Below are 69,253 nucleotides of genomic sequence, written 5' to 3'. Positions count from 1 at the left end.
ATGTAGCGGCGGCTAATTAATCTTCTCGGCAACATTTGGGCAATTAATCATCCAATTTGAATATTCTGAACGAATTAAGGATCGGGAGTTTCAGAGAACACCTCGGCTGACCGAACCTGATTTCGTTCCACCATTAATCATCGAGCCGAGGCTACAAAAAGACACTACAAAAAACACCTTAAGATATGGTAGGAGTACTCCATTTCTTAACCAGGTTTTGTTTAGTTCTATCGTGATCACAGAATCGAGCAGATCTCAACCTGAATTTCAACGGGGTTGACTCGTTTTCCGATTAGCGGCTGAGAGTAACTCTCCCAGAAGTTGTGAGAGCCAATAAATCAACTCGTGACCTAATTAACAATAAGTTCAGAAAGAAAAGAAAAACTAATACTCAGTGTTGAATACATTGGCACAAGCAACTTCACGGGATTGGGAGGCCCCAAGACACGTACTAATCAATCAGGTTTAGAATACCATCACCAATGCAGACTAGTAGTACTACTCACCGTTTAGTTCCCACAAACTTTTCCCCGAAAACATCACATCGAATCTTTGTACACATGCATAGAGTATTAAATATAGATAAATTAAAAAACTAATTGCACAGTTAGGGAAAAAATCACGAGACGAATCTTTTGAGCATAATTAGTCCATAATTAGCTATAAGTGTTACGGTAACCAACATTTACTAATGACGGATTAATTAGGTTTAAAAGATTCGTCTCGCGGTTTTCAAACGAGTTATAAAATTAGTTTTTTCATTCGTGTCCCAAAACCCCTTCTGGCATCCGGTCAAACGTTCGATGTGACATCAAAAATTTTCTTTTCGCGAACTAAACCGGCCCTATTTGATGCTCCTGATCTCCTCTTGCGTGTAATGTGTGCAGCCGATGAGACTGTAGTCCCGGGTCAACTAGGGCAAATGCAAGGCAAATGCAATGGCTCCATTTTCTTCATAGGCCATGTCCATATGCAGATGTCACAACGTACACACCCACTTGGAGCTCTGATGGTTTGGTCCACATGCAAGTTGCCTGGATCGAGCATCTCGTCTTTTGTCCCTCAAATCTTGCAATGATTTAATGCCCTCCTCGCTCTTTCCAATGCCTATCAATGAGGCCTACGAAATCACTCGACTAGAACTATTCCCATTCTCATCCATCCATCCATCCATCCATCCTACTACAGGTTCTTCCAGGTAACTGATGAGAAAGCTGCATATTTTTAGCTACGGCTGTGTTTAGCTTAACTCAAAGTTTGTATTTTGGTTGAAATTGTAGATGATGTAACTGAAAAGATATGTGTGTATGACAAATTGATCTGATGGAAAAGGACTGAAGTTTGAATCTAAACACAGCCTACAGAAAAATCTCTTGCTATAGTACGGAGAGATATTGAATTTTATATTAAAAATATACACCCTCTGTCCCATTTTAAGTGCAACTATGAGTTTTCACGCCCAACTTTAATTGTCTGTCTTATTTGAAAATTTTTTATAATTAGTATTTTTATTGTTATGGGATGATAAAGCATGAATAATACTTTACTCGTGACTTATGTTTTTATTTTTTAAAAAAAATTAAATAAGATAGACGATCAAAGTTAGACACGTAAAGTCATAGCTGCACTTAAGATGGGACGGTGGGAGCAGTACCTTTCGATACTTTCATAAGAACAGTAAAGCTATTGTGACCCAAGTATGGATGGAAGAAATGGCAGCAGCAGCAATCTGCAGGCAGCTTGTTTTGCATGAGCAATTCAGGATATATGTGTAGGATTGGAGGACCATTTTTCCTCTTGCCCTTTTTTTCTGCTGTGATGCCGGATTGGTTGGTGTGCCATGTTAGAGTAACATGCCCCCTAATTAGGTGGTTGTCCAGTCCAGACACGCCATTAACTGATTAACAGAAATCTCAGCGAATCGTCCACATCCTGCAACCATACACACACACCTCCTAGCTCTTGTCTGAATTCCAATTCGTTAGCATCATCCTTCCCCTCATGGTCCATCTGTACCAAACATGGCCAATTAGGGGATCAAATCGTGCAAAAACTTGAATTAAACTGTGGTTAGATATTTCAGAGTAGACCCTCTGATGATTATCCGGGCTAACCAATGGATTACGGCCATGTAAGACAGTGACATGTACGTACTGATTATTAATTTTTCTTCTTCAATGGCGACTTGCGTGAGGATGACAGAATTTGTTCAAGGGTTTGGCAGTCTGCACAAGCAACAGTTACAGCTACGTAGTCCTTAGTCTCGAGCTGGGAAAAAAGTTGCATACAGTTTCAGAGGAATAAGCAACAGCTTAGCCCACGATATATATTCGAACAAAAGTCACTCCACAATGATAGTCTGATCTCTGATGCTACTCATTTCTTTTGAAAGTAGAGATGCTACTACTCATTTGGATGCTGCTGCTGTAGAACACCATGCGTGTTTGAGCTAGTAATGCAATGAAGGTTCAGACTTCAGAAAACTGTGTGTTTACAGTAGTGTACGTACTAGTGTTCGTTCTGCATGATTGATGAATGGATTCCATTATCTAAAAAAAATATTCATGTCCAGTCATGAAATATATTGTATCTTAAAAGAATAAGTTCTGAAATATATACAACATTTTTAAATAATGAAAATGGATTACATCTCCGGTTTCTGTCATAAGACATACAACCATAAGTTTAATAGATGATTATATTAAGTTTACATATTTTGAAATATGTACAACATGATTATATTGTGCTGTAAAAGTATCACTTCAAAAGATGTATACATCACAGTCTCACGTGTAGTACTTCACGTTAAAAATGTCTTATTACCTCTACAATTATTATAGATTATCTCCATTCTTTCTTTTTTATTAAAGAAGGTAGGAGACGTTAAAAAAAGGTACAATAGAAAGTATAGTTACATTAACAACATGTTTTTTTAGATAGTTTTTTTAAAGTAAGATAATTATATCTGCATAATGATCTGGCTGGACGAAGGTATGGGGATTTTCTAATTAGCACCACAAGGTGGGGCTTGCTGGTATAGGTGCGAGCATAGCTTCTCTTAATAAATTTCGATATGAGAGCTCCTCCTATTATATCCATCATTTTTATAATGATCCGGGTTTTGATAGAAAGGTATGCAGTATAAACTTTTTTTTTTGGAGAGTGACAATCTGGTTTTCAAAAAAAAAAGGGGGAAGAAGCTAGTTTAGTGCATCATGATGTAAATAGTAGATTAATCACCGAACTGGGGATTTATAAATTAGGAATCATGATATGCTTTTCAAAACAGGAGCATTATATCTAGTTTGACTTCAACATAGCTCTCTTGTCCAGTTGCCCTATGGACCAATCAAACAGCTAATTTAACCCATCTGTCCTAAAACAATCTCAATTATTAGTACTTCCTTCCCCTAAAGGTCCATTTCCTACGGTCGGTACTCGACAGTTACAATCCAGTTTTTTCTGCTCTACAAACAGTTTTATGTACTATACTATGAGCTATTCTATATTTATACTACTGTAGATGAGATGAAATGAGCTCTAAATGTGCAAGAGGCTCCACTTGTCAATTGTTTATGTACTTTGAAGTATAATTGACATTCTAAGTATTTGGTATGACTTCGGATGCACTTTTATCGACAGATCAATATTAATTTCACATATATGCACCTCTATGTGTAAAAAAAAACACATATTTGCAGAGCAAGTGCCACAAGAATGATTAGTACCTAAACAAAAATGTCTCTGTGCAAGATCATTGCAATTTGCAAATGCATATGCAATAATACTAGGATAGGGTTGACCTGCCAGGCTGACACAACTACAACAGCTATGTTCATCATCTCATCTCATGCTTCAGGCCAGCCACATAATAATTTGAGCTCCACATGGGCACCTCGTGAGTTCGTTGTACAAGCAGCAGCAAAGGGGAATCTTATATTATGGTAAAGCTAAAAGGGAGAGAAAAAATATAGTGGGATCTTGGGCTAAGAAGACTAGATACATTATTACAGATAATTTAACTAGATATGTTGTTGTCTGAACCTGTCTCTTTTTTTACTAATTACGTGTCGGAGATGTTTGACACAAGGATAATTTAAGCATAGTATGATATTGCTGGATAAGACTCGGGATTAGGAAAGTAATTCCCAAAGGTTAAAGTTCCAACTTCCAACTCCAGGTCAAGTATTAGGTACAAACCAAAGGTGTGAATAAAAAAGCATTGCACACCATCATCTCTGTTCAGAAACAATGCGATCTGTCATCAGCCGACATGAATCAAGTGCGAGTACGGCAATTTGATGAGATCGTGCTAGCCGATATTTCTGTCTTCGAGCAGAAAAAGAAGATATCAAGATTGGTTAATGCAGGCATTCACTTTGTGAATGTGAAATAAACAGCTCAAGAGTTTGATTTGTTAATTCATATCGACTCTGAACCTAATTAATCATTGGCTGCTATAGATGCAGTACGGCAGCATCAAAATTTATTGCTTTCTGATCGTGCAGTTTGAATAAGCCACTTGTGGCATTACTGCAGCCTGCTTCGTTTTGACAATCCATCCGTGTTCCTTAAATTCTTCCATTCAGAGGAGTGTATCTTGTCATATCATCTTCAGTGTACGATTGATTGCCTTAATCGTAGTCCTGAATTCTGCAAGCTGCAGCCTATTAGAACGCGAGTTCAGTTGTACAAAAACAATCTTGCTCTGAAGAAACAAACTCTTGTGTATTCTGCAGAGAGTCCAGAAAACAGGTAACTCTCGTACAGAACGTCACAGCATTATGTAGGAGTATTATGTAAGTACGAGCATAATGATTCAGAGTGCATCTCCTTGTCACCTTGAGGAAGGCCTGAAATATCTGAAAGCTGCTACACTGAATGCAGGAGCCAACTCATCGTAATTAATCAAACAAGTCCACATGATCTCAGCACTAAACAAATGGCAACCAAACACGAACAGGAGTCTTAGCTAAGCATGAATACTTTGTGAAACAACCGTTGTCATCTACCAGCTCCAAATGGCATTGTAATCTCATCTCTTGTGCTCCATTTGAAAAATCGTGGCAAAGGATATACATTAATGTGCTAATGGCATGATGTGTCGCAAGTAGAGCTATCTGCTGAGTTCATGGCGCTTACATTGTCGCCGGCGCAACCAATGCAAAACTATTGCTCATTCATGATGCATTCGCCGGCTTGGCTTACATCTATCTTAAAAATGGAAGCTAAAGATGGGCGTCGACCTCATCTAGGTGCTAATGCTTGGCTAGTTTTCCAAATGTTTTTCTTCAGGAACTTTGCCGTGGCAAAGAAAAAGGATCGATATTTTCAGACGCCCTGATGGTACAGGGAGTAGTCTTGGTCAAAATTGAAGGATTATACTACCGTGGATGGATCTTTGCCTCTTAATCTGAACTGTAGATGATGTATTTGGTGTGGAAATCATGCTCAACGATGTCAGGAATTCCTCGGCCACGGTTGAATTTTTTCAAGGAAATGCCTGCATTGGTACGTGGATAAACAATTGCGATGATTGATAAGTAGACAATTTGTCGTGCGACTGACGCTGCTTCTGCTGTTTTTCTCTTTTCCTTGCTTTGAAACGATTGGCAATAATGTCCCCGGCTTTGAATCATTTTTACTGTTGCACAGGTTCAGAAAGGTGGAAGCAGCAGCATCCAATTGTGGGTCTCGAGCCTACCATTCTTGAACTGAAAACAACACTAACAACAGTAGATCAGACTTGCTACCCTTGACCTACCAACATATCAAAAAGAGATACAGAGAGCAAAAGGTGCAGAAGACCTGATGAATTGACGACGTTGTTGACCGCCGTGGAATAGACGTCGTCGCGTGCGCAGAAGCGGAAGCATATCTTGATGACTATGATATGATGGAATGCAACAAGTAACCAAACAAATATCAGTTTGTATACTATAATATATATATTTCCATCAAGAAGAAGAAAACACGTATAGTTTCATTTTTGTTTAGAGGAAAAGAACAGTAATTTGCTGAAAGTACTAAAACCCATGGAAAATCAAAATAGTAGTGGTGGCCTCGTCTCTCTGTGGGCCACGGCCTCATTACTGAGCGCCAAGCCCAGCAAGCCCAGTTGGAGCACTTCCAGGCCTCATCACAAGCCCAGTAACCCACTTCCAGGCCTCCAACCGGGACCGACGGACCGTGGAGGCTTTCAACAGGCTGGGCCCGAAAATTCTGCGGTTTTCGCGGAACAGGCTTTGCGGCCTTGCTGGCTTCGGCTGACGACTGAAAGGCCGAAATCTTTGTGAAGATCATGGAAGAGGCCATTTCACCAACGGGCCTCTTCGAGCTGGGCCACGAAGCCACGTCTGTTCCTAACTCATGTACAACTAGAGTCATACGATCATAGATCATTCAAAAAGAGTATGTTCATGTGTATTGCAGTCGTTTGTAACTGTTGATTAAATTCAATCGAACATAAGTCGAACCGTTGGATCATATACATAGCAATTCCCCTTTGCTGCACGCAAATGAAAATGGTGACTAAAATTCCCATCAGCGGAGCATATATTGTTTCTGTAAGGGCCCCTTTCTGTAAAGGTGATGTCCTTTTCTGGACTGTTCCAATTCAAATAGTATATAAAATTTGAAATTTAAGCATCAAATCACCACTATTAATTAAATTGATAAATATGAAAATTTCAACTCAGCCGTGAATCGTTTGATAAACATGATATCATTTCCGACCGTTTCCCACCGTACATGAACCCGAAGACGAAATTACCCTCTAACAATTGTATTCCCATGGTTTCCGCTGCATTTTCGATACATCTATAAAGCTGCGTTCGAAAGTGGAGATTGGAAACTTTACCTTCCGACATGTAAAAAAAATTATTAGTACATGATTAATTAAGCATTAGCTAAAATAAACTTAAAAGATAGATTAATATGATTTTTAAAATCAATTTTTCTATATATATTTTTTAAAACCCACACAGAGTATAGTAATTCAAAAAACGTGCTTAAGAAAAAAGAGGGAGAGAGTAAGTTGAAAAGAGGTACTCCATCCATCCCAAAATATAAGAATTTTTGGACTCTGACGCGGTCTCCAAGATGCTACTTTGACTAACAATATCTATAAAAGCAAGATGCTTTAAATAAAAAGAGTTGCATATTATGATAGTTTGTTCAATGATAAATCTAGTAACATTAATTTTACATGATTGATTTTTTTATTTTTTTATTAATAGTTAAAGTTAATAATGTTTAACTTGTTATTATGCTAAAAATATTTATATTTTGGGACGGAGGGAGTACCGCTTTAACTGTCGACCTGCTTGCTGCTCACTGGTACTCCTATCTCTTTTACCATGCTAACAAAACATTCTGGGCACAAACTGTAAATCTACTATTTTTCAAAGGAAAAAAAATTCTGTCTGGTAGTAAAATCTAGTAACAGACGGTAAGATGGTTTGGAAATGGGACCCTGCATGCCAACCTGGTCAGATAATGGACGATGATGTCGCACACACCGCTAGCTTAGGGATAGATAATATTAGTATCATAATAAGATCAGTGATGTTGACGATTGCATGGCTGCAGCTCGGCAGATGCTAGGATATCGATCGATGTGTACAAATGCAGTTGGCTACACAACAATCGGGGGAGGACGCTCCCTGACGCAGGAGGATGACCTGAGACTCTTGACTTTGGGAGATGAGAAAGAAATGTCAGACCAGCCGACCGACCGATACAGCATACTCCCTCCGTTAAAAAAAATAATAATAAATCTTGAGTTTCCGTGTCTAACTTTGACTGTCCGTCTTATATAAAATTTTTTTATAATTTATATTTTCATTGTTGTTAGATGATAAAACATGATTAATATTTTATGTGTGACTTATTTTTTTAATTTTTTTAAATAACGGAGGGAGTATGGGCACGTACAGAGAAACGCAGCGGCAGCAGCAGCCCGTCGTGACGTCGCTATTCCTCGAAAGCGTACGTGGAAAGCGGCATATATATGATACGAGTGTTGCCGCCCCGCAGTCCCATGTACGTCCGCCTTTAATTTGGCCTCACCGAACGAACCTGTCCGAATACCGATCAGTCGGTCAATTTCAATTGCAATCTCTCGCTGCTCGGCGATCGATCATGGTGTTGGGAGTTTCCAAACACAAGTAGCCTTCTTCCATCGATCGACGGTTTTTGCTGTCCGTTTCTTCCTGCACCGCGTACTGCATTTGACATGGAAGCAGCAAACAAACAACGGACATTGCATTCTGTAGCCATAGTAGGACGCGGTGGTGGGTTAGGGAGCCGACCGATCGAGCACCGGCCGCCGGAGCGTATCTCTGCTGCGGACCCAGCACTGCAGAATCCTGACGCGGACGCGCGATGCACTGCACCGCAATGCACCATGATTGACAATTTGACATCGATCGGTAGAATCGCAGCCGCGATCGACTGATCGAGATGAGGAAACTAACAACAAGATGAACGTGGCGGCGACCCTACTCCTCCCCCGAACGCCGGACAACATAGGCGCGGAGACCGGAGACGGACGAGCCGCGCGACACCACGTTCCCCTGCCTCTGGCTGCCTGGCCGATCGAACTCTGACGATGAAGCATTGCCGATCCACAGGCTGGACCTACGTCAATGTGCATACGTACCCTGTTCACCCTGAGACGTGGCTACGATGAAGCATTGAATCAGGGGGGCATTCAGGCCCATCAGGGCTGCGCCCCTGTCCAACGGCGAGATCGACAAGATGTGATTCTCGATCGACCACAGCATCTATGTACCGTACTACGACATTCACGCGTGTTATTAATTGGTTGCCGGATTAAGGCCGTGTTTAGTTCACCCTCAACTTTTCAACTTTCTATCACATCACATCATATCTAAAACTTTGCTACACATATAAACCCCCAGCTTTCTTTTTCAAACTAGTAACTTTCCCCAAACTTTTAACCTTTTTCAGGAAGTAAACACAGCCTAAGCCACAACTGCTTTACGGGAATGGCACATACAGTCAAACTGATCGACAAGTGGATAGCATGAGGACTTCTTTTTTTTTTCTTTTTGCGAGGAAATTATACTAGAATCCTGGCAAGTTATATTGTAGCATTTCTATTGGTTAGGGTAATATTGGAAGAAATTTAATAAGACGACGTTAATACTTGGAATGCTTATATTTATCGATAAATTTAAAACGATTGGAATGCTTATATTTATGGATACATGGAGTTTTTTTTTTGGGGGGGATTTAACTTTTTACCACTCTTTACCTTATATGTTTGATCCCTCTCACAACAACTCCTTTCATAGAGTGGCAAATCTATACCTTGTATGCTACTCTATGTGCGAGTCACTGCAATATTATAAAGGATGTGTAACATACTAAGTTTTGTGATAGGATGTCATTATGGAATGGGATTACTTATGGTGTTTGACATCATCCTGCGCTTCTACTTTCTCCTCACAAGTCTAGCGCCATCCAATCAATCCCAGCCTGATGCCTTGAGCAAGGCCACCATCGCTAGCCGCAGCAACAACTGGGCAACGCCGTCAATAGAATGAAGGAATTGAGGAAAGAAAGGGAGAAGCGAGAGGAGGCGCCAATGGCCGGTGGCTCGCCGACTAGTCAAGGTGGGGATAGTGCGCCCAGCTCTATACACCTTTATACTAGATACCAAGGGTAGCAAACCTGATACCCGTAGGTATCGTACCTAGCACCTTTGGGTACCGGCTAGTACCTAAGTTCCATACCTCATATATGCAGGTACCAGACCCACTGGTGCTAAGCCTGATACATGTGGGTATCATACTTGATACTCATGGGTGCTAACCAAGAATAATGTGTCATACGACATACCTGCACACAACACTGACAAGCAGCAAAACGGGTTGGCAAGGAGCATGATGGCTATACCACCACATTGATAGCCAATCAAAGCTCCAGATATGGTCATTTCGAAGAAGGAAGGGGTGAGGCCCTTGTCTACCATCATCGTGGGGGAGAACACCACATCCCGTCCCTATGGGCTCCGAGAACTTGATCGCCACCCATGGCCATCAGGAATCCCAACTTCCACCACCACCATCTCCACATCCATACGACGGTGGGGTTGATAGTACCTCCACCTCCAGATCCTCGACCAAATCCATGAAACCACACCCCCTCTCTCGCCGTGTCCGTACCTAGGTACCAGGTACCTCACCGATGGGAAGCGCGGGGCTACGTCAGGAACATGGAGCCACAACAGGAAGTAGAGAGTAGGAAGATGAGCTAGGGCCAGCGAAGGGCAGAAGGAGGAGTGGCGAGCCATTTTTGGCTGGCATATGGGCTAGGAATAGGAGGAGGATGGCGAAGACACGAGGAGGAGGAGGAGGGCATTGGATATGTGGCGTTGGCAGAGAGTGCATTGGGCGTGGGTCTTTAAGTATGTCGTCCCCTGAAGGGAACTGTCCTACAATATTTCATAAGAAATAAAATCACATGCCCTTTAGAGCTTGAAATTCATTTCCATATATGATAGTTTTCTATAAAAGGAATTCACTAACTTGTAGGCATCATCTTTCTTCATCAACCACAGCAACTACTCCTATTTATTAGATAAACATAAAGATCCGTGCATTGATAACATTTTCATCTTCTCTCGTAACATGGTGATTGCATCCGCGACGATACTCGATTTGTTTCAAGCTAGTATGGTGAGGCTGCAAGGAGGATTAGTGATATTTCCTTGGTTTTGAGGGATATCATGAGAAAAGAGGTTATGGTGGAGATAGGGAGGAGGTGGGGATTCAACGTTAGGGAATTCTTAGTGGTTAGATAAATTTGGCAACAATATAGTTGTTGGAGAGGTGGAAGACGGTTATGTGTCGGAGGTTCGATGAGAAAGTAGAAGATGACGGTGATGGATCTAGAAGCCGCAACCACCTGAGAGGAGGAAAATGCACAAGGATGTTTGCTAAGAAAGTAGAAATGTAGAAGGTCATTGCAAATATAACAGTGATGTGTTGGCAAAGGAATGCGATGGTTCCCGAGGAAAGCCGATTGTGGCAATATGTTCATGATAGGCACTTAAGAGGGGGGAAATGAAAGTTAGGAGGTTTTCCAAGGGAAATGGAAGATGGTGGTGGTGGATTTGGCAATGGTAGGCATTGGCTAAGGGGTAAGACGATAGTGCTCAAGGTGTGTGACAGAAGGGAAGTATGCCCACAGTGGTGGATCTAGATATTGTGGCCACTTGAGTGGTGAAAATGGTAAAGGGGGGGTGCTTGCCACATAAGTGGAAGATTGTGGTGGTGGATCTCAAATGATAGGCATTGGAGAAAGGGATGACAATGGTGCATGAGGTTTGCTAGGGAGGGGAAAGCCTGTGGTGGCTGTTGGGAAGGGAGAAGACAACAACATGAGAGAGGTTTGCCAATAAAGAGAAAGTCGACAGTGGCAAATCAAGTGGCGGTAGCCAATTGAATGAGGAACGCAATGGACGATCGCAGGAGGGGAGCAGGTAGGGAAGCACGGTAGTCAGTGGGTCTTTACTCTTGAGAAGGTGTCGGCAAAATTAGGCCATGAATGTTGGTAGTGGTACATAGATTATGTATGAGAGGGCGGACAAGGGACAGAGGGGGAGCGGAGTCCTTAAGTTTTATAAAGGGATGGAAGTACTAGGACCATATTGGATTAAGGGAGTAGCTATATAACATTTTCGACAATTATTTGGGTGAAACCTTTTCAAATATAACTATAATATAATTGAAGTGTAATTATAGATAACTAACATATAACTACTAGGTAAAAACACGTGTGTGGCCTAGGCTAGAAGGACCGGTGTTCACGAAGCATGTCACAGGCTTGACTCCTTGATCCCACATGTGCTAGCGAATGTTTTTTATTCTTTACCCGCATAAATCTCGAGGTAATCCGACGGTCAGAAATTCAAATGTTTTAGAGGGAAAAACTAGCCGATGTTTTTTTAGTAATTTTGTTGGATCAAATGGTTAAAAAAATATAGGGTACAATGCTTAGATTATAAAAACACATATGCACTATACATCATGATTTATGTAAAAAAAAAAGAGCCACTTTACATGCACTTCATTAAAACAGGAGGTATGTAGCACCACCGAGATCCTATTTAGGAGAGTTTCTAGTGGCTGCAATTTTGTGGTTCTTACTTGGTTTCTAAGAATCTATAGCTATAGAATGTAGAAAATATACTGAAAATCCGAAGCCGGGAAAAATTAGCTACTAATCAGCTATATTTTAGCATTTGAACTTTCTAAACAGATCCCAAATCAAATTTCAGGTCGTTACCCCGTTCGACAGTGAAACAAAACGGTCAATCCCATCGCCCTTGCGAAGCTACGCTGCCTACGCACACAGGTTAAACTGCTGCAGACGCAACGTGGCCTCCATTCCCCGCCGACACGTTCCTCTGCACCCACCCACGCGGACCGTTCGGCCTCGTCGAACAGCAGCACGTACTACCCGATTTCTCAAGCGCGCACGCACCAAAATCTATCTATAGATTGCGTGCGCGCGCGCGTGGGGGCAACCCCAATTATCCCCCGGTGTCCGGTGAGGCGGTGAGTGCTACCTCCTTAATACTCTCCTATCTGCAAGAACCAAGTAATCCTCCTCGATGATGTTTGACTGTTTGTACGTGAGATGAGTCTCACGTGGCCATGGTGTTGGTGCGTATATCATCCCGAGAAGTATAGCGGCAGCATCCATCCCCTCCAGCCGTCCAAAACCTTGCTATCTCTTGCAGCCCTCCCGTCCTCTGGCACAGTATATAAAGCGTACCTGCAGGTGCAGCACCTGATACCTGCAAAGTGATCGATCGATCGAGGCCGGCATTGTGCGTGCGTGTGCCGAAGGATGACGAAGTACAAAGGCGTCAGGCAGAGGCACTGGGGCTCCTGGGTCGCCGAGATCCGCCACCCTCTCCTGTACGATCATCATTCAATCTCCCTTTTTCTGCCATGAACTAACATGCATCATACGGAGATGTACGTGTACTACGCTGACGATGTGTGTTCTGACTGGTACATATGCATGTACGGTGTGTTTGTACGACGTTTGTGTGTGTGTGTGTGTGTGTGTGTGTGTGTGCAGGAAGACGAGGATATGGCTGGGGACGTACGGGACGGCGGAGGACGCGGCGAGGGCGTACGACGAGGCGGCGAGGCTGATGAGCGGCCCAGCGGCGCGCACCAACTTCCCTCTCAGCAGCAGCGGCGGCAACGCCCGCAGCTGCCTCTCCCCGACCCTGCGCGCGCGGCTGGAGAAATGCTGCGGCGCGGGGTCATCAGCGCAGGTGCAACAGGGCGCCGTCGCTGGCCAGGACAACGACGATGCTGCTGCTGCGGCGGCGGCGATGGGCGTCGACGACGGCGACGAGTACGTCGAGGAGATGATCCAGGAGCTCACGTTCTACGGCTCCATAGAGATCGTCCAGCCCTGATCTGCTTAATTAGCAAAAGCCTAGCCGGCCAACAACCGCAGTGTAACTTAAAACTTAAATTACTAGAGTATAGACGTATAGTATATAAAAAACCTTGTGCTAGCTACTTCTGTGCCGTCTCGTTAGGCACATTGCGTTGGCAATTAGTAGGTGTCAATGGAACAAGGTAATGGACGAGCATTGCAGAGTGTGCATGCAGCTAGCCAGGACATCTCCCTGGGATCGCGATGTGTTTGCAAACAGGGGAAGGGGACCAAGAATCTTTCAGGATAAGGCCTCCTGATTTGGTTCATGATGTGAAGTTGGGTCGGGCTCTCGTCTTCTAGCTTCTTTGGATAGTACTACTAGTAGCACTCCTGTCTTCCTTCAGTCACCAGGCTACAATTTCTGGTACGGCGCCCAGAGAGATGGATGATGAGATGTGACGACGCGACGCAATGGGATGGATCCGATGCATGCATATCTTTTGTGCTAGAGCCCCGGTACGTCGACGAGCCGTCGTTTCCACTGTCTGCTCCATTTCGAGATGTCAATGGGGGATTGCAAAATGCCATGAACGGAGTTAAAGAGGGAATGGCTAGGCACAAAACGTAGCGGAGCTTTTGAGCCATACAAGTGGCCATGTACAGAACAAGATAGCAAACGAACGCGACGGGTGAGGCCTCTCTCCTATCAACATGGCTCGCGTCAGCGGTTAGACACATCTAAGGAGATGATTTAGTATGGGCAAACAGTGCCCGTGATGGTGGTGGTCGTGCCCCAGGTTCACGTTTTCAATGATAACCGACAGTAGATTTCAAGTTAATTTTCAAATGGTTTTCAAGAATTCAGATTCGAAACAGTAAATGTGACACACAGATTTTTATCAAAATTCAGCAAAAACTGTCATGCTGCCTAAGGTTGGGATCCGGCGCTCGCTCGAAAAGGTGAACCATGGTCGTGCTGCATGACCTTGAACCAACAAACATTAACGTTACAAAATGCAAACCGTAGCCGCAGTTCATTTACCACACAATGAATAGAATATCCGTAGTACGAAATACTGGTTACATGTCGAGAATCCTCAGCGTCCAGCGCTGCATGATACTGAAGTAGTACATCTCTAGTCACCTAGATGGCTAGCCATTTACTGCTACAACAATACTACAAACAAACCATTTGTTCTTCCATCTGCACAAACTACTCATAAGTTTTACACTGAGAAGAAAAAAGGAGGCATCTACCAGTCCTAGTAATCACATCCAAATCGTGAAACGTAGTCAGTATGACGCCTACAATAATACAACATGGATACAAAGAGTGGGTGCACGATAAAATCCACCGATCAATGCTAACTCTAGTTAACCTAGGTATCATTATCATACCACCCATTTGGGCCGTTAATATTAGTGGTATACAAACAATTGTGGGTGCAGTAGATGCTCTTCTACTTTGCTCTTCCTCTCGTGCCTCGGACCACCCTTTTCCGTCCTCGCCGAACGTAGGCTGGTTTTGGGTCTACCTGCGCAGGTTCTTCTGTATTCAATCGTGTGCCATTCTCCACAGAATCACCATCTGCGGCATCAGCTTTAGGATCATTAACCTCGTTACTGGTGGGAGGCACACCGGTGCTCGAGTTGGTGCAACTGGGATTATCATTGCCCGAAGATTCTACCCCCGAGTTGGCATTTGATTGATCCCGAAGGCTGCAGTAGAGGAAACAGCCGAATGCCAAACATGTCAGTCCAAAACAACAACAAAAAAAAACTTCTGCACTTGAAATATAAGTGGCTTGTGCACATTATGTTACCCATTGGCAGAAGTTTTTTTGGTCGACCCATTTAAGCTCGCATGGATGTGGGGATCTGTATCCTTTGTTCTCAACTCTGAAGAAAGTTTGAAAATAAACCACGATAAGCATGCATAGTAGGTACTACATTCAACTTAGAGAGAAAAACATCTAAACTAAGATCAAGTCAGAAACAGAGGAATCATATGCACAATTTCTGCTTTAGCTTAAGTGATAGAATCAGATAAGACATTTCAAGCCTTCAACTAACAAAAACAAGAAGAGATGTTACAAAATTCATTCATATTTACAGTAGTTCTGAGTGTTTGGTGTTATATGACCTGAAGGATTATACCCTTGGGTCAATGCTCAATAGTTTGTACTGTCATCCAAAGCTTCAGAAAAAGCATAGCTGTGCTCTTGTAAGTCATTTGGGCCGGTTGCTGGACCTATTCAGGCAATTTTGTTTTTCTAACCTATGCCACAGTTTAACTCAGATGGAAATCTTGAAGAACAAAACCATTTGTGCAATCGAAATTGACGAAGTACTAACCACAAATAGCACTTTTTTCTGCTTTTCTTTTATGCAAATCAACCATAATTGCAGACAAGCCTGTTTGATTAGGTAGGATTTCTCTCTAATTAGGCAAAATCCAGTCCTTCCCAAACCGTTGTTTACTAGTTAGCTACAATATTTGTCTTCCTTATTCCTTAAAAAGGAAGCTGTTAGCTTCCGACCTTAGGTAGGAGCAGTAGTCATATGTCGCCTACTTGATAGATTGACCAAAATTTAATTGCATCTCGTCGGGCCAGCGTATGCCGGACGAATTTTATTAAGCTTGGGAAAAGAGTTATAAGCTACATGTTGCAATGAAAGCCAACCAACACGATCCCATGCAACTGGACCACACAGGAACACACTGGCAAATGACAGCTACAGGTTACAAACCAGGACGCTACATCAGCAGCTCCTTGCTGCCGCAAAAGTTAATAAAATCTGAAAGTATACCCACAACATGTGGTTTATAAAATGTAGTGACTGACTAGGAAATACAGTTGCCATTAGTATCCAACACCTTGGAGTTCCAAAACCTAATAAAATCATGGGTTGTGATCATTTTCAGGGCATAAAACAAATTACACAATATCAGCTTGGTCTCTATAAGTTACAAAATTATTGCACTGGAGCAGACGAACATGATTCAAACAACAAAGGAGTAACAAGAGTAAAAGGAACTTCTCCAACTACATCAGATCATGCAACAACAGAGATTTTATTGGAAGTTCAGAGTTAAGAAAAATCAAGCTGATTCAACAAAAAGAATAAAATGCATAGGCACATGAGTGAAATAACACACAAACCATGGCAAAATTAATGTCAGAAAAGGGACACCACACAAACCTGACGCTGAGTTTATATCTGACTCCATGTGAATTTCCGGTTCTGCAACAGGAGCTTTAACATCCCCATCACGGTCAGCATCCTTTGTAACACTGAGACAAGACAGCAAATATCTTCTTTGAGGAACCGGCTATTTGAAGAAACATGTGTTCGATGACAAAATGAACATACAGAAAATATCTCCATAGGACCCAAAAAAAACAAGTTCAATTTCAAAAAAAAAAAAAAAGTTCAGTCTACATAAGGGTTAAGAATGAAACGCAGCACATATTGAGAGCAATTTGTGCTGGTGATGTAATCACAAAGCTTACAACTAGATGTTGCAAGTGCAGCAAATGTAAGTAGTCATTTTCAATGCAAAAGCTGACCTTGTGGAAGACATTTGGTTCCCCTGTGATATCTCCTCTGCACCATAAACAACAACCCATGTAAATTAGTCCAGGATATGCGTAAATTTTGATTTAAGTCATATACAAAAATTATACAAGTCAAATAGCTGACAATATTTTTTATCATCAAAGAACACAAACAAATAGTGAAGGAAAAGGAGAGTCTACCTATATGAACTTTGGATGCAGCATTGCATTCTTTGACAACATTCCCTATGTCATTTGCAGGGTCCACAGGATCAACAAACACCTTAAGATTGATGAAAAATTGCACCGGTAAATAAAGAAATGATACTTGTGATATTTAAAACATACTATAGAGCAATATTTTGAACTCATATTTACAAACAGATAAGAATGTCCAATAAGATAATGCTATACATACTTTTTTTTTTCTTACCAAACTCTTACAAACGCTGACATGGCATGCTGTGAGTATATCTAGTTTTCCTATTACTTCCATCTAGCTAAATCAAACGGTTGAGAACTATGTTTGTGAGTTTCGTAAGAACCTTTTGTACGTATAGCAGCATTCTTTCCAATATATCTAAATTACTTCCATAGATATTTGAAGTTCTACAAAGTTCAGGTGAGTAAATGACCCATCATCGTGAAGGGCAGCCAAACAATTTTATATCACAAACTGGTGAAAGTCAAAGTAATTTTCGCAAAACATACAACAGAAGCAATAAGCAATATCAAACTTAGTCAAATGTATAAATACAAAAACTACCATGACTCACATGATTTTTATCAGTGATAGGTGAGGAGTGCCCATTAGCCGGTTCTGCTCCTGCAACCTTATCAGAACCTAAAATATATGAAATAAATTATTTTTTCAAAGCCAAAAATTTCTAAGAATGAGAAATGATCCATAATATTCATGTCAAGGAAAGTTCAGGTGAGTAAATTAGTCTCACCTTTATTATTTTGCTCAGGTTTGTCAACTTTCTTATCAGTACCCGATGAGAATATAGATGTATCATTCTCAAACAATCTGGAAGTAGAACCATACTGCCTGACTTTAGAAGCATCTGGAGAACTTCCAGATGATCCCAGGCGAGACCTACGAGATTCCTCCAAATTTTCCCAAAAATTGGAAAGATATTCTTCCTTGGTGGTGACCTTCAAAAGGTAAAGCATATAATTACGAAGTGAAAATGCAATTTTAGTTGACATAACCATGTAGGTACTAACTAATAAAAGAAAAGCCTGCGGCATGCGACCCCAAAAATTCATTAACTTTCAGTTAATTTTATTCCGTTCCGAAATTTTATAAATATCTGCAGTATATATGATACATGACCAGTAGCATTTTCTCAATACCTCGTATTCTACAGTAGCTCAAGACTCCAGAATATGAATCAAGACAGCCAATGTAGCAATATTTACAGTATTTCCTAAAAACCTAAAAGGGATACAGTATATCCAAAAAAAAACTTAAGTTCATCAAGCTCCGAACCAAATGACATTATCTGAAACTAAGCATCAATCAACATATAATAATCAAAGACAATCATGCATCCCACATTTACATCAAGGACCTAGAATTAAATTGCCAATGCTTTTTAACCTTTGCATTACCTTTGATGAGGGGAGAGAATATTTGGACTTCCCTTCATAATCATACATATGTAACCCAGCAGAGGGTGGTGTTTTAAACTTCTGGCTACCTAAGAATGGAGATTGCCAAGGAGGCAATGACTGCATGTATGATTTTGCTAAATCAACTGGAGAACCCATGTCAGATTCAAACCCCTGCAAAAATGAAAACTCATAAAGGTAAGTCAACAAAGGAACCAAATATTGCTGTGACAAGCACATAAAGATTGATGGCTATAAAGATGAGAATGAAAACACATTAATACTAACAGAGTTAAGCATATCAGTGTTTAATGTGCAAGGTCCATGGTCTTCAGGCTTTGAACCTAATCCCTGCCTTTTCTCTTCTAACCATTTCTTTGCTTCCATAACTGCTGCGCTTAATAGCTCGGGCGATGCATGGAGAGGAGAACCAGGAGAAAAGCTACCAGATCCAATACTAGAGAACGGAACTGGTTCAGTGCCATTTCTGTGGCGACTCAAGGAACGCCAAGCTCCCGTGAAATCATTTCCAACAACAGTATTCCTGGTTGGAATTTCTTTCGGCGTTCCATACTCAGGTGCTTCAGGAAGTGCAGCATCTGTAACTCGTGACTGTATGAGCTTTACCATTTTATCACATTCATCCCTATAAAAATAAACATGAATAATTGAGAAGGAAAGTAATAGGTTATAAGGATTTTATTTAGAGTAAATTTCAGATAACTACAACTATTTTGCCAAAATTATCAGTTTACTGTAACATGCAATACTCATGCAACCATGTGCACCTTTAGCTAGGCATTTCAGAGAACAGCAACTATAATAAAGGATTTTATCAGAAAGCTGCAACTTTATTTGTCCGACAAGTTTTTGGCCCACCTGTCACACCCATGCAATATTCATGCTGGTAAGTCAGGCCCACATGTCATACACACATAAGGGTGTTGCTGCTTTGTGATAAAGTTGTTTGGTATGATTGCGGTTTTGTGATATAGCAGTTGAAGTTGTAGCAAAGTGATAGTTTTGACAAAATAATTGCAGTTCTGTGAAATTTACTCTGTTTAAGAAAACGTAGAATATGTATGGATCTATTCAACATAAAATTCTCAGTATCTCGGCAGCACACACCACAGGCAGAATTGCATGCTTAGTACTTTGAAGTGCAATTTTCCTCATCCTACTGCTACAGAGTGTCTATCTTATCCAGTTGCAATAATATCATGACTTTGATTCCTTCTCCAACTCAAATTTGAATAGTTTTACCCTTTTAATTCATAGTACCCTATAGAATTCATAGTACAAAAAATCAAAAGAAGAGTAGCTCCAACTTAGGCCATATGCACCTATGCTTGTATTATCAGAACTGTTTTGTAAATGAGAAATAAACTAGATTTCTTTACTGTTAAATTTAATCGTTAGCAGTTGTCCAGGGAAAAAAATATACATCTAAGCACACATGTAAAGAACAATAGCATTACAGTTACCTTGAGAATGTCTCCTTCATAACCATTTCCTCAATGGCAAGCTTTGACTCATTGTATGAAACTATTGCTCCATGATTGTCTTCTGTTTCATCTGCACAGGTATTACAAATGAACGCACTCATAAACCATCCCAAAAATAGTTCATCTGAATGTGGGCAGCACAATGTAGTTGTGTGAGCGAACAGTTTACGAAAGGTAAAATGGCTCAACAGAATTGGAAACACTGTTCCTTCATATGCAAAAGTACAAAACACTGATTAGTCTGCAGTGCATCCCTCTAAAATGGTCTAAGGTCAATTAAAAGTGCTGTCCACCATTACAAAGCTAAAGATCGAGCACCTTCTCAAACCACAATAGAACTAACAGGTCAATAACAAATAGCTCAACTATTCTACATTCTGGAAATATCTAGCATATGTGACAAAAGATGGCTCAATTATTTTCTGAATTCCAATAATATGCACCATGTCATCCTAACTCGATGTTCATGCAAGTAACTGTGGTTCCCAAATGAGGTTGATTCTGAAAACAACCATGCCAGATCTAAATTAAGCCCTCTGCACCTCGTATCATAATTTTCAGGACATTATAAACCTTAGGATGGTGGCAGCTAACCAAATACATGCCTTTAATTTTGTGTTGATGAATCAATGATGGTATCTTCGCAAGCATACCAAATGGAAGTGTGATGCTGCTGAAGCATCGATTGATGAATACAGCAGCCGGAGCACTCCACATTGTAAACTTCAAATTCTAATTCCACAACACTAGGACTGTGTAATTGGAGTCAAAACAAGCTTATCCCCAATTACACCTAATGTGGCAAAACCGCAAAATTCTTACCCAACCACAGTCTACTAAGGGAAAAAACCGTCAGCGCACACTCTCTCTCTGCTACTGACCCCGAATTATCAAAATTCCACTACTTCTACTCTAATTAGAGCAAGCAAGCCGAAACCCTAGCTTTGCAGCGAAGACGTAATTAGCACCCAACAGCGCAAGTAACCGCAGCGGCACAACTCGGGCGGTCAAGTAGACGAAACAGCTCAGTGAAGCAAGCAAGGAGAGAGTGACAAACAGAAATCTGAAATGAGGAACAGCGTGGCTACTCCACGGCGCTCAAGGAGTACCTTCCTCGTCGTCGTCCTCCTCCTCCTCCCCTGAGGCGGCCTCCTCGGGAGAGGAGAACAACACCGAGGAGATCACCCTCCTCGCTCCGGACACGATGCTGGAGAGCCACCCGGGGCTACTCTCCGCCCCCGCCCCCGCCGCGGCCACCGACGCCGACGCCTCGGCCAGCGACAGTGCGCCCTCCTCCGGCGACAGGCGGCGGCGGGTGACCCGCCCGGACGCGGATCCGTCCTCCCCCTCGCCGTCGTCCTCCGGCGATCGCCGGCGGCGAGCCCTGAAGAGGGACGCCATGGGAGGGGGTAGAGGATTTCGAACCAGAAAATCTGAGGCGATTTTTGGGAAGGGGGAATAACTACTGTAACTGCTAAGTCCACCGCTTTATGCGGGAGCGTGCGTGTGCAGCATCCTATGACAAGCGGGACCACCCCCTTGTACTTCGCGTGCACGGGCCCACCTGCAGTGACACATACAATCCAATCGCCGCCTCAGTTTCGATGCGACTTTCCGCTGCTAATCTTTCATCAACAGAAGATGATTTAACTGTATCTGTGCGGTGGGTCCGGATAGGCATTGGGGCCCAGTTGTCTGTGACTCGTATGGGTCACAATTCTGACGTGTTGGGTACACGAGGTTTTTTGGTAATAAGCTCCAGATTCCAGATGTACAACGTGAGGTAGCCGATGAAATGTGGGCCCGTTGATCCAGTGGATAGGCCTGGGCCCGCACGCATTGGGTCAGGGCCGGCGGCGTGTTTGGGTAGGTGGGTGAAGGAATGTCTTCTCTTGGGGGGAGAGTGGCGGCTGGAAAATGTTCCCCTCCCGCCGCCTTACGCCGTCGATTACGCTTTATCCGCCGTCGATGTTAGGTACGCCACCCATCAACGAAGACGCATTCTGTGTGCTGGGCTGGGCTGTTCTTCACATCATTTTAATGTTGGGCCGAATGGCCCAATAATAATCGAGTTACATTACCAGGCCACCAGCTGACCTGATGTTTGATTTTGAGAGTTCAAAAGCAGAGGGATCTCGCAATGGTAAAATGTACGTGCGATTTAAAATTTTTAAATTTTTGAATGAAATTTCCTTAAACTGCAATTTTTCAAGCATATTAAATTCTAACCGAGGCCTATCAGTTTACATACTATTCAAAGTTCCAAGCAGCTCATCCAAATGTACTACACGAAAATGGGTACACATGCACGTTTGTCCCAAGCATATGTCAATGGCAGATGTCATGTCGAGTCGATTGCGCCGAGTCGCCGGAGGCGGAGGCGGAGGTGCTGACGCCGCCGCCGCCGGAGCTGGAGCTGGAGATCGCGTCGATGGTCGCCATGTACGCGAACGGGTTGACGGGCCGCGCGATCTGCTCCTCCCCTTCGAGCATCCTGACGACGCTGCTCATCGACGGCCTCGCCTCCGGCTGGTACTGTATGCACCAGAGCGCCACCTTGCACATCCTCTCCGCCTTCTCGCCGTCCTTGCTCCGGATCCCCGACGCCGCCATGACCTCGCCGAACCGGCCCTGGTCGAACCTCTGCCACGCCCACCTGGGGTACCACTCCTGGCTCTCCGCCGGGCGCTGGGTGTCGAGGCTGCGCCGCCGCCCGAGGATCTCGAACACCAGCATGCCGAAGCTGTACACGTCGCACTTGTGCGTCACCGGCAGCGGCAGCCACAGCTCCGGCGCCGCGTACCCCGGCGTGCCCCGCGCGCCGGTCATCGTCAGGTGGGTGTTGTCGCGGCTGCAGAGCTTGGCGAGCCCGAAGTCGGCCACCTTGGGCGCGTAGTCGCCGGCGAGCAGCACGTTCCCCGGCTTGATGTCGTAGTGGATGATCCGGTGCTGGCACTCCTCGTGCAGGTACCTCACCCCGCGCGCCGTGCCGACGACGATGCCGTGCAGCGTGTCGAACTCGAGGGCGGCCGCCGCGGCGGCGTCGAACAGGACGCGGTCGAGCGAGCCGTTCTCGAGGTACTCGTAGAGCGCCTTGGTGGTGGCGTCGAAGCAGAAGCCGTAGAGGCGGACGAGGTTGATGTGGTAGGTGCGCCCCGCGGTGGCGACCTCCGCCATGAACTGCTCCTCGGCGCGGCGGTCCAGCGTGCGGTGCAGGATCTTGACGGCCACCTGCACGCCGCCGGGGAACCTGCCGCGGTACACCACGCCGAAGCCGCCGGCGCCGAGCCGCTCCGCGTAGTCCCCCGTGAACTCGTGGAGGTTCTCCGGCGTGAACCGCGCCGGCTTCTCCCGGAGGATGTCGTCCAGGAAGCGGTCCACCGACCCCATCTCGACGCGGACGTCCACGCTGCTGTACGTGCCGCTCGCCGGCGGCGACACTGGCCCTGCCTCCTCCTCCCGCCGCCTCGCGCGTTCGGCGTGCTTGGCCTCCACGCATCTCATGATGAACTTCAAGACCAGGATGGCGGCAATGCCACCGATGATAATCCCAGCTACATGTGTGCACAAAATTTCCATTAGAAATTAAACGAAATTAAAACGAGAAAAAAAACCAAGTCAAGCACACGAGACGATCACATGAATGATGCTTACCTAGAGCAAGAGAGGTGTACTTCATTTCTTGGCTTGAAACTTGAAACTTGAATTATCAGTTAAGTTCACGGAACAATTTCGCAGTTCGTTTGACCTGTCCCTGCATCTGTACGGATAAAGGTGATTATCAGGGTCGGTATCGAAAGGGAGTTTACAGAAACTTGGCACATACTCTAAACTACCAAGTAAAAAATGCTTACGCGTACTGCTTAGGATCATTAACATATGCTTATGCCGTTACACGTCGTTCAAACTTTGGAGTACGTGTGTACGCAGAACACGCAGTGCAATATTATTTTACAGAACACCAGCAGGATCAGCAAGTAATAGGAGTTGAAAATTTTATCAGTCAATCCAAAGGAAGCGGCTGAGTCTATCAAGTTTATGACAGCAAGTGCATGTATGATGTCATGTTTGAACGGGAACGTTAATGGAGTGCAGACACTCAAATACTCAACGTGCCATCTTGTACTACAGGTACTGGAAATAAACATGTTTCCTAGAGAAATTGCTAGCATATTAATGGGCTCTTGGCCCCACAAAAGGTTGAGGCTTTGAATGCGGCCCATCAAAATGTCACTATACGAGTTGGTAACTTGGTATGACGGTATCTCTCTGTTCATGTAACAAATCCACTTGTGAGTTGTGACACAAGTTGAAAATTTTCAATTCACAAGGAGGGGGTGAGCATTGATTGACATGGTAAACTTTTTCAGTTGATCAACGCCATTGCCGGTGATGTAAGAAGCAGTAAAACTGTTTATTCTGAGAGGGAAGATGGGGAAAATGGAGGCAACAGTTGTCATCCTGACAAACAAGTCGACATACAAATACACGCTGTTCCATGCATCGCAGCGGACGCTATCATCGTACCAAGCTACGTTCCTCTCTTAATTTCAGTTCCACTGACTTGATCAAATTCTTAAGTTTATCGTCCGAGTGTGAAGGGTGCAGAAACTATTTGTTTTCTCTCCACGTGAACCGTTCGTTGCACACTTGCAAGAAGTATATATATGTAAAAGTTGACAAACGTGATAAATAAATGTCCAAAAAATGACAAGCATGAACATCATATGAGCTAGCTTCAGAGTTCAAGCAAATTAAATGAGCCAAAAAAACGTCACACGGCTACAGCAAGCCAATAATCCCTCCCTCTTTCCACTGAAGCTATCCAGTCCTAACCGATCAACATGGCGGTCAACAGCCCAGGAATTCTTGTTTTAGCAATCAGTAAGTATGATTCATACAAATCATATGTTCATCGATAGTTAGATTATACATGGTGCTCACAGTTGTATCAACGCTTGAAATGTTTTTTGCAGCTTTGGTTAACATCTCGCAGTTGGGGTGATCACGGCTATGAATTAATGTCCGTTGATCTCGGTCACTTTGAGCGTATGTGAACTCACGGAGTACGTTTGTAGTGATATATGCGTGTGTGTCTTTTATATAATAAAAAAGTATTTTTTTCCTCGTACATCTATATGTACACGGTAATACTGTATGGTCTCACTATTTTTTCTTGCATAGAACCGGCTCTGCTCCTACTCCTAAGGTTACAACTTTGTAATTTTTTCTATAAGTGTCTGCGTTTGTACTGTGTTTAAAAAAAATGAAGCCTCATGGTATTTATACGGTTCTTTTAAAAAATCATTAAAATAGTTTACTTGGTGAGAAAGGAAGGGGAACTAGTTTAGTCAACACCAATCAAACAGGATACACAGTATTCCTTCTTCTAATTTTAGTTTATTGAATTTATCAAATCTTTGTGTTCATCGCGTAAGCATGAAGAGTGCAGAAACATTGTTTTCTCTCACACTAGCACAGTTGACACTGGCACACAGAAACAGTCAAATCAGCTAGCTGCAAACAAAATGAACCAATAAAAATATCCTCACAACTCCCAAGGCAGGAAGACACTTCATAAGCCAAGTAGCCAACACTCCTTGCACACTGTAGCTAACCCCTCCTGGTAGTTCATCAGCATGGCCATCGCCAATGGAAGTCTTGCTTTAGCACTCAGTAAGTATGATCGATGTACTCATATGCATCGCCTATTATCTACATCTATGTCGCTTGTAGTAACAAAATTTTGATTTAACATATCGCAGTTGGGGTGATCACGACTGGTATAGTAGCAGTCGTGACCATAGTTGCGATTTACAAGTGCGCCAAGATCGCCATCAAAATGTGGTATAGTAGCAGTCGTGACCATCACACGCCCATCGCCAACGGCGGCGGCAGCAGCAGCAGCCGGGGCGGAATCGGCGGCGCGGACGCGGACGTCGTCGAGATGGGCAGCATGAGCCACTTCATCGAGGGCCTCCAGAACGAGCGGCCCGTGCGGTTCAGCGCGCGGCAGCTGCGCGCCTTCACCAAGAGCTACGCCCACAAGGTCGGCTCCGGCGGGTTCGGCGTGGTGTACCGCGGCGTGTTCCCGAGCGGCGCGCCGGTGGCCGTCAAGGTGCTGAACAGCACGCTCGGGAAGCGCGCCGAGGAGCAGTTCATGGCGGAGGTCGGCACCATCGGGAGGACGTACCACATCAACCTCGTCCGCCTCTACGGCTTCTGCTTCGACGCCGACGTGAAGGCGCTCGTGTACGAGTACATGGAGAAGGGCTCGCTGGACCGCTACCTGTTCGACTCGTCGCCGTCGCCGGCGGCGGAGAGGATCGGGTTCGAGAAGCTCCACGAGATCGCCGTCGGGACGGCGAAGGCGGTGCGGTACCTGCACGAGGAGTGCGCGCAGCGGATCATCCACTACGACATCAAGCCGGAGAACGTGCTCCTCGGCGCCGGGATGGCGCCCAAGGTGTCCGACTTCGGGCTCGCCAAGCTGTGCGACAGGGAGGACACCCACCTGACCATCACCGGCGCGCGCGGCACCCCGGGGTACGCGGCGCCGGAGCTGTGGATGCCGCTCCCCGTGACGCACAAGTGCGACGTGTACAGCTACGGGATGCTGCTGTTCGAGATGCTCGGGAGGCGGCGGAACCTGGAGCTCGGCGCCGGGGCCGGCGCGCACGGGCACGGCAGCCAGGAGTGGTACCCGCGGTGGGTGTGGCACCGGTTCGAGGCCGGCGAGACGGAGGCCGTGCTGGCGCGCGCGACGGCGGCGGCGGCGGGCGGCGGGAGGGAGAGGGAGAAGGCGGAGAGGGTGTGCATGGTGGCGCTGTGGTGCGTGCAGTACAGGCCGGAGGACAGGCCGTCCATGGGCAACGTCGTGCGGATGCTGGAAGGGGAGGACCACATCGCCGCGCCGCGCAACCCGTTCGCCCACCTCGCGCCGTACAGCGCCGCCGGCTCGTCGCCGACCACCACTACCGCCACCACGGAATCGGATGGTTCGTCGGCTCGTACCGGCAGGTAGACGTGTCGGAAACGAATTTCCGTTTTCTGATTCTTCCACGTTTGCACAGCACGGGTGTGAGTTGTCAGCAAGGCTGTTGTGTTCAAAGACGTACACCTACTGATGTGTATAAGTGCATGTGTACAACATTTTAGTGTGTTAGACTGTTATAGTGCCGTATTTGTTCCGCTAATTTTGGTTTTAAACGTTTCGGTGTGACTCAATTCGACTCTGCAGTCTGTACTCTGTAGCGAGGAAGATGGGTTAGACATGTGGGCCCTGACTGTCATTGGGAGGATCAGAGGTAGAGGAGGATCGATTTTGCTATATACTTGTTGACAAATTTTCTCTCTGAAATTTAACATATGTAAATACAGTGTGATCATAGTGTAATTATATTGTACTAACTTACATGTAAATACAGTGTATCTTATGTGTAACTTTCATATATTTTTAAACTGTTAGATCTGTTTTAAGTCTTATGCAAGCGAGGAAGACAAAAATCATAGTGTGCGCACATGAGGGGATTTGGTCCCACAATCTCTATTTTACAAAAATATAGCATGGTAACGAGGGATTTTAAAAGTCACACAACTTACCGTGTACATTGTAATTACATGCAAGTTATAATGTAATTAATCATAATTTACTATACTTACATCTGGTAAATATTTTGGAGAAAATTTATCGATAAATATATAGAGAGGGAAAGAATTATTACCCTGAGGGAGGCAAAGACTTTTTCCTACGAAAATTCACACATTTCTTTTATTCTTTTTTAGAAAGTGATTCAAAATCCGGTACTAGTAAACTCATAAACAGAGGTAAAAAAATAATTACATTATTAACAAATATAATTGCAACAACATTATGACGATAAAATATGTACGAAATCTTTGTCTTACTGGTACCGTTGTACAAAGGGAGAAGGGTCAACATTTTCACTTGGACTTAGACTATTCAACCATGACGTCCGTGGACTTTTTGGTAGGAAGGCTGACCGCCACCTCGCTGCTTCCTGTAGTGGTGCCCCCGCTGCTCAGGTTCGTGCTGCTGCTCGTCAGCGTCGAGCTGCCGCTGCCGCCGCTCATGACGTAGTGGAAGGGGTTCACCGGCGGGACGATGGCCATCTCCCCCTCCAGCATCCGCACCACGCTGCTCATCGTCGGCCGCGCCGACGGCTGGAACTGCACGCACCACAGCGCCACCTTGCACATCATCTCCGCCTTCGCCCTGTCCTCTTCCCCGATGCCGGCGGCGGACACGACGCACTCCATGTCCCCCTGCTCGTACCTGTCCCACACCCACTTGGGGAACCACTCCTGGCTCTCCGCCTGCGCGGCGAGGTCGTAGTTCCGCCGCCGCCCCAGCACCTCGAACAGCACCATCCCGAAGCTGTACACGTCGCACTTCTCCGTCGCCGGTAGCGCCATCCACAGCTCCGGCGCCGCGTACCCGGGCGTGCCGCGCCCGCCCGTCAGCGACATGTGCGTGTTCTCCCGCTCGCCCAGCCTCGCCAGCCCGAAGTCGGCAACCTTCGGGGTGAAGTCGGCGGTGAGGAGGATATTCGCCGGCTTGATGTCGTAGTGCACGATCCGCTGCTGGCACTCCTCGTGGAGGTACCTGATCCCCTTCGCCGTGCCGACGGCGATGTCGTGCAGCGTCCGCCACTCCAGCTTCTTCCCCCTGTCCTCGCCGCCGCCGCCGTAGAGGTACTTCTCCAGCGAGCCGTTCTCCAAGAACTCGTAGACCAGCGCCTTGGTGTCGGCGTCGAAGCAGAAGCCGTAGAGCCTGACGAGGTGGACGTGGTACGTCCTCCCGATGGTGCCGATCTCCGCCATGAACGCCTCCTGGACCTTCTTGTTCATGGACACCTTGAGCACCTTCACGGCGACCTGCAGGCCGTTGGGCAGCTCCCCCCTGTAGACCACGCCGAACCCGCCGGAGCCGAGCTCCGACGAGTAGTTCCCGGTGCACGCCGCCAGCTGCTCGGAGGTGAAGCGCATCGGCTTCTCGCTGAGGATCTCGTTGAGGAACTTCTCCACGGGGCCGATCTCGATCATCACGCTGTCCGCCGCGTCGCGGGCTTCCATCTCGCGGTGCTGTTCGGTCGCCTCGTGGGCGATCCTAGCTAGCATCTTCTTCTTCATCTTCCTCCTGTAGCGGCGGCATCGCTTGATCAGAGCGAGCATCACTACTGCAGCCGCGGTTGCCGAGACTGACGATACTGAAGAAACCAGTGAGGTGAGACGAACAGTTAGATAAGCAAAATCTTGGTCTTTTATTTTGCCATGGTGATAGTACTAATTAATCTTGGTACTTACTTATGGCAACAGCAGTAGACATGCTCACATTCGTTCTCTAATTGAGCTTGTCTTGACTCTGGAGTTTGCGTACTAGTACGTCATTGCATAGATCAGACAAGCATAAAAATCAGAGATATTATTGCACATTTTAATTAGCAGTAATATATCTTGATTGTAAGGTAACATTGATAGTTTGTACTATTCACATTTCACCAGTTCCACCATTAGTTTGATTAATTCAGAATTAATCTGAGCTGAGCACAGTTAGTTTGCTTTCGATTTCCTCATAGAAAAGAAAGGAACAACTAACAACTCTGCTTTGTTTTGGAGCCTTTTTTTTTTTCTTTTGGGTGTGTGTGGGTGGGTGTGGGCGATTATTCTTTGTACGGATTTAGCCGCCCGGCGGCCGGCGTGAAGACAAAAAAAATACGAATTAAATTTACAAATGTGCCAACAGATGGAACTACACCACGTGCTTAAATTTAAGGATTACAGAAAATATATTTAGTTCACCATAATAAACTTCAGAAAGGACTTCATGCATGAACAAAATCATCTCAGAACTCAAAAGAATCACTTGTGGCCTGCATGACAGGAACACATGTCAACTGTGTTTGTTTATGGTGTCTACAAGACTCAGAACGATGTTTTTCAAGAACACGCAAAAGGCTTGGTCTGATTCCACTGAAAAGGAGAAGAACAACCAGTAGAACTTGGTTTGCAGCTGAGGAACACAGAAGAAGATCACAACACAACTGAACTATGAAAACCAAGTGAAGAAGAGATCAACTGGGCACAGAGAAAAAAAAGGCTTACTTGTCTAGTAGAATCTAGATAACTTCCTTGAGCTTGATGTTCTTCATTCTTACTGCATGTCGACGAGCTGTTTTTCGCAGCTAAATCATTGAGCTCATCTCATGGAGGATCCAAAATGATAAGAGGCCCCGTTTTGCCTCTCTGGATGGAGAGGATCAGAGGATGTCTGACTGTCTGCAGCTATGGCCTGAGAATTAGTGGATCAGGAAAAGCACACGTACGCGCGCACCGCGCAGCCGTTCTTGACTAACAATAACAAACGCTGAATCTTTGGCGAAAGTCGGAGCTCTCGCCAATCACCAAATTGCCTACGGATGCTTCAGGCGGCGTCTGCTCGAACGTCGAGACTAAAAAGCTGTGATTGGAACATCCTCTGTGAATCCGTTGAATCTTCAGGTTTACACCATCCGTTCCAAAAAAATACAATCTAGAATTAGAATAAAACATAAACTACTATTATTCTTTTTTTTTCGAACACGCAAAAGGATTACACGTCAATATATTAGCAGGAAAAAAACTACTATTATTCAGATTCGTTATACTATATTATGTCTCATCTTAATGATAGGTTGGGTTTTTATGAGACGGGGAGAGTACCAGTCAGTCACAGCGCGGTATCAGCATCACCTGCTCTGCTGGACTGGTCCAACTCAACTGATGCTTTTCAGCTGACTTCTTATGTTTCTCGTGCGAATTGTGATGGGCTTTGTCGATCTTTGGAAAGCATATGCCATAGAGAACCGGAGTTTCAGTCTTTTAAGGTTGACCGAATCGGGTAGCCTTTTTTCGTCCGAAACAATTTCTAAGGCCTGCTTTAAAACCCAATAACTGGCCCAACACTGATTTCGAATGGGAAAAGTCCACTTCACTTCCTTCAACTATAGGTGGAGGTTCATTTGCATCCCTATAGAGCATCCTCTAACCATCAAAACCAGTTCCTGAGCAGTTTGAATAACGGTTTTATCTCACGTGGCGAGTTAATGGGGTCAATTAATGCTAACATGGCATCTATGTGGCCCTATATACAAAAATAAAAATAAAAACCCTTTTGAGACCCACCTGCAAGTGGTATTATGGCTTCTCCAGCTTCTCTTTTCTCTCCCTCAATCTCTCTCGCTTCGAAATTAGTTTCAGTTTCAGATTTGTGTGACTTGATGCTTGATCCTTTCATGATTGCGATTTTTTCATGCTTGCGTATTTTAGTTTCAGTTCTTTCAGTGCATGCACAACAAGTACGGTAGAGGTCATTCAGAATCGCTATAACATATTGACTGGATTTAAAGGATATTGTGCAATCATATCTGAAACAACTATCTAATCCTGGATGAGATGCATATGCCAGCGAGTGCGTCAGGCATATTTTGACAGCCATGATGATCGAGTTTTGTGCCTTGGTGGATTTCATCGTTTTGATCATCGGCCTACTAGATCTCTTGAGCATGGCAAAAAAATATCTTCCGTCGCCATCAGACAATCCAAGCTAGCTGAGAGCGAAATTGGGCTCTAGCCATGGTGCAGTGCTAGCTAGTGATAATCTTGTATACCTGTTGGTTTGATGAAGGGATAGAATATCATAGACATATGTGATATGTCGTTCCTTTCTCCAAGAGCCAGTGTCGACATCGTTCGAGTGAGTATGACGTCGATGCAACATGGAAAGATGGCCGGCCGGGAGCATATTATGCCAAAGCATGGAGAGTAACATGGTTGATGTGTGCAGAATTGGGAGTAAGTAGGGTGGAATTTGGTGCTCGGAAAGTATGGAGAGAATAATCTTTTTGTTTTCCCTTGTATCTTGCTTGCCTGCTCCATCTTCGTCTGCAATGGCGGCTCCATTGCCTCTCACTAGCAGGGTTCGCAATACCGATGGAATTTCGCGAAAACCGGTCGATTTTTGTGAAACCGCTAGGATTCGGCCTATGAAAAGGATTGGTATTAGTCAGTTTTCGTATGGTGTTAATTGAAAGTCATCGGTTTTTACCGATTTTCGATCGGATTTTGGCAAAACCAACGAAGAGCAGTTTTTACTTTGAAATCGGAAAGTTAAACCCTGCCTCTCAGAGTGCACAGGAAGAAGGTAAAAATTTCACAAAGTCAACGAACGAACCTAGCTGTGAGCAACTGGAAGTGGTCCGAGAAAATTAATCTCCATGACTCCATCCCAACAACTGCTTGAAGCTATTGACTTTTGTTATCTATTCGCATATCCTCCTGAGCTCCCTCCCTAACGCGTTCCTTATATATACTCCCTCCGTTTTTTAATAAATGACGCCATTGACTTTTTCTCATATGTTTGACCATTCGTCTTATTTAAAAAATTTACGTAATTATAATTTATTTTGTTATGAGTTGTTTTATCACTCATAGTACTTTAAGTGTGATTTATATCTTATATATTTGTATAAAATTTTTGAATAAGACGAATGGTCAAACATGTGAGAAAAAGTCAACGGCGTCATCTATTAAAAGCCGGAGGTAGTAATTATCAACCGCTTGGGCTTAGCTGCAATTGCATGGGAGAGACGTTCATCCACATCCAGTCAGGCTCAGAAATTTCCTGACGTTGAGAGATGCTGGAGGGCACGATGTTCTCAAGTTGTACGAGTCGTTTTACTTAGATTCCTCATTTGAATACTAAATATTCGCGTACATATCTGAGGATATTAGTTATAGTATACTACTCTCCTAAAAAAAAAATACAGTAGTAGTACTCCTCAATAATCAAATATGGTAGACTTTGACCAAAAGGAGCCAATCATGCCAAATCCGTGGACCCTCATCTCTCTTTTAAACACGCATTCATATTCATTCGCTCCATCTCTTCTCTTATCGGGCGCGCAAGCCATGGTGAGAGCGGGAGTGGCTCTCCATGCCCTTCACGCCGGTGTTGGAAGAGGCGCCGCCGCCGCCGCCGCCTCCCTCAGCCCGGCCGCGGTGGTGATCTTGGCCGTCGCCGCAACGGTGGCCGTGGCAGCCGTCGCCGCGTTCGGCTGCGCGGACGGGGCCAAGAGGCAGCGGCGGAAGAACAGGAACGACGTCTACTACTACGGCCAGGGGTACCCGCCGCCGCCTCCCGCCGGCGCGTACCCCTACCCGGCGCAGCCGCCCCCCGCGGGGTACGCGTACCCGGCGGCGAACGCCGGGAGGCCTGGCCGCAGCGGGTTCGGCCCAGGAGCCGGGCTCGCCGTCGGCGCCGCCGCGGGGCTCGCCACCGGCGCCATCATCGCCTCGGCCGTTGACTCCGGCGGAGGCGGGTGCGGCGGCGGCGGGTGCGGGGGCGGTGGCTGCGGCGGCGGCTGCGGCGGTTGACGCGTGACGAGTTGTTGCTTATCTGCTCGTGTTCGTATTTGGTTACTATAGTGGTTAGGCAGGCTGTCAGCTTCTCTAACTATTTGCTCTTATTTGTTTATTCGCACGATTATTTGTAATGCATGATTACATCGTGAAAATATATAAATATGATTTGGAATGCGTATTGTCTAAATCGTTGTGTGCTGCCTGAATCATATTATTTTTCGGGGATTGCTGCCTGAATCATATAAGAGGTAGAAGCCAAATGAAATGCCTCTTCAAAATATCTCAATCATTGAGAGGTCCTTAACATGAATTGAGAATTTTGCCGGCTTAGCCGTGAATGTGTTAGACTTTACTTTCTCTTTCTAAAATAGTGCTATTTTGAAACAAGTAGTAACTCGCAACACACAGAAGTTTCCGAAGAACTCGATAAGGCACATGCACCGATGCACAGCAGAGGCCGCATTTGGTACTGGGAAGGAGGGACTAAACCGAAAACGGATAAGCCATTTCCTACTATTAAGAATCTGTATACTACTAGAAAATATCCCATCCGATCTTAGGTCTGATCAGTTTAGATTTATAGTATTAAAAAATATCACAGTTTATTTATTTAAACAAGGAACGGCAACCTGTTTATTATAGTAAATCACATTCGGTTTCTTATATTTTAAAACGGGGAAGAAATATTTGTTTGTTTATTTAAACAAGGAACGGCAACCTGTTCGTTAGTCGGCGATCCGGCGTACTAGGGCCCTGTTTGGAAGATTAGCCCAGGGCTAATTTTGAGAGCTAATGTTTAGTCATGAATTGGTAGGCTAAACATTAGCCTAGGGTGGTATGTTTGGATCTATGTGCTAATTCAAGGTTAAAAGGTGGAGAGAGAGTAGAAAGAGAGAGCTGTTTTTTTATGGTCCCCACACAAAATTAACCCCATTAGCATCTCTTGATGGTCCCCATACAAATTTAGCCCACCTGTTTGGATCCTTAAGGGCTAATTTGAGGCTAAAATGTGAGGGCTAAACATTAGCCCATCGAACCAAATAGGGCCTAGATGAGATGACATGACAGTGGTCGAGGAGAGTTGCATTGCGTGCTGGGAGCGAGCCGGCCATCTAATACACCTACCTCCGCCATTGAGGGAGTAGTACTACTTAATTATTGTTTCAGTGCTCAAATCTTTGTTCTAAAAAGAAGTGCTCAAATCTTAAAGGAACTCACTTTTTTTTTAAGGGAAAGGAAGTCTCTCTAGCTATCGAATACGAGTTGAAATGGGCGTATTTGGGCTGATCTAATAGGCAGGCCTAAGACCCAATGGGTGTAAACTCCAACTCTCTCAGATAGGATGGGCTTCCCCAACGCAACGTATCGGCCCCTCATTCCACCAAAAGGCCCAAAATTCCGTCCCCCAACCCCAAGCCCTGCACGCGGCCTTGTACGTAGCCTTATAGCGTGGGCCGCGCAACCCGTGGTTGTTCGCTCTCGCGGGGCGGCGGGCCGTCGCGGATGGTGGTGGATGCTGCGCATGCGCCGTCCCGAGCCGGGAGCCGCCACATCTCAGTCGGCATTTTTACGCGCGAACGGCCGTAACGGCCTTATCGCCTTCACGTCTCACACCGTGGAGGCGGCCGGGCCGGCGAAAAATATCGTTATCGCGTCGCGCGGCACAACATGTTTGCCCACAAGGGTGGGTCGGGTGAGTGAATTGCGCTGCGTTGCGTGTGCGGCAATTGAGTGCCGCATGGTTTCAGGTAAAAGCAGTCAAGCTCAAAACCATCCGAACGATTCTCGATATAGTAGCGGCTGAGGGGACTTGCATCTATTTTAACTAGACGTGAATACGGTCTTTCTCCGCAACAACAACGAGGAGGAGGAGATCTACATGGTTCAACCCGAGGGGTTCGAAACTCGGGGAAAAGAAGGTCACATATGGTTGTTGAAGAAGGGCTCCGAGGCAGTGGTCAAAGAAATTCGAAAACTCGTAATGACGTGGACGAATCTCAGCCATTAGATTTATTTTGAAGGACCGAAATCTACGCTATGTCATCTCATGACATGTTTACCCTATGTCACTTAATCTGAATCCGACTTGGCAATGGGCAGTTTGGCATGCTCTAGTACGATCCATTGGGCAATGGGCAGTTTGGCTTGGTGTGTATTTCGTCGTGGTTTGGCGTGCTCCGGTGGACGACGGCGACCTAGCTGCCGTACGTAACTAGTTAAGTAAAGCGTTACAATCTGCACGATATTTCGATCAAACTTCCTAGAATCCTAGCGGTTTTATTTCCACATTATATGTACACTGCACACCGCTACACATATATACGCAACACGTTCCATGGTGAGCGTGCTTTGTTAACACACAATCACTAGGAGATTATCCGCATAATTTTATACGGAGCTAAACAGTTAAAGTAGAATTAAATTTGATGTATACAACTGTTAAATTAATTGAGCTTTCGGTCTATATCATTAAGTTTGAACCCATCATTTTCTCTTTTTTTTATTGATGTGAAAATTTCTAAAAACCCTAGAGGGTACTGCATTTTTTAGCCATCTCTTTATATTATAGGATTTGTCTAAACTTATGCAAAGTAGGATTTTACAAAATATTCTCTTCCGAATGAAGTACGGAAAGTTGTTGACTCGACGTTGAAAGGGGTTCGTGAGGTGATTCATCCATTCACAACGAAGTCAGTTAAATCAAATTTCTGCATTACATTATCTGAAGGTGATTATGACTTAAGTAATTAAGTTAATTGAACTCCAACAAACTCTGGTCCTATTCAAATGGGTTGAACGGGAGGGTTTCATGTTTCATCTAACTCGGTCGTCACTGCTTACTTTGACAGGGCTAGCTCTTCCCTTCAGTAAATTGTAAGACTAGCATATTGTCTGTGCATTGTAATGAGATTTTAATTAAAGAAAATTATCATTAACATATCATTAGTCATTTTTATTAACCTACTACCCTCTTTTTGAAGGAGTATATATATATATATATGTGTGTGTGTGTGTGTGTGTGTCACCTCCTAGCTAGCTAGAGTAGATTCGGATTTTTTTTTTGACGCAAGTAGATTCGGATTTCATCGAATGCAGGCATTATATTCACCATCCTGATACTTTCTAGCTAGTTTTCATGTATTACATGAACTCGGCAAAACCCAGTCCACTAAACTGTGAACACTATACGCAGGTATCCAGCAGTCCGTACAAATCATATAATATAAGCGTGGATTATTCATGAGCCGAGGAGCTGACCAACATGCTCAAATGTGCATGCTCAGCCGCATGGGGCAATGATTAATTCATACTCGAAAGTGACTCGTTAAGTTGGACGTTGTGGCCATCTAATTGGACATATGTGCATCAATTCTTCGTGTTGACAAACACGATTAACCAAAGTCGTTTTTTTAGCATCGATCATCCATGTACTAGTAGATCAACCTGAAGATAGTGCGACCTAGTACTAAACTAGGTTGCGTATTAAACAAATGCGCTTTAGATTACTACTCTCTTTGTCCCATAAAGACTCCATTTTTTAGATTTTGGATACAACGCTTGACTCTTTGTCTTATTTAAAAGTTTTATATGATTAATATTTTTATTGTTATTAGATGATAAAACAGGAATAGTACTTTATGCGTGACTATGTTTTCAAAATAAATTTTATAAATTTTTCATATGGGATGAACGGTTAATTTAAACGTTGGACATAAAAATCCAAAAATGAAGTTATTGTGGGACGGAGGGAGTAATTCTCATTAGATCCTGTCATAATTGTTTTGTCAATTTTTGCATTGCATTATTCCAGCCAGCTGGATGCATCGCAATCGCAATCATATAATAGTTAACACCGCTAATTCGTTGGAGAAAAGAAATGGAACCGTCGACGATTGGTTTTAGTGTGCTAATGTCAACTTAGTGCCAATATTTCTGCCATCAAGTTGCATCCGTTTTGGAATTAATCCAATAATTTCCGTGGAAGGCGCGCGAATTATAAGATACAACCAATTTTACTTTTTAGATTGATTTTGAGGGCTTTATAGTCGCTTTCGTCCCTCAGCCTCTATTAGACCACTAAAAATGAAAAAAAAAAATTCTTACTCTATATTATTTTTCCGTTCTTCGTTTCCTCTCTTTACATATATAACACACAAGCAGATGCATACAGTATTTTAAAAATTGAATTCCCTTCAGCGAAATGGGGCCATGTGCTTCCACATCAGTACATTATCCTATTTCCCCACGAAACACTCCATCAGCCTGATTGTTGCATACTCCGTATCCGTTAATCCACAAAAGTAGGACTTGCTTTTATATATTTTATCCGCTAAACCATCCACTAGGTCGTATAAAGAAGTACACCAATATTTTTAATTTATTTTGAGAATAATTAGTGAATATTGATAAATAAATAAATTGTGGGACAATGTACACTACTACACTCACAGTTTCACACCCTGAACAGTGTAACTAAGCGATTTTTTTTTTGAGAGTAGCTATATTTATAGCGCCATATTTTTCACCAAAAAATAGTCAGCATATATTTACATTGTATTCACCAAAAAATAGTGTACTTATAATGTAAATACCAAAATTACATATGTAAGTTTTAAAATTACATATGTAATTGTAGTGTAAATATGATGTAATTATGGTGTAACTTACTACACGTATCTCATCCATCGGTCAAATCAGCATGTCCCTCATCAAACAACACATGGCAAAAGCTGTGGAAGAGCCGTAAAACGTGCACGGATACAACACATAAGCACGAATCTACATGCCATCCTAAGGCCAAAAAATCAACTGCGATTGGACAGAAAATCTGTCGAATCCGTTTTTTTTTTTTCATTTTGGTATGACACACACAGTCCCATGCATTGGGGTTCCAGCCTTCCAGGAAAGGTGATCGATGCACGCTGGGCTCATGCATGGTGCAGATGGTTGATGATGATGCACTGATGCTCTAGCGAGTATCATGCAGCGAGATGAGCTTCTGCGCAACGGCGTTCATGCTCGGCCTCCTGTTTGGTTCACCGTCCACGCAACAAACTGCCAGCTCCAGCATCGCGGCCGCCTGCACATGGTTGAAATCACCGCGCAGCCGTGCATCCACGAGCTCCTCCAGCCACGTTGACACCTCCTCCTCGTCGTCGTCGCGCTTCAGCTTCTCCTTGAGCCACGCGGCCAGCCGCTGGAGATCCCAGGCCCCGTCCGCCGCCGCCACCCAGTCGCACACCCTCTGCCCCCTGAGCAGCTCGAGGAGCACGACGCCGAAGCTGTACACGTCGGCCTTGCCGGTGATCGGGCGGCCCACCGTCCAGCACTCCGGCGCAATGTAGCCTCTGGTCCCCTGCACCCGCGACAGCGCCATGTGGCTGCCGGCGTCGCGGCTCAGCAGCTTGACGAGGCCGAAGTCCGTCACCTTGGGCTCGAAGTCGCCGTCGAGCAGGATGTTCTCCGGCTTCACGTCGCAGTGCACGATCCACTCCAGGCACTCGTGGTGGAGGTACGCAAGCGCCTTCGCGACGCCCACGGCGATCTTGTACCTCGACCGCCATGGTAACACCACCACACCGGAGCTCTCGCCGTCGTCGCAGAAGAGGGCCTTGTCGAGCGAGCCGTTCTCGACGAACTCGGAGACGAGGAGGCGGTGCGGGTGCTCCGAGCAGAAGCCCCATATCCTGACGAGGTTCATGTGGTTGATCCGCCCGATGACGCTCAGCTCCGACCGGAACACCTCGTCGGCTTGCGTCAGCTCTCCCAGCCGCTTCACGGCGATGCTCCGGCCATCCTCAAGAACGCCCTTGTACACGGATCCCGTCCCGCCCTTTGCAATCTCGTCTCTGAACCCGCACGTCGCGTCTGACAGCTCGTCGTAGGTGAACCTCCGGAAATGGCTGAAGACCAAGCTGTACCCGTCGTCACGGACCCGTCCTGCCGCCACCGGGTCAGCTCGGAAGACAAACAGGTAACCCACGACGACGAAAATGGCCTCCACGACGAACACGACCGCGAGGAAGCTGTAGAAGTAGATGAAGTTTATCTCGTTGCTCCTGCCATGCAGGTACGAGCTGCCGACGCTAGCGTCCCGTTCGTCCACGGTGCAGGCGTGTCCATCGAAGTGCAGAAATGACGACGACTGGTTGATCATCTGGTTCTTGACACTCCTAGCGACTTTGAGGTAGATGGTTTGGTCGGGCTTGATCGGAATCCGGCCGTTCCAGAGAGCGATCTTGGGGTAGCACCTGCCGGTGCCCGGCCTGTACCCGAACGCCTTGCAGTTGCAGTCGTCGAGGCAGAGCCGCCGGCACGCGTCGAACGTGACGCCGGCGGTGTAGTTGACGTCGAAGCCCCAGAAGTCGGTGTGCGGCATCTCCACGAAGTCGACGACGTCGTCGCCGCCGCACCGGACGTCGGGCGAGCGCCGGCAGCCCTTGCTCCAGTCGCTCGCGTCGTTGGGCACGTAGCCGACGGGGCAGGAGCACGTCGGCCCGGGACGGAACGAGCAGATGCCGTTGCTGCCGCACAGCCCGTGCACGTAGCACTGCCTCCCGACGGCGACCCACGTGACGTGCCAGCGCCCGGCGGCGGCGTCGAGGCTGTAGAGGCGGAGGTTGCCGTCGTAGTCGAGCGTGAGCCGCCGCATGACGCCCTCGTCGCCCATGTCGGAGGCGTTGAACTGCAGCTGGTCGCTCGCCGTGAAGACGCCGCGCCTGTCGAAGCTGCCGTACCGGCTGCTGTTGTACGCCGTCCGGTTGTTGTCCCACCACTTGTTGAACGGCGACGGCCAGTAGTTGCTGCTGATCTCCGGCCCGTCGTACATCAGGTTGAGGATGTTGCTGCTGTCGAAGTAGAACTTATAGTAGCCGGAGTACGGCAAGCCCCTCGCCGACGCCGACACCAGCTGCTTGTACCGCGTGACGGGCTGCCCGGCAAGGAGCGTGTCCGTGGGCCAGTCGAAGCTCTGCCACAGCCGGTTCCCGGCGGCGTCGGCGACGACGAGGTTGCCGGTGTCGAGGAGCTGGGCGCGGTCGGCCGGCGTGCCGCTGGTGTTGGTGCTCCACACGACGCGGCCGTCGTAGTCCTGCAGCACCAGCGAGCCGTCCCTGCGGAGCTCGGCGCGCGAGCCGACGCCGTTCACGGGGGAGTCGCGGTTGGCCGTCCACGCGACGGTGGCGTCCGCGGACGCGGTGAACCAGACGGCGAACGTGTAGGCGTTGGTCGCCACCTTGTAGAAGCCGCACGAGAAGTTGCCGCTCGGCGACACGAGGACGTTTTCGGCGGCGTCCTCCACGGCGATGGAGCCGCCGCGCCACAGAACGCTCCGGTGATCACCCGCCGAGAGAGCAATGCAAGAGAGGAAGGTGGCTAGGACGAGTAAGCACATGCCATGGATTCGACGACTCATCATGGAACCCAGGTGGTTTAGGATTTAGATGCGTGAGCTCCGAACGATTTAAAGGGAAAATAACATGGTTGTTGACAATGACATTTCGAAATTGAGATACTGTTTAGCTGCAAATAAACAGTCATTTCTTTTACTAATTCTCACTGTCCCAGGCTTATTACAGCCGCCAATGGAACAAGTTAACAGAGTCAATGAGACCCAGGCAATTCCTCGGCACTTAACCAGTTGATTATGGACTAAGATTTTCTCAACTCCCAGCATAAACAAGAAAACAAAATGGAAGCACCTGCATTGAATATATCATATATGCCAATTTTCTTAGCAGCCACACCCCAAACCAAGCGTGAAAGTCATTACTCCACAGAAATAAACATCGTGCCGGGAAATGAATTTTCATCCCTCGAGGGGATATCGTCTCATTATTTGCATGTCATCTAAATAGTCATAAAAAAATATGAAAAAAATTGACAACATAGATTAATATGAAATATATCACTCAACAAACATGCAAAACCAAATTCGACTTCCACAAGTTGCAAAAAAGGAACAAATTAAAATGGTTATCGTACATTCGCTTACATATTTGTTTCCTTTTGTTTCAACTTGTAGATGTTGAATTTCAACTTTGCATGTTTGTGGAGTGGTATATTTCATATTAATCTATCTTGCTATTTTTTTTAAAAAAAAATTTGATGACCATTTAGGTGACATGCACGTAACGAGGAGATGAAATCACTTTCTTATCGTTTGGTGTTGTAGTGTACCAGACTCATGGAGGGCTATTATTTATTACTCCCTCCATTCCAAAATATAAGGTACAACCACCCTTAACCCAAAAACCAAGAAATAATTATTATCATCTTATAGTTTGGATCATCCTAATAAATATAATGCATGCATCCAATAGGATTAGATAGCATGAGAGTGGAGGATTTTAAAAAGTAATAATTTAATAGAGAAGATGTCATAGTTAATTGCATGCTTACATGTATGCCTTATACTCCGTATTATGGAATATCTAAGAAAAGTGGTTGTGTCTTATATTATGGAATGGATGGAGTACAAACAAAGTATTTATATTGACGATTAATTTACAGTGCGGCAAGCTTCGCTTTCTGAGTAACTACCATGATGTTAAAAATATCTTATTAGACATGAGAAAAATGCATTAATAAATTATTCAACTAGGGTATTATTGTAATGTGAAAAGTCAATGCCATCCTATACGAAGGCATATCTTGAAATTGTAAGGCTGTGTCACCAAAATTTGATCTTCTTTTTTTTCTTGGCGCATCTAAAATTGCATAGTGACACGTCGTGTTTCTGTCTCCATTTCCCTATAACGTGCGTGGAGGATAGTGGGAATATATATGCGCCTTGACGTCGCGTGACGAATAAAATTAATAAGTGATTTTTTAATTATCGTTTCCTTATTGTAATTTAATTATCTTTTCCTTATTGTAATTCACTTGATTTTGCGTTTCCTTTTCACCATTCCCTTTAGTACTTTCATTGATTTTCATTTGTCTTTGCAAAATTTCGTTCTTATTCTTACATGGGGTACAGATCGCAATCATTCATCTTATTATTCCTGCTAAGCCCCCTTTCTTCTCGGTACATTGAGAAAAAAAAATAGAGGACTGGTGCCAACTCTTTTTCCCTCTCTCCGATTCCCAACTATGGTGCCAACAATTACCAATCAGTAATCCTTTCAGTGTGAGTTGTAATTGTCAACGCCAATGATCTAGATAAGTTGATTCCGCAGGTAGAAATTGAGTAAATATATAGATAAGTTGATTCCAATGAGTAGGAATTGAGCAAAGATTTGGATAAGTCTATTGCAAGTTGCAACATTTAGTTCTAGGATGATATGGTTTTATGGCTACAGAAAATACACAGTATATACACCCATAGTGGTAGTCAAACTACATCTCTTTAGGGTTGACTTATTTCCACTTATTAAAATTATATGCTTTTCATATAAATGTAGGTGTATATAATAGAATTATGAGTTATTTCCTTCTAATGTAGAGAATGAAAAGCTGAACTATGTTCCTAATCAGATGGGTTGCAGTCAGGGTTTACAAAACCGTTCACTGATCAAAAACTTCTCTTGAGCGGTTTTGTCAGTTTTCGTGAAAATAGCTCGAAAACCATTTAAAGCAGGGAAAGCCTCCTATATTTGTTTGACACGACTCTTCATTTGAAATATACATATGCCCCCTAATTCATTTGAATTTTGCCAAACATAGTTTTTGTAGTCACTATTTCTTTTTGTTTTCCGGTGTTACTTTGGCTATCTAAATTCAATAGGAAAAGTTAGAGAAATTAAGTGATATAAGAGAGTACGTTATCCAACAGTCAACAAATAAGATGCATGAACCAAAATGCTCAAATATTCAGGCTAACTGTGGCCATGATTTATTCATACTCGAAAGTGAATAACAACATCTATGCCTACCAGGGAGTGAATGGTAGGGACATTGAAAAACAAATCTTTTTGCACAAGTAAAAGATTTCCCTCAAATACTTGATGGAGACTCTGAACAAGACGTACTGGTCGAATTAGATCATCGCTGGTCAAACCACCATTACACTACCGGTCAGACCGCCGTCTACCCGCTGATTAGATCAGTGTCTGGCCTCCGGTCAGACCGCCTTCCTGCTTAATGCCGATGCTCTTGCCGCTGCAGCCACCACCGATCTAACCACCCAATGTACTCCGATTAGACCACCGGGATCCAGAAAAACACAAACCAATAAAACTTTTGAAATTATATTAACTTTATAATTACATCAATATGTTTACAAAGTGCATATAAAGCACTCATCTCTTAACTCACGAATTAGAATTAAAGTTGCTAAACAAACCCTAACTTTTTATCCTAAAAAGTCAATATCTTTCTAACCTCAACCCCTCTGTTATTTATACCTGAAATATGGCTTCCCCTAGCCATGAATCCAAATAGAACTAGAATTCCTAATCATATAGGGAAACCAGGGAAACAATAACCCCATATAACTCCACACTCCAATTATCTCAAACTTGATTTCCAATCCAAATTTGATTCCTCTTCTTATACGTACACAACCCAAAACCGACTCCTTCCCGAAGTTTGCCGGTCTGACCATCAGGCTACCCGATCAAACCGCACCAACACCACCGGCCTGACCAACCTCTCAGAGCCAACAACACCATTCATAATCCGGAAACACTATTCAACATATTTTCAATAAACATTCACCTTTGACAATTGTTCTTTTGACTTAATACCTTTGAAAATTGTTCACCACTAAAATTAATCATCACATGATTCTACAAGTACATCAGACAAAAATTGAACATCAGTAGTAAGATATTTCCTGTATGTTCCCTTCACCCGCATGGCCGCATAAATGCATTCTCACTAACCTGCATGTTATTGAGATTTGAGAAATGGATACAAAAACAGAATATGTGCCGCTTAGCGTAGTCAAGTTCAGGTGTGAAGAGATAAAATGAAAATTGTCGTGACATAACCGCACAGCAAGGATCCACAGTGCAGTTTACATTTTTAAATAATTATTTTATACTTTCATTTATGACATGTGTTGACTTTTCACACAATATCGTAACTGAAAAATTTATCAATGCATTTATTTCTCGTGTCCAATCAAGATATTTTTAAAATATTTGAGAGTTAAGGCCTTGTTTAGTTGGCAAAAATTTTTTTTGCTCAATGTGTCACATTGGATATACGGACACATATTTAATGTATTAAACGTAGTCTAATAAACAAACAAATTATTCCGCTAGAAAACTGCAAGACAAATTTATTAATACTAATTAATCCATCATTAGCAAATGTTTACTGTAGCACCATATTGTCAAATCATGGCGCAATTAGGTTTAAAAGATTCGTCTCACAATTTACACGCAATCTGTGCAATTGGTTTTCTTTCGTCTACATTTAATACTCTATGCATGTGTCCAAACATTCAATGTGAAAGGTGAAAAATGATGTTTTGGGAACTAAACAGGACCTCTTATAAACAAAAATTTTCACGCTGTCACATCGAATATTTGGAAACATACATGAAGTATTAAATGTAGGCAAAAAGAACCAATTACACATATTATGTGTAAATTGCGAGATATATCTTTTAAGCCTAATTGCGCCATGATTTAATAATGTGTTGCTACAGTAAACATTTGCTAATGATGGATTGATTAGGCTTAATAAATTCATCTCACAGTTTCCTGGCGGAATTTGTAATTTATTTTGTTATTAGACAATATTTAATACTTAAAATATGTGTCCGTGTATCCGATACGACAACCAAACCAAAAAAATTTCACCAACTAAACAAGGCCTAAAGTTTTACACATTGCAAACCGTGAATAGTAGTGGCTTCTTGCTAACGGTAAATATGCCCCTCCCTTATAATAGCACATTTGCAAGCCCATTTCAGTAGTTTGGTACAGCATCGCAGATGGATTTTTGTCGCTTTTGTACGTGCTGTCTTAAAGTAATAAAAAATAAAAAAAATGGTAAGATATACCAATATGTGAAAGTCATTCCCCACAGCATCAAGTAATTGCCCATCTGTGTTGCCGGCGGCCTTTGGGCTGTCAATTAGTCTGTAGTACTAACGATGTTTAGCTCTTTTGAGTACAACTACTTTCACCGGGGTGCTTGACTGCCAGACTGTTCTGGCTGCAGGTTGAGGCTGCTAAGAGCAAAGATAATAGTATAGCTCACTTCTTACTATTAGTATATCTTAAAGTCAACATATATAATAGATTAGCTATAAGGTTGGCTATAATTGTTTTTTCTTCTCTCTAGCTATCCCTCACTTATACATTTAATGTATTTGTCTTGGAACTTATGATAAGTTAGCTCTTGCATGAAAGCCAACACCCTTAATTTTTCACTCTCTCTCTCCTCTACCTAAACTCATAGTAAGCTTATAGCTCATTATTATACTTGCTCTAACTGCACTAATCCACCGGTCAACTCCATCCAGTGGGAGTACCAAGAAGCATGTTCACTTGCCGGCAGTGACAGTGAAGATTAATGGTTAAATAAATGACGGTACACACTATCTCAATTGGGAAATGTCACTGTCAGCAGGCTAGCCACATTCTTTCCCCTTTTAAACCAGTTTTTAAGTTGGAAGTTGGAACTCACGCCTCCAGCCCTGTGGGGTTAGGATACACGATGAATCGAGTCCATGGCTTGCACTTGATCGTACTCACCTCCCTGTGTTGCGTTGCTCTTTCGGCGGGCGAGGGCGATCGCCGCAGCGTTCTGTGGCGCGGCGGCTCCATCGCCGTGGAGGACGCCGCCGACAGCGTCCTCGTGTCGCCGAGCGGCAACTTCTCGTGCGGCTTCTACAAGGTGGCGACCAACGCCTACACGCTTGCCGTCTGGTTCACCGCGTGCGCCGATGCCACCGTCGCGTGGACGGCCAACCGCGACACCCCCGTGAACGGCGTCGGCTCGCGCGCCGAGCTCCGCAAGGACGGCTCGCTGGTGCTGCAGGACTACGATGGCCGCGTCGTGTGGAGCACCAACACCAGTGGCACGCCGGCCGACCGCGCCCAGCTCCTCGACACCGGCAACCTCGTCGTCTCCGACGCCGCCGGCAACCGGCTGTGGCAGAGCTTCGACCGGCCCACGGACACGCTCCTGCCGGAGCAGCCCGTGACGCGGTACAGGCAGCTCGTGTCCGCCGCGGCGAGGGGCTCCCCGTACTCCGGCTACTACAAGTTCTACTTCGACAGCAGCAACATCCTCAACCTGATGTACGACGGACCGGAGATCAGCAGCAACTACTGGCCGGACCCCTTCAAGAAGTGGTGGGACAACAACCGGACGGCGTTCAACAGCAGCCGCCACGGCAGCTTCGACCGCCGCGGCGTCTTCACGGCGAGCGACCAGCTGCAGTTCAACGCCTCCGATATGGGCGACGGAGGCGTCATGAGGCGGCTCACGCTCGACTACGACGGCAACCTCCGCCTCTACAGCCTCGACGCCGCCGCCGGGCGCTGGCACGTCACGTGGGTCGCGGTCCAGAGGCAGTGCGACGTGCACGGTTTGTGCGGCCGCTACGGCATATGCACGTACAGCCAAGGCCCGACGTGCTCCTGCCCCGACGGCTATGTGCCCCACGACGCGAGCGACTGGAGCAAGGGATGCCGGCGCACGTTCGACGTCAGGTGCGGCGAGGACGTCGCGTTCGCCGAGATGCGGCACACCGACTACTGGGGCTTCGACCTCAACTACACCGCCGGGATCTCGTTTGACACGTGCCGGCGTCTCTGCCTCGTCGACTGCCGCTGCGAGGCGTTCGGTTACCGGCAGGGCACCGGTGAGTGCTACCCCAAGATCTCTCTCTGGAACGGCCGGGTTATGAGCATTCCGTACCAAACCATCTACCTCAAGTTCCCTACGGGTGCCAAGAACCTGAACCCGTCCTTGCTGCACTTCGATGGCCACACCTGCACCATGGACGAACGGGACGCTACGGTCAGCAGCTCGTACCTTCATGGCAGGCGCAACACGATAAACTTCATCTACTTCTACAGCTTCCTCGCGGTTGTGTTCGTCGTGGAGGCCATTTTTGTCGTCGTGGGTTACCTGTTTGTCTTTCGAGCTGACTCCGTGGCGGCAGGACGGGTCGGTGATGAAGGGTACAGCTTGGTGTTTAGCCATTTCCGGAGGTTCACCTACGACGAGCTATCAGACGCGACGTGCGGATTCAGAGACGAGATTGCTAAGGGCGGGACGGGATCCGTGTACAAGGGTGTTCTTGAGGATGGCCGGAGCATCGCCGTGAAGCGGCTGGACGAGATGACGCAGGCCGACGAGGTGTTCCGGTCGGAGCTGAGCGTAATCGGGCGGATCAACCACATGAACCTCGTCAGGATATGGGGCTTCTGCTCCGAACACCCGCACCGCCTCCTCGTCTCCGAGTTCGTCGAGAACGGCTCTCTCGACAGGGCCCTCTTCGACGGCGACGACGGCGAGGACAACACCGGGGTGGTGTTACCATGGCGGTCGAGGTACAAGATCGCCGTGGGCGTCGCGAAGGCGCTGGCGTACCTCCACCACGAGTGCCTGGAGTGGATCGTGCACTGCGACGTGAAGCCGGAGAACATCCTGCTCGACGGCGACTTCGAGCCCAAGGTGACGGACTTCGGCCTCGTCAAGCTGCTGAGCCGCGACGCCGGCAGCCACATGGCGCTGTCCCGGGTGCAGGGGACCAGGGGCTACATTGCGCCAGAGTGCTGGACAGTTGGTCGCTCGATCAACGGCAAAGCCGACGTTTACAGCTTCGGCGTCGTGCTCCTCGAGCTGGTCAGGGGGCAGAGGGTGTGCGACTGGGTAGCGGCTGCGGCGACGGCCGACGGGGCATGGAATGTCCAGCGGCTGGCCGCGTTGCTCACGGAGAAGCTGAAGCGTGACGACGAGGTCGTGGATGCACGGCTGCGCGGTGATTTCCACCATGTCCAGGCAGCCGCGATGCTGGAGCTGGCGGTTTCGTGCGTGGACGGTGAACCGAGCAGGAGACCGAGCATGAGCTCGGTTGTGCATAGGCTCATCTCGTTGGACGTACGATAGATCATCATCTCTGCGGTATCCATAAGCTAGCTTTCATCGTTTTTTCATTTTTACCGTCAATTTGTTTTGTTGTGACAATCAGTTGAACTATTTGCATCTACTTGACTATAGTTGATAGTTGAGTGTTGATTTGTTCAGCTCAAAAAGAAAAGAAAAAGTCTTGATGTAATCATTGATAACAGTAATATACTCTTCATACGGAGAGAATTGTTCACAATTTCAAGTCAAAGTCAAACGAATTATGAAGATCCCAGGAAGTTGTGACTAAGCAATATAATTGGTTTATTAGTTCGCGCATGTGCGCCATTAGCTCAACTCGCGCAGCGAAGAATTATTTTTATTATTTAAACCTGTTTAGTAAATAATTTTAAAAACATTCTGTCTCAAAATTTATTTTCAACAATAAACCTTTTGGTCACGTCAATTAGTTTGACATAGACCAAACTACACAGTTACACTACTAATATTGACGTGGCAAGAAATGTCACGTAGAAATGCACCGACATGTTTCAGCCATGTGAACACACTGCCACAGCAATATGTCTGTCATGTCTTGGGCATGCTGCAACGCCGGTAGCGTGAAACATGCAGCCGGCCGGATTAGTAACATCCTGAAAATCCGGATTAGTAATGACTAAATTTGTATTCTATATGAGATAGTTGCAACATCCTGAAAATCCGGATTAGTAAAACCATTGAGCTTTTCAAAGTTTTTTTGCTTGCATCATTTTCTTTCTTTGAATGATTTGATTAAGTTCACATAAAAATCTATCGCAAACAAATTACTACTTCCTCCGTTTCACAATGTATGTCATTTTACCATTTCTCACATTCTTATTGATGTTAATGATTCTAGAATGTACATCAATATATAAATGTGGGAAATGCTAGAATGATCTTACATTGTGAAACGGTACTTTATCATGTTGCCTAGTGTTTTTCTTTATTTTTGCAAAAGACACGGACACTTATATTATATACACGTATACACACCCACCCCTATATACGCGGGAGCGTATCCTATACACACAGACCCTCGCGTGTACACACCGTGTACACCAACTAAAAATTATCACAAAAAATTCTAGGAAAATTCATACATGTACTTTCAATAGTATTACATCTACATGCAAAGTCGCATCTTCAAATTCATTCTACATAGAGAATAACAAAAAAGATAAAATTCTGACAAAATTGCAACCTTAAAACTGTCAGATTTTTTGTTTTTTTTTGTTATGGCTAAAATATAATGAATTTGACGTTAAGATTTTAACCCTAGGTGTAATACAATTGAAAGTATATGTATGATTTTTTCTAGATTTTTTGGTGACATTTTTTAGTTGGTGTGTACGTGTGTATAGGATATGTTGCCTATATACGCATGCACACCCTATGTAAGTTATTTTATTTTTTGTCATTGATGTGATTTTATTATTTTATTGTTTATTCCAAATTTCAATTAGTTATATGATATAAATGGACTAATTTTCTTTATTTTATTTAAAAATATAGTGACTTAGGAATTTAAATTTGGCATTCTTATTGAAATCAAATTGGGACTGAGTGGAATTGTTTTATCGGTGGCAACAGCTTAATGTTCAGTCAATTCACCAGGACATGGTAAAGTTGCATGCAAATTGTTGAGTAGTTGGCATGCAACATCATGATTCATGCATTCATCTGAGCCAGCATGCAAGCACTAGATAATACTATTTAATTACGCTAGCTAACTGGCCTTTGGCTGTGTTTTGTTGAATTCAAAGTTTAGATTATGATTGAAATTAGAGCAAGAATAGTAATGGGCTATAAGCAAACTATATGCTTATGTGGAAGAGAGAGATAAAGAAAAGTGGGTAGTGTTGGCTCTTATACAAGAGTCAGCTCCAAAGAGTCAGCTCCACATAAGCTCCAAGAAATTTACATTAAATTCATAGAGTGAGAAAGAGAGAGAATGAAAAAAATAAAGTTAACCTTATAGTTAACCTATTATACAAGTTAGCTTTAACATTGACTTATAGTAAGCAGTGAGCTCTGCTATTAAACTTGCTCTTAGATGCATGCAGTTGCCTATGCCACGCCAGGCTTTCACGGCTTTTGCAGCATCCTATAGCCACATGGCGCTGTCCCGGCTGCAGGGGACCAGGGGCTACATTGCGCCAGAGTGCTGGACAGTTGGTCGCTCGATCAACGACAAAGCCGACGTGTACAGCTTCGGCGTCGTGCTCCTCGAGCTGGTCAGGGGGCAGAGGATGTGCGACTGGGTAGCGGCTGCGGCGACGGCCGACGGGGCATGGAATGTCCAGCGGCTGGCCGCGTTGCTCACGGAGAAGCTGAAGTGCGACGACGGCGAGCTGCCGGCGTGGCTGGAGGAGCTCGTGGACGCGCGGCTGCGCGGTGACTTCAACCATGTGCAGGCAGCCGGGTTGCTGGAGCTGGCGGTTTCGTGCGTGGACGGTGAGCCTAGCAGGCGGCCGAGCACGAGCACGGTTGTTCATAAGCTCATCTCGTTGGACACGATAGAGCATCATCTCTACGCCACTCATGAGCTAGCAGCAAATGCAGCAGTCGTGAGTCTCGTTGGCGACCTTGGGGGCATCAATTGCGTCTGCCGTGTTGAAGACTTGAATTGTTTTTCTTGTTAGGCCATGCACATTATACTTATTCGGAAATGGGCAATTTTTCCATCCTTGAAAAGCTACCAAAGGCACCATATTTTATAGTGTAAACTACCTTAGGATATTTTCTTAAAGGCTATAAAATTCTTCTTTTCCATGATGGTGGTACTCTCTCTCTCCCAGTAGCTAATCCTATGAGATTCATGATCTACCGTAATACCCCTCTAGCCATATACATATTGGGCAAGCTAATACACTTCAGTGGAACCCGTCTAAAACTCACAATAATGCTATGTTAGGTCTTATTGTATGTTGATGATACATAGCACCGTATTGATCGTTCAAGGCTATAGCCACCAGTAAGGCTATGCATGTAGAGCTTCTTTAAAAGTACCAAATTTTATGCATGTAGAGCTTCTTTGAAAGTACCAAATTTTGGGGGAATATTGAATGATTAGATTACTATATGGAAAGAATTCATGTGTTCCCCAGCTGTAAACTCTGCCTTTGTGGCTTTCTCCTAAAAGCCGGGTCTTTGACCTCTCATCTAAAAAAAAAAAGAATTCATGTGTTCCTTTGGAAAGAAGGGATGAGCCTCTTAAATTCTTTTGAAATTTCTTAGAGTGAGTTTCGAAGGATTTTTAATATTACGTTTAACTTTTTAAAAATAATTTCCTTTGTGTCTATGATTACTCCCTCCGTCCCAAAATATAAGCATTTTCTTTTTTTTCGGGGAAGTCAAACATTTTCAACTTTGACTATTAATAGTAAAAAAAATTAAAAAAGATCAATTATGTAAAATTGATGAAGGATGACTAATGAGCGAACGTTCGCTTCCGCTCATCCTCGTGAACGGGTCAGGCTGGGGAGGATCGAAGATACGTGGCGATGCGTGAGAGGTTGTGTCGCTACGTTTTTCTGTTCTTAATTTCCTTTTTTCTCCTTTTTACGTGAATCTTTTCAATTTCCCGTTATTTTTTTACGTTGATTCTCCCGAAGCGATATGTATCATTTTTTTGTTTTTGCATTCTGTTTTTTTCAAATTACTTTTTTTTTCTTTATAGTCATTTTTATAGCTTTTTTAATGGAACTTCATATTATGAATTATATTTTGCATGTATAAATTTCAGTACAAATAAAAAATCTAAGCATCACCGGATTTTTTTTTCAAGAAATAAAATCGATTTGATAGTAGGGAAAAGTGATTGGTTGATCTCTAACTACCATATACGAGCTTAAACGAGTCATTAGAACAAATAACGACGAAACCTATTAAACGTTCGTGGAATGCAAACGTTTGACGACTAGACCCACCCATGTTGATGTTACTAGAATTTATCATTAAACAAACTATCATAATATGTAACTCTTTTTATTTAAAACGTATTACTATATTTTACTATATTGTTAAACAAAGTAAAGTAGCATCTCTGGGTACTGCGGCTAACGTGTCAAAATGAAATGTTTATATTTCTCCACTTCAAGATATTCATGTCAAAGTCCAAATAAATCAGGAAGATCCCACGAAGTCGTGAGTTGAAAGTAATATACTTGTCCTTAATTGATAAGGTCTTTGGTTTCTTCTTCGAAGTGGGAACGAATTATTTGACCGACCAAGTTAACGAGGCCCTAAAATAATCATAAGACAAATTCTGACGTTAATTGAAAGCAACAATGCTGTACGGCTGTACCCGTAGCACCTGACACAGTGAAATGAACTGGAAATATAGAAACCAAAATCGGAGGATAAATACCAGAAAGATCGTCCAAATCAACATACACTGTGCCTAGCGACGTTGGGACCATTCATTGGTGAGAGAACATGGTAAGTTGGGCCAAGGTAATTGGTTATCTTAACGTAGACCACGCACCTTCACAATGGCAGCCGAAAGATTCAGAAGGCAACTCATAATTACATATCAGTTATGATTTGACGATAAAACGCAGCTAACGCATTTTGAATCGGGTAGTTATGCTGGACACAGCTTTTAGTCATGAAACAACTAGGCACCCAGTGTATGTGAATCCAGCATCAACAAAAGGCTAACTAATGAAGGAATTCTGTAGAACACTCATGCTTCAACCATAGGCTCAGGCCCGGATGAATCTGGTGCGCTTGTGCTTGCCTTGTTTGACGGGTGCACAGAGTTGAAGAGGATATCCTTAATGACCTTGAAACATCATGTTGCAAAAGTTAGCATAATGCAAGCAAATATATATACCAGGAGAATCAGACCTCGTCAACAGTCAGGCTTGCTTATGGATTACCTGTGACATGAGACCATGGACCTGTTCAGCAGTAATTTTTGAGCTATCCCGAGTTACCTTAGCCAGTGGAGACTCCTCTTGCTGAGTAAAACATAAAAAGGAACAAAAAAGAGGAAGTTTCATTTAGATCTCAAAGATAGCCATAAACAATTGACACACTATAACACTAATTAAGTAATTTGCACAAAATAGGTTGGAGAGAGCAGAATAGGCAATAATTCTTAAGAAATCCAAAAATATGTTTAGACATATGGGTCAAACATCACAATGTTGAGGACACATAATACAAATATATACAATAACAAAGAACAAATTGATTTATATATTTGCAAGAAAGAGAACTGTTTGACTAGCTCAATCCTAGTCTATTATCCCGAATATAGATTTAACCCATTTGTTGCAAGTTGCAACTCTGAACAGAACATAATCTGGATCATACTTTCCCAGTCTCACTCAGATGGCTTTCATATTAATATCTTGTATTTTACTTTACTATCATCAATCTGCGTACTCAGCTTGAAATCTCCTATCAACACAAGTACAGAGCAACACAATTGCAGTACTCCAAATATAACAGAAGTAATGGTCCTAATGGAAGCATGACAGCTATAGCTTCCTCCCAAATTTCTCATGAGAGAAAGCCCTAGCACATAACAAACTGACCCATGCATGATGTCACCAATTCAATATTTACATAACTAAATGTCTTTATGTTCAATTTTTCAAATCTAGTTGGCATTTATCTCATAGGTTGCAAGTTGCAAGCATACAATACCACCACAAATTATTGAAAGTGACAAAGAACAGCAGATGGAATTTTTCAAATATAGTTGGCATTTATCTCATAGGTTGCAAGTTGCAAGCATACAATACCACCACAAATTATTGAAAGTGACGAAGAACAGCAGATGGTAAAGAATATGACCTCTTTCTTTCGTTGCGATGGCATAAGCATGCCATATCGACTGTGTGCCAGTTGACCCTCAGCTTGCTCTAGTTTATCAGCTGCATAGCACAAATTGGTTTATAACTTTATCTGGTCTCATGGTAAAACAAAAATAGATGTGTACTTCTTTTTGGGTAAATATTCATAAAAGAAATTTCTTACCTAAATCAAATATCTGGCCAGCAACATAATCCCTGTTGCCCAGGAGAGGTGATGAAGATAACGTATTGACCCAGTACTTATTCCAAAGTAGATCAAGGAGATGAGAATCCAGGGATGATTTGAAATAAGTTATATCCAGAGCATAGTACTGCACAAAACACAATTAGAACAGAATTAGATCATATGTTGGGCGAGGGAGGAAAAAAATAGACGTATAAGTTAGTTACCTGTTTGCAGTGGACACCAAAATCTTCTATCTTGTTGAGTGGTATCGTCTGATACTCTGACACAGGTTCATCTGGTGGCTTGTAATCTTTTGGATATGTCCTAAAAGCTCCAATTTCCACTTTACCAGCAGAAACAGTCCTTGTAGGGTCTATCACAACAGCCAAGAATGGCTCTTGAAATTGCTGATTAAGCATCTGAGTAGATACATCAATGCCTGATAACCAGCATCCATAACCAGGGTGTGAGTGATACCAGCCAACCACATTCTCCAACCTTCCAGCCTATCCAAATGAATATATGCATGTTAGGTAACTTTATATAGCAAATTGCATCGATTTATTCTCATTTTCGGAGCTCAATGATCACGAGGTAATGAATTTTGAATAGAACATGAAAGTATAGAATAAGGAAAAAAAATCAAGATCCCCCTTAGCATTTCAGCCACCCCAAAGATTATGTATGATCAGATGGACACAAAACAATTCTAAGATGACTAAATCCTAGAAGAAGATGGCTGTGATACACAGTATGGGGACTACCAAATCCTACAACAAATGCTATGAAACAGATTATACAATGCAGTATGTGCACAAACAGTAAATACCACCAGTTCAAAGTGCTAAAATATCAACTAAAACTTCCAAATATTATACCCTGTAGTTTTTATCCCTAGGATCAAATATCACAACAGACATACCAAATCAGTCATCAATGCGTTAGCAAAAACTGAGACCTCAGAAACATTATGATCAATAGCATGGTGCGAACCAATCTAAGGGTGACACAATGAACACCAAATTAGCAGCACTGCAAAATTTTACCACAAATACTTTCTCGCGTACAACATTTGAGCAGACAGCACCGTGGCACTAACAATATTTAACCACAAATACTTCCTCCCGCACAACTTTTGAGCAGACGGCGCCGTGGCACTACCAATTATTATTATGATTTAGTGTTCCTAGCTATACAATTTCAGGCAGGGAAAGCAGATAACGACCTAGATTGGAGCAACACTAAAGCGTGGTCAGATCATGAGGTCCAAAATAAACAGCGAGGAGGGAAGGATTGGGGGGCCTGACCTGCTTGTTGATGGTGGAGTACTCGACCATATACTCGTAGGCGTCGGCCTGGGCGTTGACCCTGGTCTCGGTGCCCTCGACGGGGAGCGCGAAGGCGTCCATGACGACGATGGCGTCGCCCTCGCACTTGCCCTGCATGAGGCCCATGACCTCGATGGTGCCGCCGGCGCGGGCGTGGACGACCATCTTGAGGAGCGCGAGGGCGGAGATCTTGGCGCGGCGGAAGGGGTGGGGGTCGTTCGCCCAGGGCTTCTCCTGCTGCACCCGCGCCTGCGCCGCCTCGTCGTAGCGGTAGATCGCGTCCAGGGCGTCCGGGTCGGAGGCCGCCGCCGGGATGTTGTTCTCCAGCTCCCACGTCTGCCTCGCCATCGCCGCCGACGAGGTGGGCTCCATCGCCGACGAGCTTGCCGGTGGTCTCGCTCGCCGAGTCGCCGCTGGGAGGCAAAACCCTAGAACGCTGGAGGAAGGGGAAGAGAAGAGGAGGGGTTTGATTTCGGGGATCTCTCTGCTTCCCCCAATACATGGAAGCAGTACCTACCTATTGGGTCGATTGGGCCGGGGAGGACGGCCCAATTTCTTGTGTAGTTGGCCCACTTGGTAAGTACCACAGATTGGGCCTTATCTGAACTTGTGTTTAGCCCAGTTCAGTACTTCATCTTTATCATTTGCATCTTTGAACATTTTGGCTAGCATCTTACGATGTATTAGGTTGTCAGCCACACTTTACTACAACTAAGGTTTAGCAAATTTTGATAGACAAAAAGAAAATAATGAATAAATTGGTAGCCACAAAGCGTGACAAAAGTTGACAAAAAAAAATTAAGCCTATGACATGCAGAATATGTTGTTGAAAAAGTGTAGCAATGCACAACTATGATAGTAAACTAACACACGTCTAATAAAATGTGGCGTGGTAAAATGTGTCCATGAAACAAAAGACTTAACAACCTGCATTGTTGCGAAAATGTGAATTTTCTCAGTTACAACACTTGGTTATACCCCTGGGCTTTCAATATAAGCCGGGCCGTTGGCCTTTTTCAAAATAAAAAATCAACAACACTTGGTTTTATGCATTCTGCTTCGCTGGGTGTGTTACGTGTCCATGTGTTTACAGCAATTCCTGGACTGCACCTAGTAGTGAGGAGCAATGTTTGTATATACCGACCATCGGTCGGATTAATTAACCCGAATTGGCTTATCTGAAGAATCTTTGATGCATGCTAATTACCGACAGAATCGCATAACTTGATATGGTACATTGTATGGTCAATCCGGGCCTTTTTGTCGTTCTGCAGTGCAGGTTATCTGCACCCAACTTGTTTAATCTCTCCCCTGATTCGCTGCATGCTTGGCGAGCAGCACGCTTGCAAAGAATCTAGCTTCGATCTGCTGTGAAGGATGTGTTGACATGGGATCTGAGAATCTCTCTTTCATGTGGTTTATCAGCACTGGACCTTGACTGCTTAACAGTTAACATGGTCGGTCGGTCACTTTGAGCTTAATTGTTCAGTTCGTCGCCATGCATTCAGGTTCAGATAAAAAAACGAACAGAACGTGCTAATTTCTTCCCTATCCCTGATAATATTGTTTGCTTTGGTATCCAGAAGAACTATAAGAACATATTTAATTTGTAGTCTCGTAGAAAAGTTCTATTAGTCGTTAATTCATTAAAAAAACTGAAGATCGAAACCCACATATCTTTTCTGACGGACACTACTGATCAACAACCATCACTGATCTGGCACCTGTCCCCTACCAAATTGCAATTGACAAATCATTTCTCAAACCCCTACTACAAACTAGCATTCGATCGATAGCTCTCCGTGGTAGCTACGAGGTAGCGGTATGAAATAGCATTTCTAGCCGAGGCCCATGCATCTACACAACAACACACATATCACTATCTGTCTCTCCGAACATCTTGCATGAAAAACAGTTGGTCGATCGTGCAAGCCTGTAATCTTTTGGATCATTGCGCCACGGGCACGCAGCATCGCATGTTCGGCTTCAGCAACAACGTACCTATAGTGTCACGCACGCCACTGCATCATCTGCATGTATGATCACGGGATCGATTGCTATGCTCATCGATCTCATAATGCTCGAGGTCTTAGCTGCTCGATCAATCGGTAACCTGAACAAAAAGCTCCATGTGCTGGGTTCAACTCGCATGGAAATCATCAGGATTTGTCAGTGCATACTAGCTAGCACAAGTGTACCACAAGCCCTATGAATGGTACACAGTGCTCACAGGAATCAATACTGTATGACACTGCATTGCTACTGTTTGGGATAAGCTGGTCCTGCTAATTACAGATGTTGCAGCTCACACTGTCAGTAGCACTAATGACATTGGGCCATTGAGCTTAACTACAGCTCTAGTAGCTAGCTTGGACCTGTGTGAGTGAGTGAGCCAATGGGCACCAAGCATCTCGTCCATCCTCGTAGGCTCATAGCTACAGTTCCAAACTAGGACGAGTTGTAGCAGCAATTTGTAGATCTGGCAAGCAGGAGATGACAACGAACCAACCATATGTCGATGAGTGGTGGTCAGAGGTTTGCATCTATCATTGTGGTGCATCTTGCATGGACCGGTGGTGGTCACGTACAAATACGGCCACTGGTAGATCGATCGATCGATGGATCGGCGACATTTCTTCAGGTCCATGAATGTCAATGCGTATACTGTTGATCTCTGCCAAGCACAGTGATTCAGCTTAATCGGCAGTAGATGATACAGTTCAATTCTTCAACTCCTTTTCCAATTTGAGCTCCAGACATTCAGACTAACATTCCATATTTTTATTTTGATTTTTAGCCATTTTTAGTGTAGTCCAATGAAACGTGACTGACTTCTTGCGTTGACAGAACTGCATGATCCAATCTGAACTTTGCTCAATGACTTCTTGGTTACTTCATCGATCGATCGACATCTAGCTGAACAGCAAGGACGAACAAATAAAGCAGCAGCAGCTAAGCAGGGTCGCCCAACTGCACTTGAGACCTGATCGAGCTAACCAACGGATTCCAAACCGAAGCCCACCTGCCGGTGCCTGGCATGTGCTGGTTGCTAGCTAAACAATTAACTGAAAGGACTATCATGTCCCTAATCAGCTCGTCTCCAATCCAATCCAATCCATCCACAGGAAACTGTAAACCAACAACAGTTCCAGTTGGTTGGGAGAAAGCTAAGCCAAGGGCATGGCATCATGACAAACTTGTGTCAGTCTGTTCATCTAGCACGGTTTGACAGAAACCGTCTGAACCATCACTGTCAGATGAACAGATCAGCTGATGGAGTTAGTAGTATGGGTTTTAACAAGGAGATTCTTGCTAATGGAGACATGAAATGATGATCAAAACCATGGGCCTGAACAGTTTTTTTTTCTTTTCTGAATTTACTATTGTCTAGGTGGTTTATGTACACTAATATAATCCCATCGATCATAGTATCCCCTAAAAACCAAAACCAATTGGGGCACTCTGTCAAGACTGACAGACTCAAATATTTTGGGGCTAATCATTGGCGTGGATGCTGCACGCTGACGACGATATCGAGGGAGAATCCGATTCATCGTCGTTATCATAGTTGTCATCGTCGTCGTCGTCGTCCTCGAAGTCGTCGAGATCGTCGAAATCCCAAAACTCGTCTTCCTCCTCCTCCTCGGGCATCAGCCATTGATCTTGAGATATCTCGCCGGACTCCAATAACTCCAGGACCTGCCATTTCCCCATGTGAACCGAGTCAGTTAAGTACAACACAGTTGCAAATTTATTAAGTGGCAGTACGAAACACAGTTGAGCTGCAGTACGCTCTACAATTGACCGGTTGTTGGTACTAGTAACTACTGGATAAATGATTCTAAACTTTCCAGGGATGTTCCCAGTAGTTGGATTTTTTTTTTTTTGACAAGATTCCAGATACACGATGACAAAATGCACTGAATTTTGCAATTAGAGAAACAAGAAAGCCAAACGCAATGCATTGAAAAATCAAGTTTGTTGCTCAGAAAATCAAGATTGTTCTCATAACAAATTCAACTAGATATCGTCGGTCAGTTGTAAGCAATAGCTTGTTAACAAACTGCATAACCCTGCTTGCTAACCTATTTGCTGAAAGTGCTAAATTTAGTTGTGATTTCTGAAAACATGGTATTGACACTGAATGTCTGAATGTATGTATATGTCCACCTTCCAAGGCATTTGGAAGTTCAAACCAAAGTAACTGTTCACAGTAGGTAGCTTGTGTGCCAATGGTAGTATGGTGCAATGCAATACTAATAAAGTAGTGCATGATTAAATCTTGATTAGAGGTGACCAAGTTTTCTATGTGCACATTGGGGTGGCATGTTTTGTACGTTTGTCCCAAGATTTATGTTCTTGAGCTGTCCTGTGTCCCCCACTTCACCTGGCTCTGGGCTTCTCGTGAATCAATGGGGGGAAGAAAAGGATAATGGAGAAGGTAGGAGGCTACAGAGCATCCAATGTCCCTTCTAAAATCAAGAAACCGGCCACATTTTAGATGAGGCCAAACTCTTGTCTTCTTCTCAAGTCAAGTAAAATTGTAAGATTACTCTGTGGCTTTGTGCAACTACTTGGTCTAGTAAGAATGGGTAAGCTTTCCCCTTGTTTGCTTTAAGTCTTGAAGGTCTAAACTAAAAGAGTAATTCTGGTTGCAACTATTGGTGACTTGTAAATACCATCTATTACGAAAGATTGCGAATACAATATGTCCATAAAAGAAGTTATACATTCTTTGAAATGATAATGCTGTTATATTTTCCATCTAAAAAACAATATTTAGAGTTCTTTTTCCCCTTGCTTCATCAGACTATCCTTTGGTCTGGAAAAAGTAAAATTGCACTTTGAATACTAAGAACTTGAGAACTACAAGATACTTACCATCTTTTATTTACTGTCTAAAAATTCGGTTTTGTTGCTTGAGTTTTTGAAATTATTTTATAGTGTGTACCTTTTGGAAAATACCCAAGAATTATTGAAACTTTCAAGTATTGGAACACAACAATATGTGGGCCTTCCGTAGTAAAAACGAAACGAAAAGGTGAAGAGTAAATCAAGCTTTAGGGTCTGTTTGGGGGAAAAAACAAAGAAGTCAATATTGATGATATGCATTGATGTGTTCAAGCTACCTTCCTTAGGTTCAACTTATTCTTTCATGTATGATATCCTCATACATAACTGATACCTCTGTTTCTGTATTGTAGTACATAAACAAACATTATCATCCCACACACTGTGGAATCCTACTGAAAGAGATTCAATTAGTTTCACATTAAAAATGGGATCTCACCACACTATGACAGACCAAGACAAGGTATACGCAATCAAGTTTGGTGCAATGTTACTCGCCAACTGGCTTGCTAGATGCTAGCAAGATAAAATAAAAACCAAAGAGTGGCTGTCACAACTGACACAACACAATGTGGCAGTATTTAACAACCATAGGAGGCAAGTGGATGATATGGATTAGACTAGTAGCAGTAGGACAATCACATTAGCATCATACATTGCCATTGCATTAGGGCACCCGGATGTCTGATTAGACCAAGCATATACAGATTATGCTGTATAAAATATAACTTCAGATAGGAGAATTATACTTGAGTGAGATAGCTACCTAGCACCAGCCATGAAAAAAGTAATGAGGTCATCTACAGAGTATGACTTGAGTACTATTAGTGAACTTCTTTTAGACCAGTGTTATTAGAGAACTTGCTTCATAATCCATATAATACAATGATGTCCCTTAGACTAGATCCCCTCATCAATTTATCCACCAGCCGTTAACAATTATTCCTGTATACCGGTTCTCCTGATTTCTGTTGAGATTTTTCATGTCGTTGTATGGTTTGATAGAGCTGTTGAACCTACCATAATGCCATATACAAACCGTTTATAGCGAATGTGTATGTGGATATGCAAACTCCAACGAAAATCAACCAGACTATGCTCCAAAAGAAATTATCAAGTTTCCTCTATATAATTAACAACCTACCTGAACAAGATTGACAACCAATGTGTATGTGGATACGCAAACTCCAACGAAAATCAAATAGACTCTGCCACCATAAGAAACCATCAAGTTTCCCCTATGTAATTAACAATCTACTGAAGAAGATTGCAGTGGTTGCAAATTGCAATGCCATATTTATTTGAGTTGCTGGGTGATGTTGAGAGATTTTGTTTGGTGGCCCATGCATTGCAATGCTACACAGACTGTCAGATCAGAGTCAGACCTACTCTAACATTCCTAAGCTAAGTGTTTTGCACACTCTAGAACGATTAGGTCGCCAACTAATCCCAAGCTACCATGCCATTTCGGAGCTGATGTCAGCAAAGAAACCCTTCACAATGATGAATGGTCCATTTCTTGTAGTACTAGTACTAGAGTGGAGTACCTTGGTAGGAAAATAATGAAATTCAATTATTGTTCAGTGTCAATTTTACTGTACTTGTTAACATGGACAGTTCAATCCGGATGCTTTTTCTCTCACATTTATTTATGGATTCTAAATTGTTGTCAATTTAGTCTACTCCTAGATGGAACAGCAAGTGCAGTTGCAGAAAAAAAAATGTTTGCTTTCTTTTTCCTTTTCTTCTTACCTGTGTCATGGTAGGCCGCCACGCCGCGGCGGGCCGGACGCAGAGCGACGCGACGAACATGAGCCGCCTGAGCTGCGCGCCGTCGTAGCCGCCGTCACCGAGGCGCGGGTCCACGAGCCCCTGCGCCACGCCGTCGTTCAGGTACGGCTTCGCCTGCATATGCACGCGCCACGGCACCAATGTCAATGTCCCTGGCCGAACACCTGGCCGCCACAAGCGCGCTGCCGTGCGCGTGTCGTGCGATGCGCGACGCGACGGCGGCGATGGCGTATGAATGTGCTACGTACGTACCCAGGCGAGGAGGCTCTTGTGGGAGCCGTCCACCGGCTTCCTCCCGGAGATGAGCTCGAGGAGGAAGACGCCGAAGGCGAACACGTCCGTCTTCTCGTCCACGATGCCGTGCGTGAAGTACTCCGGCGCCAAGCACCTGCACATCAATGTCGTCGGCTCAGCGTCGTCTCGTCTCCCTGCTTTTACTGCCATGGCCATGGTCCATGGAGAACGTATGTGTGCTCACCCGAAGGTGCCCTCGATGGGCGCGATGGCGTGGTGCGTCCACTCCGACGGCAGCCACCGGGCGAGGCCGAAGTCCGAAATCTGAAGCGAATTCAATTCTTTCTCGGTGAGCAACCGGACGAACAGATAGCGAGCAGAGGAGAGGTAGAGGAGGAGGAAGAACCTGGGGCTCGTAGTCGGCGGTGAGGAGGACGTTGGACGCCTTGATGTCTCGGTGGATGATCCGGCGCGCGCAACCCTTGTGGAGGTACCGGAGCCCCCTCGCGGTGCCGACGGCGATCCCGTGGCGCCGCCGCCACGGCATCACCGGCAGCCTCTCGTCGTGGAGGTTGGCGGAGACGGAGCCGCGGGCGGAGAACTCGAAGATGAGGTGGAGTCCCCGGTCGACGCAGCAGCCGAGCAGCGCCGTGACGTTGGGGTGCCGGACATGCCCCACCGTGCCGAGCTCCGTCAAGAAGTCCTTCTCCTTCTTCTCGTCCGCCGCCGCCGCCGGCGACAGCCGCTTCACCGCGACGGCGCTCCCGTCCTCCAGCACGCCGCGGTACACCTCGCCGTACCCGCCTCTCCCCACCATATTGTCTGCCATGGCGCCTTGTTCTCAATGCCAAATCCCCAAAGAAACCAACAAGAATATATATCTACTGTACCTCGGTGGAAGCCATTGGTGGCCTTGTTGACCTCCTCATACGAGAAGCACCTCCAAGTAGGCTTGTTCGACGGCGGCGGCTGGTCGACGACGTCGACGACGACGACGCACTCGTCATTGGACTCATCGGAGTTGTTGCTCCGGCGACCGAGAGACAGGAGCCGCTTGAGGCTCCGGCTCCTGAGATAGTTCATCCTCCTCACCCACCCAATCCACGCACACCAACACGCCAAGAACACACACACGGCCGTTCAAGAGATGGATTACGGGCGCATTGAATGCCTCAAGGCCATTGGAGAGACCTTGCTCTGTTCAGCAAGGCACCGGCATTAAAGAGCAACTGCTGCTGCTGTCTGTCTCGACGAGCGCCCGCTGCACACACAAACACACGCACTCTCGCAGTCGCAGAGGACACGATGCAATGCGATGCCACGAGAGGGAAGGACGAGGAGGTGAAGGGAAGACGATGTCACTGTCCGTGCCAGTGCTCCTGCGCGAGGAGCCGAGGAGGGAACAGCGCGATGCGAACTGCGAGCCCGGCGAGGCCTCCACTCCTACCGTCCTTTATACGCGTGTGCTCCCGGCGCGGGACAGTTGGGTCCCAGCCGCCAACGGAAGCAAACGCCAATGCTTTGTTCGCGCGTCCTAATTTAAATGCATTCACGAGTTTTAATAATTCATTTGATCATTTATCTTATTTAAAAATTTTATAGAAAATTTAAGAAATAAGTTATATATAAAGTACTACTATGTTTTATTATCTAACAACAAAAATACTAATCATAAAAAAAATTAAATAAGATAGCCGATTAAAGTTGTACACAGAAATTTACAACTACCGCTTAAAATGGGAGAAGAGAGTATTATCACCATAGCTACTTCGACTGTTTGGGAGCTTCTACAACTTCTATCAAAATTAAAAATTCTTTTAAAGTAGTCTAGTTTTTTTTTTGATTTTAATAGCTATAGTTACAAAATGGAAAAAAAAATAGAAATCAGATTTTTCAGAAAATGACTACTAACCAACTGTTTTTACAATCTTAAACTATATTAAATAGGATCTACAGTCTACACATCACTGCCTCAGCAGCTCATCAGCATAGCCATATCTCGTGGGCATTGTTTGGCTCTTCAAACCAAATCGACCTACTACTACTGCTGCTGCTGCCGGCTTCTTCCACGGCTGAATTCTCCCATAAGTTGATAGGTGTTGTGGCTGTCTATTTGGTGGCCTGCCGCTGATTGCTGGGCGGCGATCTGTCCGCACGCCAATGAATGCAGCAAGCGGCTCTCCCTGTTTGTGTGAGTGTGTTCGCATCGGATGGGACAATTATGGGGGGAGAGGCTTTGAGCGTGACATGTCAACCGTTCGTCCGTCAGCTCCAAGGCTCCAAGCCATGGCAAATTGCAAACCGTATAACATCTTTTTCTTCTTGACTGTCGTTTTGCAAAATTTGTTTGGAGAGTAGTACAGTTTTCTATTGATTTAAACCTCCCTAGTCCCATATCTAATAGTTTGATAGTTGGCTTTTAGGGGTTCACAAGAAGATGAGTAAACTCATACTTGTTGGAGCATCTGCTATTTGTTGGGCTCTGTGGTTGAGTAGGAATGATATAGTTTCTGACAAATCACCATCTATCTCATATATGCAGGTAATATTCAAGGCAACATATTGGCTCCGGTTTTGGGCAAAGCTGCAAAAGTGTAAAGATGATGGAGAGTTTATAAAGGTTGCATGCCATAAACTGGAGATGACGGTTATGTAAATATTTACGAACCATAGATGGAGATTCAAAAATAGACTTGAATAAATGTGTGCTCTTTTTCTTGGTTTTGTTTTTTTATCGTTGGGTGTATTTAATTTTATTTAAACTTCACTCGTTGTTTATGTGATTCCTTGTAATAATTAGCTATAGCTTTAATGAGCAAAGGCTGGGATATTTATTCCATTATCTAAAAATGGCTTTGAGACCAGTTTGCGTTAAAAAAAAGTGTTCACAGCTAACATAAGCATTATCAATTGCACCCTGATTATGGTTGTGTCTAGTTCACGTCAAAATTGGAACGATGTGACGAAAAAGTTAGAAGTTTGTTTGTGTAGAAAGTTTTGATATAATAGAAAAGTTAAAAGTTTGAAGAAAAAGTTAGAACTAAACCAGGCCTGTATGTGGTTTATGTTATTTTGTGTGTTCAGCTCTCGGTACATGGTGGAAGCAAAGTCAGTGAGCTGCTCGACTCAGGCTGCCAATGCTCTCTAGATGCATGCTAATTAGTAGTAGAGTCTGCGACATTTAACTATTTACCACTCGTTTATGTGTATATGACATGTGGGTCCAGTGGCAAATAATTTAGCACCACTCGTAAGAGTGACAAATAGTTAATTATTCTTGTCGTTCCATAAAAAACGAATCTAGAATTGGATTTGACACATCCTAATACTATGAATCTAGACAGATATATGTCCAGATTCGTTGTAGTAAAATAATTCAATCCTAGATTCGTTTTTTTAAACGGATGGAGTAGTTTCTAATCCACGATACGAAAGGTTACCATATGATTGATTTAGTAAACACATGGCAAAACAGGAAAAAATACTGTACTTACTGGGTATAAATAATGTAATTCAGATGTATACCAATAATTTGGACAGCATGCAAAGGGTTGTATGTAAAGTAGATTAGAGCATAGTAGACAACACAGGTACATATATGTACAGGCAAGTACAGATACATGTACAGATGCCACAACACAAAACATATGACAGTTTCACAAATTTAATACATAATAATATAGCAAAAAATACATCAATATATGGCATTGCAATAAAATCTGTCCTACATGGAGCCAACCAATTCATTACTACCTCCATATTTTAATGTATGACGCCGTTGACTTTTTGTCTAACGTTTGACCATTCGTCTTATTCAAAAAATTTATGTAATTATCATTATTTTATTATGACTTGATTCGTCATCAAATATTCTTCAAGCATGACATAAATATTTTTATATTTGCACACAAATTTTGAATAAAACGAATGGTCAAATGTTGGTCGAAAAGTCAATGGCGTCATACATTAAAATACGAAGGGAGTATTACTTATCTTCTTTCGAATCATCTTTGGATGAGATGTTGGTAGAAGCAAAACACTCCGACAGAACCTCAAGAGGTATATACCTTTAGTTTCTGGCACCTTGAAATATACAAATAGTTAAGGCTAGTGCACAAACAGTAGCAAAGATCCCAAAAACACCCGCAAGACCAATCGCATTCATCAACACAGGAAAAGTGTATGTGACGATGGTATCACAAATCCAAAATGCTAGGCTACATATTACCAAGCATCAGGGGCGGATCCATGAACAGAATTTTTTTTTTGAGGGAGGCTCAATTACACAGTTTCTTCAACCTCCAACCATCTAGGGACTTTTAGTTTATCATTTATAGTGAAAAAATTGAAGAGTGTGCTCCAGGGGTATCCATGGATCCTGTGGATGAGGGGGGACTATACGGAAAATTTCAGCACACAAAATATTTGGAATAGGGCCAAATCCCATAACAAAAACACATTGATAAACGATTATGCATAATGCTGAGGTGATAGCATGTAAATCAGTGCTCATATTCATAATATTAGCAACAAGCAAAATAGCTAGGGATAATAGCAGAATGGGTATCGTGCCAAGGAGAATATGCCGCATGCATGAAGCGAGGGAGAAAAATTACCATTTTGTACTTTCTTTAAATTTTTAATTAAATAATGACAATAAGTAGTACTCTCTCCGTTTCACAATGTAAGTCATTCTAGCATTTCCCATATTCACATTCATAATGAATCTAGACATTAGATTCATTAACATCAATATGAATGTGGGAAATGCTAGAATGACTTACATTGTGAAACGGAGAAAATAATTATAAATATTAGAATACTAAATTTCTTCCTTTCGTATCTACGAGCGGCACAGCAACACCAATACAAGGAATCATCACTAAGGTTGCGATGGCACTTAAAAGTATAGATGTAGAAGAAGAACTAATTAAGATCAAACTTCGAGAAAAAACCTCCAACACCAACTTGCTCAAGTATTTCAGGAGTATAGTAGAGGATGCCATTTATGCCTGCAAACTGCATAAAAAATGATGAGGTAAGATACATTTCATAACGGGTTTGTCTTTGGATATTATGCATGATCAACTTATTTGATGTAACAAAAATGAAAAAAAAAAAGAGTTATCAATGATGGCTCTCTTAGAGAGTTGTTACAAATAATTATACCTGTGACGGGTGCTTAAATCTACCGTAAGAGATATATTAGGATCAAGAGCCATCACAGTCTCACAGATGATTGTCTATCTATAACAGCTCTTCATTTGAAACGATTTCCCACGGCTCTTGCGGTGTGGACGTGATTGCCATCCACGTGCGGCAACCTTTGTTTTGTCCAACGACAGTATTTGTTTCCAGAAAAAAAGTTCATTTTACATGCCTCATATATAGACACATTTTAATTCGTATTCTTCAACCGCAAAATCAAATATAGAGAATTCCTCAATTGTTATAACCGGATTCAATCTGTTCAATATTATGCCGCGTAATATTTTCACGTCTGCATTTATAAACATGTATATTTTCATAATCCCCCCCACAAACATGTATATAAATATAAATTTAGAAAATGTATATTCACTTTTTTTTCACCCAAATGGTAAGATTGCCTCTGTTCTAATGCAAAATATAAATATCCATGACAAGATTACCTTTGTTCTCAACTCCAGTAGTCCAGCTTTAACCATGATCTAAGTGTAGATAATGTAAATCAAGATTTTGCAAAAGAACAAAAAAGAGCAAGCTGTATATACAGATTTGTGATGCTTCTCCAGTTATTCTACTGCGCCTCCTCGCGAAGAAACAAAAACCTTGGTCAGTAGAGGCAAAAGTCCTAATCAAGTAGAAGTAGTACACAATTTCTTGCTTTATAATGTTTTTGCAAGGCTATGTGGTCTCCAATCTGAACATTTTTAGATGAAAACTTTAGTACCACGTAAGCCAAAACTGCTTTCAATACACTGATTTTAAATGATAAGAGATACGTTATACCCGGTTTTGCTATTAAAGGGAGGAACTCGATCTTTCCTATATCGATGCGCTTCGTCAGCCCAGCGGCCACGCGCGGGCCGGCCCGTACGTTCGCTCCCCTGGTGGCCCGGCCCACGCGCGTGGTTGCCTGGTTGGGCCGAAATGGTGTGACAAGCAAAGCGCGAACCACTTTCCTGACATTTTCCCCATCCGTCGACTTGGATCAATCCGTGAATTGCGAAGTCGTCTCCAGCGATCTAATTAAAATACGGAGTATTACTGTATACTTTTGCAGCATTGTACAGTGAATCTATCTATTCTCTAGTACATGATAAAGTTTCGTGTAAAGAAAAAAAAGAGAGAAGCTAACAGTACTTTAATTACGGCCGGCTGGTTCCGTAAGCGCGAAGCACAAACCTGACGGATAAAATTTATACTCTCTGTGATAGCAAATGGAATTTGACATTATAACATACTCTTCAGTTCTGCACGTACACACCACGTACGATCTAACCCTATATAT

The 69,253-nt window shown here is 44.1% G+C and overlaps 11 protein-coding genes across 11 annotated transcripts; 5 read left to right on the top strand and 6 right to left on the bottom strand.

Annotated features, from left to right (window-relative positions):
* Window positions 1–12,606: 12,606 nt before the first annotated feature.
* On the top strand, window positions 12,607–13,801 carry LOC127771711 (ethylene-responsive transcription factor ERF003-like). The gene is made up of 2 exons (XM_052297639.1): window positions 12,607–12,956; window positions 13,123–13,801. The coding sequence occupies exons 1-2, from the start codon at window positions 12,886–12,888 to the stop codon at window positions 13,469–13,471; spliced, it is 420 nt and encodes a 139-aa protein (XP_052153599.1). The 5' UTR covers window positions 12,607–12,885; the 3' UTR covers window positions 13,472–13,801.
* Window positions 13,802–14,474: 673 nt separating this feature from the next.
* On the bottom strand, window positions 14,475–21,567 carry LOC127771168 (uncharacterized). Its single transcript, XM_052297006.1, has 11 exons — window positions 21,229–21,567; window positions 20,099–20,189; window positions 18,903–19,260; window positions 18,615–18,788; window positions 17,951–18,155; window positions 17,774–17,841; window positions 17,199–17,280; window positions 17,010–17,046; window positions 16,642–16,733; window positions 15,261–15,336; window positions 14,475–15,156 (listed from the first exon to the last, which is right to left on the bottom strand). The coding sequence occupies exons 1-11, from the start codon at window positions 21,518–21,520 to the stop codon at window positions 14,898–14,900; spliced, it is 1,734 nt and encodes a 577-aa protein (XP_052152966.1). The 5' UTR covers window positions 21,521–21,567; the 3' UTR covers window positions 14,475–14,897.
* A 796-nt stretch (window positions 21,568–22,363) lies between these two features.
* On the bottom strand, window positions 22,364–23,798 carry LOC127770959 (rust resistance kinase Lr10-like). The gene is made up of 3 exons (XM_052296718.1): window positions 23,774–23,798; window positions 23,604–23,673; window positions 22,364–23,528 (listed from the first exon to the last, which is right to left on the bottom strand). Exons 1-3 carry the CDS (start codon window positions 23,796–23,798, stop codon window positions 22,448–22,450), a joined length of 1,176 nt encoding a protein of 391 aa, XP_052152678.1. The 3' UTR covers window positions 22,364–22,447.
* Window positions 23,799–25,707: 1,909 nt separating this feature from the next.
* On the top strand, window positions 25,708–27,485 carry LOC127771891 (rust resistance kinase Lr10-like). Its single transcript, XM_052297837.1, has 2 exons — window positions 25,708–25,795; window positions 25,885–27,485. Exons 1-2 carry the CDS (start codon window positions 25,759–25,761, stop codon window positions 27,141–27,143), a joined length of 1,296 nt encoding a protein of 431 aa, XP_052153797.1. The 5' UTR covers window positions 25,708–25,758; the 3' UTR covers window positions 27,144–27,485.
* A 452-nt stretch (window positions 27,486–27,937) lies between these two features.
* On the bottom strand, window positions 27,938–30,568 carry LOC127769591 (rust resistance kinase Lr10-like). The gene is made up of 3 exons (XM_052295182.1): window positions 30,245–30,568; window positions 29,447–29,518; window positions 27,938–29,349 (listed from the first exon to the last, which is right to left on the bottom strand). Exons 2-3 carry the CDS (start codon window positions 29,466–29,468, stop codon window positions 28,079–28,081), a joined length of 1,293 nt encoding a protein of 430 aa, XP_052151142.1. The 5' UTR covers window positions 29,469–29,518; window positions 30,245–30,568; the 3' UTR covers window positions 27,938–28,078.
* A 2,388-nt stretch (window positions 30,569–32,956) lies between these two features.
* LOC127771526 (uncharacterized) lies at window positions 32,957–33,728 on the top strand. The gene has a single exon (XM_052297446.1). The coding sequence runs from the start codon at window positions 32,972–32,974 to the stop codon at window positions 33,551–33,553; it is 582 nt and encodes a 193-aa protein (XP_052153406.1). The 5' UTR covers window positions 32,957–32,971; the 3' UTR covers window positions 33,554–33,728.
* A 4,522-nt stretch (window positions 33,729–38,250) lies between these two features.
* LOC127770958 (putative receptor protein kinase ZmPK1) lies at window positions 38,251–40,958 on the bottom strand. The gene has a single exon (XM_052296717.1). It carries the CDS (start codon window positions 40,956–40,958, stop codon window positions 38,511–38,513), a length of 2,448 nt encoding a protein of 815 aa, XP_052152677.1. The 3' UTR covers window positions 38,251–38,510.
* Window positions 40,959–46,149: 5,191 nt separating this feature from the next.
* On the top strand, window positions 46,150–48,599 carry LOC127770334 (putative receptor protein kinase ZmPK1). Its single transcript, XM_052296000.1, has one exon. The coding sequence runs from the start codon at window positions 46,157–46,159 to the stop codon at window positions 48,560–48,562; it is 2,406 nt and encodes an 801-aa protein (XP_052151960.1). The 5' UTR covers window positions 46,150–46,156; the 3' UTR covers window positions 48,563–48,599.
* A 2,077-nt stretch (window positions 48,600–50,676) lies between these two features.
* Window positions 50,677–51,328, top strand: LOC127770955 (putative receptor protein kinase ZmPK1). The gene has a single exon (XM_052296716.1). The coding sequence runs from the start codon at window positions 50,677–50,679 to the stop codon at window positions 51,202–51,204; it is 528 nt and encodes a 175-aa protein (XP_052152676.1). The 3' UTR covers window positions 51,205–51,328.
* Window positions 51,329–52,891: 1,563 nt separating this feature from the next.
* Window positions 52,892–56,359, bottom strand: LOC127770336 (COP9 signalosome complex subunit 5). The gene is made up of 6 exons (XM_052296003.1): window positions 55,864–56,359; window positions 54,781–55,062; window positions 54,554–54,701; window positions 54,371–54,450; window positions 53,446–53,526; window positions 52,892–53,348 (listed from the first exon to the last, which is right to left on the bottom strand). The coding sequence occupies exons 1-6, from the start codon at window positions 56,254–56,256 to the stop codon at window positions 53,250–53,252; spliced, it is 1,083 nt and encodes a 360-aa protein (XP_052151963.1). The 5' UTR covers window positions 56,257–56,359; the 3' UTR covers window positions 52,892–53,249.
* Window positions 56,360–59,241: 2,882 nt separating this feature from the next.
* LOC127770335 (probable receptor-like serine/threonine-protein kinase At5g57670) lies at window positions 59,242–64,205 on the bottom strand. The gene is made up of 6 exons (XM_052296002.1): window positions 63,651–64,205; window positions 63,167–63,582; window positions 63,005–63,084; window positions 62,779–62,914; window positions 62,488–62,640; window positions 59,242–59,583 (listed from the first exon to the last, which is right to left on the bottom strand). Exons 1-6 carry the CDS (start codon window positions 63,841–63,843, stop codon window positions 59,380–59,382), a joined length of 1,182 nt encoding a protein of 393 aa, XP_052151962.1. The 5' UTR covers window positions 63,844–64,205; the 3' UTR covers window positions 59,242–59,379.
* Window positions 64,206–69,253: the final 5,048 nt, after the last annotated feature.

This window comes from Oryza glaberrima, chromosome 4 (assembly GCF_000147395.1).
Source record: "Oryza glaberrima chromosome 4, OglaRS2, whole genome shotgun sequence".
NCBI lineage: Eukaryota > Viridiplantae > Streptophyta > Magnoliopsida > Poales > Poaceae > Oryza > Oryza glaberrima.
This window is presented reverse-complemented; position numbering and strand designations above follow the sequence as displayed.

Coding starts and splice junctions, on each gene's coding strand:
- LOC127771711 (XM_052297639.1), top strand. CDS start 12,886: ATGACGAAGTACAAAGGCGTCAGGCAGAGGCACTGGGGCTCCTGGGTC. Junction 12,957..13,122: donor GAGATCCGCCACCCTCTCCT/GTACGATCATCA, acceptor GTGTGTGTGCAG/GAAGACGAGGATATGGCTGG.
- LOC127771168 (XM_052297006.1), bottom strand. CDS start 21,520: ATGGCGTCCCTCTTCAGGGCTCGCCGCCGGCGATCGCCGGAGGACGAC. Junction 18,156..18,614: donor ATTCTCTCCCCTCATCAAAG/GTAATGCAAAGG, acceptor TACCTTTTGAAG/GTCACCACCAAGGAAGAATA. Junction 17,047..17,198: donor TGCATCCAAAGTTCATATAG/GTAGACTCTCCT, acceptor TTTATGGTGCAG/AGGAGATATCACAGGGGAAC.
- LOC127770959 (XM_052296718.1), bottom strand. CDS start 23,798: ATGAAGTACACCTCTCTTGCTCTAG. Junction 23,674..23,773: donor GTACACCTCTCTTGCTCTAG/GTAAGCATCATT, acceptor GCACACATGTAG/CTGGGATTATCATCGGTGGC. Junction 23,529..23,603: donor ATGAGATGCGTGGAGGCCAA/GCACGCCGAACG, acceptor CACGTACAGCAG/CGTGGACGTCCGCGTCGAGA.
- LOC127770335 (XM_052296002.1), bottom strand. CDS start 63,843: ATGAACTATCTCAGGAGCCGGAGCCTCAAGCGGCTCCTGTCTCTCGGT. Junction 62,915..63,004: donor CCCATCGAGGGCACCTTCGG/GTGAGCACACAT, acceptor ATTGATGTGCAG/GTGCTTGGCGCCGGAGTACT. Junction 62,641..62,778: donor ACAAGAGCCTCCTCGCCTGG/GTACGTACGTAG, acceptor GTGCATATGCAG/GCGAAGCCGTACCTGAACGA.
- LOC127771891 (XM_052297837.1), top strand. CDS start 25,759: ATGGCCATCGCCAATGGAAGTCTTGCTTTAGCACTCA. Junction 25,796..25,884: donor AAGTCTTGCTTTAGCACTCA/GTAAGTATGATC, acceptor AACATATCGCAG/TTGGGGTGATCACGACTGGT.
- LOC127770334 (XM_052296000.1), top strand. CDS start 46,157: ATGAATCGAGTCCATGGCTTGCACTTGATCGTACTCACCTCCCTGTGT.
- LOC127770336 (XM_052296003.1), bottom strand. CDS start 56,256: ATGGAGCCCACCTCGTCGGCGGCGATGGCGAGGCAGACGTGGGAGCTG. Junction 55,063..55,863: donor ACTCCACCATCAACAAGCAG/GTCAGGCCCCCC, acceptor TCATTTGGATAG/GCTGGAAGGTTGGAGAATGT. Junction 54,451..54,553: donor TGGCCAGATATTTGATTTAG/GTAAGAAATTTC, acceptor TGTGCTATGCAG/CTGATAAACTAGAGCAAGCT.
- LOC127769591 (XM_052295182.1), bottom strand. CDS start 29,468: ATGTCTACTGCTGTTGCCATAA. Junction 29,350..29,446: donor GTCTACTGCTGTTGCCATAA/GTAAGTACCAAG, acceptor TGGTTTCTTCAG/TATCGTCAGTCTCGGCAACC.
- LOC127771526 (XM_052297446.1), top strand. CDS start 32,972: ATGGTAGACTTTGACCAAAAGGAGCCAATCATGCCAAATCCGTGGACC.
- LOC127770958 (XM_052296717.1), bottom strand. CDS start 40,958: ATGATGAGTCGTCGAATCCATGGCATGTGCTTACTCGTCCTAGCCACC.
- LOC127770955 (XM_052296716.1), top strand. CDS start 50,677: ATGGCGCTGTCCCGGCTGCAGGGGACCAGGGGCTACATTGCGCCAGAG.